The sequence below is a fragment of the Bactrocera oleae genome, chromosome 5 (assembly GCF_042242935.1).
Source record: "Bactrocera oleae isolate idBacOlea1 chromosome 5, idBacOlea1, whole genome shotgun sequence".
NCBI classification, from domain to species: Eukaryota; Metazoa; Arthropoda; class Insecta; order Diptera; family Tephritidae; genus Bactrocera; species Bactrocera oleae.
Window position 1 is genome coordinate 58,559,469 of NC_091539.1, and position 72,089 is coordinate 58,631,557.

Below are 72,089 nucleotides of genomic sequence, written 5' to 3' on the forward strand. Positions count from 1 at the left end.
GTATATACATAGTATATTCTTAAAAATAATTTTAAAAATATATTTTCCGATTTTCTTTTATTTAAATTTTCACTTTTTCCAAAATTTTTTAAATTTTTTAACGCGTCTTTACACTCGTTGCTATTTCGAAAAATTCCAATTCTATGTTTTCTTAAAAATAAATTTTTTTATTTTTACCGAAATTTTTTACAATTTTGTTTTCTAAAATTTTATATATAGCTTTATATACGCGTATCTGTTTTAAAAAATTCCAATTATATATGGTATATTCTTAAAAAATATACAAATTCATGCAAACAACTCGGTTTGAAACATACATATGTATGTCAATAATTATATATATTTTATATTATAATTCGCTTTGGTTTTATTTTAATTTTTTTCAATCTTAAAATCAATCTACAACTACCTACATACTATTTTAAAAGCTAAAATTTCATACTTTCACAAATGAATAATTTTGTAATGGAATATACAGGTTTTTAACTAAATTTATTTCTAGCTTCGTCGAAGTACATATATTCTTCTTATTTGTGAGAATATATTATTTTCATTTAATTACATATTTGTTTTTGTTTTTGTTTGCAACTACTCAAAATACTCTCTAACGCTTTTGCATTCATAACAATTCACTTGCTTTCTAATATTTCAAATTGTGTTCGTACGTACTGTAGCTTACAAAAATACAAAACATATTACTATCAACTTACTTCCCTAACGTAACAAAATGCAATATGAAATCTTGTCGCCTAGGAGACTTTTATGCTATGTACCTCTCTACACCACTATAAACGCAATAGTATTTACTCGCATTTAATATGCAATATATTTCTTTCTTTTGTACTTACGCAAATATGCTTACATAGATATTTTAAATATATGCTTTATACAGTACATTTAAATATTACAGTTATTATATGAATTTTAGGTTATGTCGTATTTTTCTACCAGTTAGTAGTAGACGTAGTAACTATCAACAACTAGGAGACTTTGGCTTTATATTTTGTACACTATTTTTCTTTTATTTATTTCGTTGAGCAAATTGTCGATTGATTAAACATTTTATAGCTCGAACGAATTAGTAGAAGTAGATATTCGAGCTACACAATAATTGGGGCTTACTCAAAGAGCTTACTCAAACCGGGCTTGGGCTCATTAGTCCGGCTTGTTCAGGCAGTCTGAGCACACTTTTGAATATTGTGAATCTTTTAGACAATAAAAAAAATATTTCGATTCAACAAAAAATGTTTTAAAAGCAAATGATAAAAAATTAGCAAATCTGAAACTAATAAATTTAAGTTAATAATAAAATTTGAAATAAAAGTCTCGCAGTCTTATTCTGTTTTAAATTGTAGTATTCTATTTTCTGCACTTATTTATATGGCTTGCCTTAAAAACACTGTCTTCATATTGTAACGATGTCCAACCAGCTTTATTTTAAAATCTGGAGGGCTCTTGATCGTCGGGTAAATTACTGAGACCGGCAGTATTCCCATATTTGCTTTCGAGTAAAATGTCTTCAAGTACGATATGCCTTTGCCACCAGTTTGTTTGAGCTCTAGCAATTTATTTTTTCTGTGTAAGGGTTTGAACTAAAATTTTATCAAAATCGAATAACCAAAGCTTATCTTAAAATAATTTTTTCAAAGCATGATAAGCCTTTGTTGTCGTCAAATCTCTATTTGTCTTGTAACGCCTGGATTTATTCGTAAGATAAAGAGGTCAGCGAACTTTAAATTGTTTTTGCTTGATAATAGGGAATAGCTTTATAAGCTTACAGTAGGTAAGGCCCGACTTTTTAATTTTAGAAAAAATCACGGTTGACTCTTGAACCCATGGATCATAAAGTGTTAGTAACGTAGTGGATTTTTTTAGCCTTCAGTTTGCCGCGAAGTTTGTTATACCACGACGAAAACATCGGAGGCCCTTTAAAATATATGTTGGTATATAAATGATCAGCAGCATAAGCAGAGTCGTTTTAGTCATGTCCGTCTGCCTGTCCGCCTGCCTGCCCGTTTGTCTGTATATACGCGAACTAGTCTCTCTTTAATATAATTTTGCGTACGTCCTTTACAAAAAGCTACTCAATTGTCGGAACTGCCGATATCGGACCATTATATTGGTATATATGTAGTTGCCTTACAAACTGAACGCTCAAATACATTCGTTTTTAAATTTGGCGAGATATTTTCAACTCAATTTGGTATTGAGTTTTGTCAAAAAAAAAAGGTTTAATATCCGAAGAAATTGTTCAGATCGAACCACTATAGACGCCAAATGCCATACGAGCTGACCGGTTAAAATCAAGTTCTTGTATGAATTCTTTGGTATTTGTGACAGGTATTATAGCTTCGGTGCTATTTTGACTCAAGTCTGATACACTTTTGAGCGCTCACGCCAAACCTACATATGACTTTTACCAGTCTATATTACATCTTATTTGATAAAATAATGTTTTCTTAGAAGTGATTCAAAAGCATTTGGCTAACATTTTTAAAATTATGCCAGATTAATAGAATTGACTGCAGGCTTAAGCCAATCTATTCGCCATTATTTGGCGATTGTGAATCAAACTCACAACTGATATAAAGGAAATAAGTTGACTGGTATAAACAAGTGGAGATACTATAGAAAAACGTTATACTTCTTGCTGAGCTATTTTAATGAGTTTCACAGGATAACCATATTGCTCCTTTCACATGTAAACTTTTCACAAGCAAGAATATCTAAAACAAATGTGGCGAATCGAAGATGATTTTTGTAACATATAGCCAAATGTGAAATAATTTTAGTATTTATACAACATGTATTTATAACGCAATTATAAAATTTTAATTGAATCTTCATTAAATCTATAATTATTTCTTAAACATTTTTTAGTTTGTTTATCAATCGAGAATTTTGCTCTCAAATTGGAATTTCTGTTTTAATTTTTTTTCGTTTTTGCTACAAAGCATACATTTTATCACTACACTTGTTCTTCAGCTAAGCTGTTAGCACAAGTAATTTAAGCATTATGTATTTTTATTAATTTTTTTTTTTTTAAATATATGAATAAAATGTTTAAGAAACCGATAATTGGAGCATGCATTCGTTGGTTGCTCGTTGGGGGACGTTGGGAGGGCCTTGCCGCTGTTGTACACACTTATAGCGCTTATATATACTAAGTAATTAAATCTGTAGCTTATGCTATGTACAAGCACAAATAATTATATAACTATACATATATTTGTATTGTATATATCTGCAATAGTTTTTTAGTTGCTCCTTATTCAAATAAAAACGTCTGCCTGCCTACAGACGCAGACGCAGACGCAGACTCTCACATGCAAATGTAATAAATAAATCAGTTCCGCTTGGCTGCTTTGCAGCGCATATGACACATACTCAATCGCATAAACATATACATACATACAAGTCCATACATATAAGGAGATGTGTGCGTGCAAGTAAATTTCTCGGCATATGCCAGCCCCAATCCACCTGTACATTACTAAGCCTGACATCAAAAGCATTTCAAGCGCACACACATGTCTGCATACGTGTATACCAAAATTATATATATATATATATATATGTATGCGTATGTATGTGTGCAGATTCCTTCAATCAATTTGTTGCGATAATAACGACCTCGGGTTTATTGCAGCTGCAGCAGTAGCTCAAGACCATCACCCGCAACATTACCAACAACATCGCCACCACCACTTGTGGCATGCCACAGCCATAAATGTGCCTGCATGCTGTTGCAGCTGCACGTTTTTCGGTTTGCCTTCATTTGCCTGCTGCCGTGTGCCATTTCTTCATTGCTGGCTTATAACATTTCCACATTGGAAGTACCGTTGCAGTTGGTTGTGCGCGTCGTCTTGGTGATCTGCTGGTTGTTGATTATCGGCGGCGGAGTGCCACACCAAACCACCTGTGCATGCAAATTCGTTAGTTGTGGGTAGAAAGCAAGGCATGAAAGAGAGGGAAGAGAGAGAGAGAGAGAGTAAAAAAAGCCGTTATATTAGATGTGAAATTTGCATCAAATTGCATTTCCCTGTACGTAATTTTTTTATATTTTTTATATTTTTTTTCTCGTTTTTTATGTTTTTGTTTTTCTTTCCTCGTTACTGGCACTCACTCACCTTCCGGAATGCTTTGCGAAAATTGTCCGACAGGAAAGCATATAGTATTGGATTAATGCAGGAGTTCGTGTATGCCAGTACGTGTGAGATGATTTGAATAATAACCGTTAGATGCGTGGATGCATACATATCCAATGCCTTCAGAACGAGTATAACCTGTAAATGAAGGAATATAGAAAGATATACTATCAGTATCATATGTATGAATGGGTGTGCGTGTAGTTGGTGGAGAGGATCTACTGAAAATGTGATATACATAAAACGGAAATATGAGGCCACATGTCAGTTGTGTCGGTTTCAGTGTGACATACAGATTCGATTAGCTTTTGAGCAGGTAATTCATATGTCCCACAAGAGCTACTTTTGCATATCAAGTCAAGATAATCGAGAAAGTGCTTCTAGAACAATCACAGATGGCGTGAGAAGAACATGAAAATGGAAATATCATAAATTAGCTGGCTGAAAAAATCGTTTTCTAGAGGTCAGCAAAGTAGGCCTCCTTGTGTCGAAAACAACTCACTTTGACTAAAATTTATACTTGAGAATTAAGAAATCGCAACCATCGTTAGCTTCCTCATGCCCAATATTTCTTTGAGGACATTTTTGACTGTCATCCTAGAAGGAGAAAAGTTACCGTATACATATCTCAGCGCTCTTTGATTATGCTGCGGGATTTTTTTTAGTTCAAAAAACAGTTATCGAATCACCTACGGAAATAGTTGTTTTACCGACACGCCCGCTTCCACACAATGTTAAAACAAAACTGAAACTTTGATACTAGCTGCTTACAATAAAACATTTTTCTTACGATAGTGGCGCCGTCGGGCGGTCAGACTAAATCCTTATTGGACTCCCCTCGTAGCATAACGGGGGGTGATTTAAGAGAATGAAGTTTGTCTAATATTTTTCTAGCTCCTATATATTCAGTATAAAATTTCCTATAAATACACAGTTCGCCTAAAAATGAGCCATGAGTTATGTGAGTCCATCTTTGGACATTCCATCAAGCGCCCTTCTTGTATACCACTATCATATATTCATATTGCCATTCAAAATATTTATTAAACTCATATACATTTTTTTAAGTCGATTAGCCAAGAACATCCAAAAACTTTTCCAATTTAAAAGCTTATTCAGCTTACAAGACGAGCGCTCGAGCGTTAAGGCAGCTGTCTGCTGTCAGTAGCCGACAACAATCTGTAAACTGAGCTGTGGCTGTTGACAGGCTGCTTTGCATTGCCTTCATCTGAGCGCTTGCCAGAAGAGTCACTGAGGCGTTGAGTTCATTTTACTTGCGGCGTGCGCTTCGAATGCAAGCAGCTGAAGCTCGTCAGCTCATTTTCTCACTTGCACTTTCACAGTTCTGATTTTGCCGACGCCATTTGCTGTGAAATTTTGTTCAACGCCTTAGGTTATGCAAAAGTTTTTTTGAAAAACTTCTGCTTTTTCGCTATATCCTTTTTTTATGTCCTTCCATACGAACGGCACATGCATGATGCTTTGAGTGACAATTAAAGTATTTTATTATATATTTTGAGATTTTCAACTATGTTGTCGGTATAAAGTAGTAGAAAATAGTTATTAGAACCACATAACATGCATCTGCTCGGCTTTTTAGCAAAATGGTTATGAATTTAAAATTTTGATTTCAATTTAAAAGCTTTTACTTGCTATTAAAAGTGAAACTCATGTCCATTTACGTGCATATGATATTAAAGTATATATGCGTATAAGTGTTCATTTAAGTGGCTAGGCATTGAAAATTGCAACAACAAGTGGCAGCTCAACGAATTTCATTGTATTCCTGTACACTATATACTTCTATTGAAATCTGCGTTAAGTGCTTTTTATTCTGTGAATGCAATACAATTTTTTCTTATTTGGAGAAAAAATTGTTAGCACTTTCTATAACACTGAATTATTGAAGGCCTCCAATATATATCATATATAAATTTGTTTCCGTAAAACCCAGTTTATGCGAGTCATTAAAGAACAGAGCGGAAAATGCTTCCTTGCTAGCCGCTAATGCAGTGTATGTACATAGGGATGGTCTTATTCTAAACCCATGCATTACTTGTTTGTAACTTTGCTCCATATATACCTTAAATATTACCAATTATTTTAATAAATTAAGAACCCTACGTCAGCAATATCGAAAAAACGATTCACATTTTCTTTTAAGAATATGTTTGAGTGGTACAAAGCATTCAGTGAAGGTCTTGAAGTAATCGAATACTTGCCTCGCACGTGTCGTTGTTCGTCGCGTTAGAGTGACAGCAAAGGATCTTAACATATCTTATGAATCGACTCAACATATTTTGGTTAATGTTTTGGGTATGTATCATGTCAAGCTTAGACTCGTATCAAAAGACCTGACTCTTTTGCAAAAACGACGTCTGTAAGTGGTAGCAAAAGAGCTGATTGCCAAGGTAGCTGTGGAGCCTACATTCGTATATAAATAACGTTTTACAGTATTTTTAAGTATTAGAGCGGTTCAAATTCTTCGTTACATTCGTGGAACCCACTTTTACGATACAATTTCTTTAACTAATTCTCCATATAACAAGTATTTCCGTTGTGTGGAAAGCCAAATGCACACCCGCCCGACTGATAGTCTTCGCACCACTAATGTCAATAGTAGCAAATTGCAAATGAAATTACACAGAATTAAAGTACAAATTCGATGCCATTTATTATGCATTGCCTTGCTGCCTACACAATTACCGTGACCACCTACCGCGCCCATGCCCGCACAACAGCAACACTTGCATTTGCATGGACATACCAAGAGTAGGTGTTCATTTATTGAACTCACCTACACAAGTGCGAACAGAGATGCTAATGGATAGGTACTTATGCTACATATAGTACTTGGTTCAACATCGGGCACGCTTGCACTTGCATAGATAGCTCCCATTTGTTGTGCCATGGCATACAACACATCTGTTTGCTAAGCTCACTTGTCGAACATATGGGTGTCCATTAAAACAAATTAGTGAATGCGACTGAAGGAATGCATCGTTCTGTATACACCTACTTTTTAAATACCATACTATTTTCAGCAAATTAATTGCTTAGTGCAAAGTGACTACGTGACAAAATGCGTTGAAAGACTTTGTGCTTTTTTTGGGTGTATGTACATTAGGGTGGTCCTAACAAAATTCTAAATGGAAGAGTTTTTGTGATATACTCAAAACTGTTGTCCCTAAGACTGAGGGACTAGCTTGCGATTAGAAGGACATGGCTAAATCTATTCAACTTTTCACGCTGTTCATTTATATATAAACTTTATAGGGTCTCCGACGTTTTAGGGCCTAAAAAAGTTTTTTGGAGTTCCCTTAGGTGAAGGAATGTTGTGATAAGTTTTCACCTACCTTTAAGTACCACCTTAATATCTCATACATTTACATACTTGTATGTATGGGCGAAATGCAATCAATATGCCATCATGTGCATGAAGAATCAGGCAAATTGCAAAAACATTGCAGGCAAATTGCAACAGCTGACAGTGGTCACGACTTGCTAAATGCAAAGAAAAGCTGAGAAAAGAAAAGTGAAGTAAGGCAATATCAAAAAAAAAAATGGTTGTAGTGGCAAATGGAGCATACTGGAGTATTGCACTTGGCAAATCAATCTAATTGAAGGTGAAATTGCCATTTTTGTACGCACGAATGTTCTATGTCACTGCGCAGTTATGCACGCGAATAAGCATATTCGCCGGCTGATGAGTCAGCGCACAGTCTGAATGCAATTCTGAACCTTCCATTTCTCACGTACTCACCAATAGAATGAAAGAGCATGAATGCTGCGTCTTGTGCTGTCGACCTTTTTTCGAATTTGTAACCATGGTATGCGCTCAATTTTCTTCCATCCTCTGCTTTTACTTTACTACGTCTATTTTTGATCGGCTACTAATGATTCAGTGTTGCGCGTTTCTTTTGATGGATTCGCATTAAATCGAAATAATCATTCAAAGCTGACCGTCGCATTTTTTCATTTTCTCTCTACTTCTTCCTACCAAAGCATTTTTGGTTATCAAAAGCGACTTCTGTTTGAAACGTTTGACTGAATTCGACCGGCTTGATCCACAAAATATAACTGTTAAATATTTTTTTTTTCTGAGCCATTAAGTCCAGTCCAGAAAGTTTCCGGAAATTGTCATTTAAACTGTTCGCGGTAAATATTTTTCAGCATTTTTTTTATTAAATTGATAGCACTGTCTTAATTACAATGCCAAAAATGAGCGTGAGCTGTCAACCAGTCTGCTTGCAACAGCTATTGAAATCAGTCGACCTGAGTAGTGTTTTGCGATTTTTAAAATGGAAAATAATATTGAACAAAGAATTTTCATCAAATTTTGTCTTTCGAATAAAATTTTTTGTGCGAAATCGTTGTGAATGTTAGAAAAGGCTTTTGGTGAATCAATTCTATCGAAAACCCAAGTTTCCGACTGGTACAAAGCCTTTAAGGATGGTCGAGAAACCGTCGAAGACATGCCTCGTTCCGGTCGTCCTTCGACGTCTACCACTGACGAAAAAAGTGAAGGAAATCGTGCCCGTAAATCGTGATGCGAGTGTTAGAGAGATAGCACTTAAGCTAAACATCGGGCGTGCAGCAGCTCGTTTGATTTTGACCGATAATTTGGGCATGAGATGCGGCTTGTTTCAAAAGAGCTGAATTTTTTGCAAAAAGAAATGATTTTCCCCTATCTTTATAAAAATCTTTATTATCGCTTTTAAAATTGGCCCCGAGACAAGCATGCTAATGTTTAATCCATTTTTCCATACATTTTCCCGAAGCGGATTTTTAAGTTTTAAAAACTGAAAAAGTCACAGGTAGCCAAATATGGCGAATGCGGTGGCTGAGCGAAGACTCTCGTTTCGTGATTGCCCAAAAAGTCAGTCATAATCATGCAAGAATATGACGGCGCATTATCGTGGTGAAAACTCCATTAACTTCCTGTCCATAAATCCGGTGATTCAACAATGTATTCTCCAAAGAAATTGTTGAGATCAGATCACTATATCATAAAGCTGCCGTACAAATTGAACGATCGGAATAAAGTTCTTGTAAGGCACCTTTGTATTTGTGAAGCATAATATAGCTTCGGTGCAACCGAAGCAACCGTTTTTTCTTGTTTATCTTGCCGATTGTTAATGAAAGCTGAAGTGTCAGTGAAGTACTAAAGACATTGTCATATAATTTCTGGCAGAAATAATCAACGAATACAATTTAACTATTAAGAGCAGAGAAGTGGTGAGCCTTATGAAAGTAGTTGGATAAGCAAATGAATGCTGTATGAGATTACTTTGATAACAATTTAGGTAATCGGAAAGTCATCTGCATTTCTGAATATATGTACATATATAAAAGGTTTATGCGACATAAATATTCAATTTCTAACCAGTGAATATTCATATTTATTTCCTACGCGATTCAACAGAACCAATTAAATTTACATTTGTGGCTGTATGAACATTTCAAAGTCCGTTTTATCAACAACCGCTATTCGCCGAATGGTAAATACCATAATATTTTCATTGAACTTCTCATGGCCAATTTACGCCAAAATGTATTAATTGAAATATGTGTACATACATATATGTATTTGAATGAGCTCGTAGAACAATTGCGCACTTATTTGCAACTTTTTAAATGGTGGTTATGATGTTCCATAGGCAGAATGAAAAACTTACATATAAAAGAATAAATTCCAATATACATATGTAGAATATATTTATTCAAATGCTTTATTAGTTGCTGATATGAGCAAAATCCGCATAAACGGTTTAAGGCTCTAAATAAATTAATTCAACAAAATAAATTGATTGCAAATGAACACACAAAAAAGAATAAAAGATATATAGAATACATACATATTCTTTACAAATACAAGTACTAGCTTCATGGCAACGAAATCAGTTTGCATAACCAAAACTAAATAAATCCAAATAAATATTGCTACGTAATTGACCAGAAATATTTATTTTGACTTTGACCCAATTACACAGTTTGCTATGAAAGCATTTAATTTGATATTTTCAAGAAAATTAAACTTAAATTCTGGCTTTGGGAATAAAATGGAAATTAAAAAGAATTTTGGAATTTTGAGATCAGATGGGTTTCTTGAGCTTTGTTAAGGCTAAAGAACGAAGTATCGGGGCAAACGCATATTTTTCTTCTAAATAGAGAATTAATATTATACTGATATCGGGGATGTTCAATTTAAGATGATTGTTTCTGATAACGATCATTCAGAAACAAATAGCCCCAAACTTGGAAGAAAAACACCTATTTCTATTTTAAATTTATGTTATTGGTCTATTCTCAATTTTTTCTAAACAATTGCGATTTCTGATGGAGTCAAGACAGATCATCATTAAATTTAAATACCTATGAAATGCAAACGATTTTCAGGTATTGAGAGATGAACGTTCTTCCAAAATACTTTCCTAAGAGAGACTCTTTTTTGCTCACGAAGGGAAATATAGTCCATATTCTAAAATTTAATAAATTACTATAAAACTATTAAAAAAATATGCCAATAAAGTGATTAGGTCCTTCCAGTGCCAAACGAGAGATTTTTTTAAACTTTTTTGACGTACGCGTTGGTTTGAAATATTTTTAAATCAAGCATTTTAAAAATTTACACTTAATTGCCTCTAGTATTGCGCTCTATATGAACTAAAAGGTGCAATATTATCATTACTTTTTATAATAAGATTGTTTTGTTTTTATTCTTTTTAAATTTTTTATTTTTATACCCTAAACAGGTATGTATATTAAGTTTGTCGCGAAGTTTGTAACACCCAGTAGGAAGCGTCGGAGAACATACAAAATATACATATAAATGATAAGCATGATGAGCTGAGTCGATTTAGCCATGTCCGTCTGTCTGTATATATGTGAACAAGCCAATGAGTTTTTAAGATATCGATCTGAAATTGCATACGTCAAGAAACTACTCGTTTGTCGGAAACGCCAATATAGGATCACTATAGGATGTTGCTACCATACGAACTGAATGATCAAAATCAAGTTCTTGTATTAAAACATTTTTTATTTAAAGAGATATGTTCACAAAACTTGGCACGAATTATTATCCAAAGCAATGATATAACCTTCGAAGTAAGTTTTTAGATCGTGCCACTATGGCATATAGCTGCCATACGAACTGATCGATCAAAATCCAATCCTTGTATAGAAGAATTTTTATTTGATGAGATATGTTCACGTAATTTGTCACGGATTATTGTCCAAGGCTTGGCAGTCTATAGAAGAGAGTTCTAATTTTGTTATAAAACCGGAACTTTTAACTGCGGGTGATATTATGGAAGACACGCCTTAGTGGCGCTATTGTTAAAGAGTTTTGCGCTGGCGGAGTTCTGAGGATTCGCTATATTCCTTTAAGTATCAAGGTTCAGAAACCTTTTTAATATTTTAAAAAACTGAGACAGTTGAAGTTGAGCTGTTAGTGTATTTGACGTATATATTTTTTATTAATAGTTTCTCCAAATTAGCTCTTTAGAACTTTTTGAAGTCGAGTGGAGTTGTTAATATTCGTCCGCATGACAATTTGAAATTGAATCACTCGAATTGAATTGAAAGTTATTAGTTTCATTATTTTAGCCTTATATTCCATACGTAACTACCGTACTAGTACAGTGTCTTTTCTCAATTTCGTTGCAGTTTTTGTTTAAGCTTCACATTTTTGTGTGCGGCAAAACTTTTTTTTTTCTATTTTATGAAAATTTGTATGTCAGAGGCAATATTTTGTATTTACTACTTCTACAAAAATTTTCTTAAAATCCTTTCAACCAAGGTCTTATAAACTCAAACTAAAGACATTTTTTCCAGTTATTTAGTAAAATTTGAATTTCAGAAATTTTTTTACAATATTTGTATGAAACAAAAGTAAACTAAATACTTTAGTACTACTAACATATAGGTATAAGTTTATTTCTATTTGTAGAGAGACATATACAAGCAATATATATATAAAAATCCATCTTCACATACATACATACATTTAAATTTAATATTTGCTTGAAATCAACCTTGTTGAGTTTTTGGACTGCATACATATGTATATGTTTATAAATACATATGTATTTACTTAGGGACGGTATTGATGTTTTTCCAGTAGCATGACCGGACGCACTGTGAAACATATAAATGCAATATATGCACCTACATTAAACATCTGGTTTGTTTACAAAATATGTTTTCACTGTACTCGTATTATATGCATAAATATTTGCAAACATACCATTGGTATATGGGCGACCTTTTTACTATGCAAATAAATGTGCCCTGTAGGAAATACGTTATATAACTTTGAAAGACAATTTATCAAAAAAAAAATTTTTTTTTGCCTCTACTCTATAATCAAGAATTTATAGCTTTTTGCAAACATTTTCATAAAAGTCTATGAAAAGCTTCCATAATAATATTGTACAACATGTCATTAGGACGAGTTGCATTAAGAACGAAACTGCCGCTGAATTTTTTGCAACACTATCTCTCTTTTAGCTACTATATCTTTACCATAGTTAATTGGGATTAAACGGGTTCGAATGTTCCTTAGTGCTACGTCTAAAAAGTTCTCAATGGTTAGCGATTTGGTTAGATAGAAACATCGTGGTTGCTTAACAAAGCGAAACTGTGTTAAGCAACAAAATATCAGTCGATACAAGTATATTGATGGTTCCCCCTTCAGCTGGAGCAGTTTTGAGGATTAGATGACAAAGCTTCATAGATCAAGCAACTCAATAATTTCAACAATATTTTATTTCTTGCTGCCAAGCCCTAGCGTTCTCAGCAAAAATTTCATCCAGCATTATGAACAAAATGAAATCCATTTTGTGTAGCAGAGACCCTTTGTTTCTCAAGTGTGCTCGATTTCCTCCCTTTGTCTCTTTCAGACAACTTTTTCGAGATTTTTAACTGTTTTAATTAAAGAAAAATTTAATATAAGGTCGACTTTGAGTCCAGGCAAATGCAGAATTTATATATGTATATAAATGTGTATACAAATAGACCAGCTTGACGGCAAAAATGTGAAAGCTTTACAAAATACACATTCCACCCGTAAAAAGTTTTCGTATTGTTATGTTGATATTAATATCACTCATACGCCATGTCGAACAGCTAGCCACATGCGCTACGCATGTGATTTATTGAGTGATTTCATTCAATTTCATACTTTATAGCCTTTTCTTAAGTGAAACGTTAGCTGCGAGTAATATTACGCTTGTGAAGAGGACAAGTCAAACGAAACTTCGGAAAATATTCATATTTATTATGAACAGTTGTTAAGAGTTCTGTGGTATGTATTTACATAAAAGGTTCAAGTAGATGTACATATTTGTGTGTTATTGAAAGTCATCTCATTTATATGCGTATAAAAATAGCATATGTGTTATAGTTGAGAAGTGCGTATGAATGTAAGTGTATAAGTTGAGTGTTCGAATATCGTTACATACGCGTTTAAATTAGTTATTGTAAGTGCTTTAATGGGAGATATTAACCAACATTCTGTACAGAATTTTCAATCATAGATATCATCAAAAAGAAGTCAGTAAGGATATCAGTGCAAGAAGATAACTCTGAACTAGATCAAGTGTAGAATGCTTACCCTATTTAAAAATGCGCTAGACTCAATGGAAAAGAATAAAGTATCGATAACTGATAGGATATCTGATACTTGGTGTATTGATTCTAGCAGAATGTACTTAGAACGGTGCATTGCCAGGATTGAAAGTTCTAGGGGAGGATGATATAATTATGCTACAGATTCTTCGTTATCACAAGTTTTTTATGTGGTGGGTCCCAAGCCCCAGCGGAGTTCGCCTTCTCACTTTAGCCTGTCTCCAAATGAATGTCTATGGGCTGTCTTCAGTCGTGAGCTGAACTTTCCTCACTACGCTAAAATAGTATGTGATTTCTTAGTGAGTAGGGAGCAAGTATAATCATCAACCGAGCTTAGTTACTGTCCTCGGAGTTTTTAAAAAATATTCATATTTAAGCTAATGTACTCTTTAAAGGAGGAAGCAGAGAACGTGAGGGTGTTCCAGTAAGCGTTCCTCTCTCAAAGATATTTTACATATAATTTAGCCCAATGCACTTATTCACTTTACTTCAATATCTTTCAGTGCCGCTTAGTGTAAATTTAAGTTCTCACTAAAATATTTGAAATATAGTTTCCTAACTGTGATCAAGTGCTCACAAGTCGGCTGCCCTTTTGCCAGTAATTTGTTTTTTAGCTCTCGGTAAATCAAATTATGAAGCCAGTAATTAATTTATAGGCAGAGATATACTATTTACAAGCTATTGCAAACTGATCACGTAATTGCAGTTGATACTTTATATGTTAAGTATAGTAGATAGTGAGTGAATAGGGCAAGATTAATTGGACTAATTTGCCTTATTTTCCGTCTTAGTTTGAGAACAAAAATATTTCAACGTCAACTTTCTAGCGAAAACTCTGGAGTCGAGGAACAAGTGTACAGCTGTTTCCATCGAGCCTTTCTCCAAACAACTTCAACGATTGACGTATACTGGTAAAAATTTGCATCTCTATCGATAGTGTTTTTAAGAATCTTTTCCACAAGGTGTTCGGTATAAAAATATCTGTGCTAAGAATTGATTTGGAACTTACATGTATTGGTAGCCAACATATGGCAAACGCACACACAACCACAACAACCATACGAGTTACACGCCGTTTGCCCTTCCTGTAAAAGAAATAAAGAAGAAAATATTTAAATAAAGGAATAGGAAAAGAAGTTTTCGAAACTACAAAACTTTGAGTTCCGTTATTAAATGCTGATACGGAGACCATAAAGTCTTCTAGAGACTACTACTTTAATTCAAGATAAATGCGCATGTTATATGCTTGTTTTGTTTGCGTTGTTTCTTTGTGTCTCCCCAGAAAATTGCAGACATTTTTTCCCTAGAGGCTTATGATGCCAGTGAAAGTTATTATTGTTGGGTATGAGATGTTTTCAAGCTTCTCTTAAATAGCAATAACTTAAATGAGGCGCCGAAATACATTTAACATCAAAATTGAGGGGCTAACAACACTTCTTATGTTCGTGTGATGATCTCCATATGTCAATTGGCGTGTGTTTCACAGCTGTTTATTTACGTCACAAAAAGTGTATCTGGCGATTTTTACGATAATTTTGTGTTTTCTATGGAATTACGTCTACGGAGTCGTTGAAAATGTTGCAGAAGTGTCTTGTGCAATCTGCTTTATCACAAACATGTAAGTACTTGAGTGGCACAAAGCATTTAGTGAATGTCGAGAGGACATCAACAATTTGTCTCAAATCTGTTATTAATGATAACATTGAAAAAGTTTAAGAATCAGTGCTTAAAAATCAGTGCAATCTCAACATCTCTTATGGATCGCCTCAAACCAAAGCACCTGAATGCGCAATTTAAATGAACTAGTCCGAGTCAAATTTGATCTTGAGTCGACATAGCTAAAAACATCCTTTAAGCATTCAACATTTTATTTTTCTTCTTTGTGTTTCTCGTTTTTTTTTGTAGCTTTGCTTTGGTTGGCTTTGCCTGCAATAATTTACCTTTGATTTTTTTTTTTTAATTTTATCATTCCGTTAACTATTATTTTTCCAACATTTTTTTTCCAATTTCTTGTTCAGTAACCTTTTGTGTCGTTTTATCGCCTCTTTCTTTTTATTTTTTCACTGACTATGCCTTTGTTTCTTCAATTTTTTTGTTTTAATTTGCTTATTTTTTCGCTTCGTCTCTTTATTCACTTTATTTGTTTTCTTTTCATCCACTCTGATTTACTTTGCAATCCTTTTTGCCTCGCTTACTTTGTGAGTAACAATTTCAGCTTTTTCTGTTGAAAGCTGATCTGTACTATAATATTTATTTCAATCTGCTTACTTAAATTTGTCCCAAGAAGTTATTGTTGAATTAATTGCAATAGTGCTTCAGTTCGTAAATGAATCTCCACTGGTAACACTTTTTCGAAAGTTACCTTCTGCACTTAAGTAACTATTAGTGTATATAATTAAATTGTAAACAGAACGATTTGAACAATTCTGTAATTAAATTTTTCGTTTCAAGCATGAGCACGCAACGTTTTCGCGGATTTTTTATGATGCCAAATATCGTAGGATTAACAGAATTTAACGGAAGCGGAGAAATTGAATGAGAGAAGAATCTTCTTGCGTTACTTTTTTTCAAAGCTTTTCTTTTCGCAATCCGAATTATGTTTGTGTGTGTTCGAATGTGTATGTGTAATTAAAGCTTGCTACTCACAAGCTTAGCTGTCAATGAATCACTTTCTTTGGCTTAATACTCTTTTTCTTACCTTGATTCTGCCGATGGTTTACAGCCGGGCGCGCTCTTCCATAGGCGTGCCAGCATGCACATATACAAGAAGAAGATCAACGTTAGCGGTGTAACGTATGATGAAGCGGCAAAAGAGACCTGCAACAGTAGAGTGAATGTATTTTAGTGGAAGAAGATTTCATAGTAACAAATAAAAATTTTATATCTGGAAATTAGATAAAATTTAAGAAACTTCGTTTAATTTGCGAATTTATATATGAAATATGAGAAAAGTGCTTTTTTACACGTTTTAAATTATCAATAAATTCACAAGTTTATGAATTTGCATACGCAAATGTCTTTTCTAACTGAAAGATTTATTTCATTTTAGATATGATCATAGAGATAAGGGTAAAAACTGCATTTATACAAGTATATGCATTTTCGAGTTGTATTGAAGCCACTCTTTGACTTGAGAATCCAGTAGGTTTTACACATGGCTAACGATAGATGGATTCTGATCTCGACTAACCTAAAATCTAAAATTATAGATTAAATTGCCAACAAGATCCTTCTAAGAACAATATTGACTGAAAAAGATAGCAGTAAATTGTTTATAAATAAGTAATAACAAAATTATGGTACATGTTTTTCAAGATTAGGTTGCTGGGATGCTACAATAAAACTTTTAAATGCGATACGTACGATAACCTGCAAATACCATAGTCGCACGATTTGATAAATGCAGTTTCGAGCAAAAAAAAAAAAATTCTAAAAAATAATTTCTTATGTTAGTAAAAGTCAATTATTTTAATTAAATTATTTTTTTTTTAACCAAGAAACATTTATTAAAAGTGTTAATAAAATTATTTTGTAAGAATGAAACATAAGCATAAAACACTGTACAGCTTATGCCTGTATTATGGTAAATATAATTGCCTAAAACCGTCACATAATTATTTCTTATACACATTGTACTTAAATGTTCGTTATAAATACCCGGAAGCTTTTGCTCATCACTTTATGTGTTTGTATTGTAAACTGATGGCCAGACATTTTATCGCTTGAAGGCTTGGATGCAGATTACGTATACACAGACATGCATATAGATCACGGTTGTTGTTCTAGTTAATCGCTTGCCACTTTAATTGGCAGTCATTTACACGCTCATTCATTAGTTAACATCTAAATAGTATTGTGTAATTAACGCATAATTCAAACAATCTGATAAATCTGACGTAATCCACTTTAATTCAGTTAAGGGACATATAATTTGAACAGTGTTATTTTAAGCTGCCATGGTTTATAGATCAAAGTTCTTCGATGCGATTGGCTCTGGTTTTTATTGTATAGATATGTATATATATTTGTAATTCGAGTAAATTAATTTCTATTATCATTACAATGATTATAAAAGCATTTGGTCATGGACGAATGATTTTAGGAGCAAATTATCTGAAAAATAGCAGCTCTTTTGTTCAGAAGAACTAACGGGCTTTGAACAAATGCCATATAAAACTACCATAGCCAAGTTACCTCCTATTCGAGCATGATTCAATGATCTATAATCCATTAATATATATAATATATACATTTGCACCTACAGATGTCCAGTCCTTTAAAACGCTCGCATTATCAAATATGGAAGATAGAGCTTAAGTAAGTAGAGTGGAAACGAAAAACAATCTATATAAATCCTGCAAGATAAAGTTTTCCACTTTGTAGAATGCATACTAGGTCGAGTCGGGTTTCTTACCCAACTTTAAAATTGTTGTTATGTAAACAAGTTCTGGCTTCACATATCGAACATTCTCCATATTCTGGAGTTTATAACCGTTATTCCTTCCAGTGATTCATTACCTCAACGCTTATATTTAAACTTAGTTATGGAGTTCTTCATTGCTGAATCACATTCAAAAGCTTATTACTCATAAAGCCCAACTTAGATGTAGTGGCTCCAGTTAGGTTTTAAATTCATTTGTTTATGGTTCAACTGCAGTATAAAACTTACTTTTTTGTGATAGCTCAGTGCAACATACCTTACATCGTTTTTACTTGTATTTTGGTTACAGTTATTTTCAATATTACACTGGGATATGAATATTTTTTTCCATTTCGCGAAATGAAAGCAACCAGTCGTACGATCGCTGACAACTATTTTTATATTACTGTCCATCGAAAAATTCTCACCGAAAAAAGTCATACCTGTTTGATGGATATTTCAAAACGAGGTGTCTTCAGAAAATAACGCCAGTTTGAAAATTTTTTTTTATTATGCTGATTACATGACCCGAAAAACACCAATATCATAAAAACACGTCAAATATTAGCGGCTCCCACATACAAAATAAGCAATGAATGCAGCTAAAAATTATATCGTACTTCAAAGGCTGTGTATCAACATAATAATAAGAAATTGGACTCTCCAAACCCGCAGAATTTTAAAATTCCCATTATATTTTTAACACACCTTGTATATCAATTTATCTGAATTTTTTAAAAGTATTCTTCAGAACATTTTTAACCTCAATATATTTACAGTTCTCATGACAGTCAACCGTACTATTCGCTTGTTATTTTTTACTGCAAAATTTATTGTTTCACAATGCCTTTGCAATTCGCCAATAATAGCATGGAAAAGTACAGGTGTGTTTACAGGCTCCCTCCTCTTATTCCTCTGCGTTCAACTCGTCGCCAATATGGATGCAAGGCCGCTACATTTGCATTTCTACTTTGCTCGTCTGGTGTTGTAAACGTCAATTCGCTTGCTCGTTCGCACTCTATGTACGCTTTTATAGCTTTCGTGGCGTTTTGTTTTCCAATTCATTGAATTTGATATTGTCATGGTGTTTTCGAATCCGAAATGCTGACGCTTGTCCTTATTTTTAACTATATGACTGCATTTATTTGTTTGTTCTTAAAAGCCAGCCAACTTTAATATTCAGACTTTTACTCCAATATTTTTGCATTCAGAAAAAGTTTATAAGGGGATCCATAAATATTTTGCAGTTATTTGGAATTAATGTATGCTATTGTCGCCTAAGCGGAAATTTGGTTTATAATATTACCTATGTATTCTATCTCTGATGAAAAAAAAAGACATATATATTTTTTATGATTTTATTTCTATTTTGATTTCCAACCCTCGTTTCGTTGCGATTTGAAGTACAATACATATTTGCGGAATATGTTCAATTAATCTTTAAAGTTGTTTTCTGGAACATCTAGAGCCTTAAACCATTCCGAGAAAATTCGAAAAACATAATGCTTAATGCTGGTATGCTTTAAATACTTAGCAGTTTCTCAAAAAAACAAAAGTTTTTAATATCTAAAAAAATCCAACAGTAAATGAAGCATTTCTGAACGCTTTGATTACAGTTCCATCTATAATTATTAACTTCAAAAGATATTATTTTACTTAGCGGATTAATTATAGCACTATGTTTTTCTCAATTCCATGCCAATGATTGTATATTCTTCTATTCATTTATGGTTCTCTCTCAGAGTTATCTCTTCAATTGCATTAATCATTTCAGCGTTCGATTTGTCTTTTGTGTGTACTGCATTGTGTCCGGTATTTAATTCACCTTATTTTTTCTAGAATGTTTACAATCAGTGAACCCGATTGCTTGTTAAATTCGACAAATAAAACCAAACATAAAACAAATTAATACCATTTCTGAAGCACTATACTCGACCAATGGAGTTATACATAGGTGGTACGGTAAACCTGTAAAAAGGTGGGCGGCTGAGTGCATATAACGGTAATTGCGAAGCGTTGTGTGGTTTTTCAAACAAAAGACAATTTACAGACAACAATATTGAAAATTGTCGAGCGTAAATGTGTAACAGTTATTTGCTGTGCACTTGAAGAGCGCAAGTCAACAATTTCTGCCATGTAATTACAAGTTGGGTGCGGTTAAATAAAATAAATAGTAAATAAAATTTTTTTTTACTAGTTTTACTTGAAACTTAGGGGTAAGGAAAGAGGTCCTATTTACGGGTTTAATTCTGCGGTGAACAATTAGTGACTAAAAATAGGAGTTAAAATTTTTTAGCCTTATAATACCTATTATATAATAAGTGAACTCTGTTATGACTTCCTGTCTAAGAAATTATATTAATTTTCTGGATATCTTCTATTTTCGGTAACTCTAACTGATGGTATGGACGCCCCCATAAGGTTTTTACAACTATTTTCCCTAATTTTCCGGTAAATTTTCTTAGTTCGGGAATAAGGGCGGTATTGCGTATCTCACTCTTTTAAAGTTTAAAATTTTTTGTTGCCATATTCCTTTCCAGCATGCTATTTTATTTTTAATAAAACCACCTCATTATGTAGTAGTTTTGAGCTTCAGAAACTTTTTACAGCTTTTTAAATGATTGACGGCTCAATGAGTTAATTGGAAGGAAAATATCATAAGTTTGCGTATATATAAAATTACAAATAAGTATACAAACTTGTAAATGAGTATATGGATTATTGAAAGTTATATGCGAATGTCAGTAAATAATAAGCAAATTGTGCCAACTTATTTCCCTTGTCAACACTTGCTAATAACTTTCAGAGTTCGTCGCATTTGACTGTCGTTTGTATATTCAAATATACAGATATTTGAAAATATATGGAGTGAAAAAAATGACAACTGGTGCTGCTCGACAATGACATTTAAATAATTATTTTTATTGAGAAAAGTTTGAGAACAAACTTTTTGAAATCGCAAAGGTTTAGCGAAAAGTTCTCAAACTGTATGGGGTTTTATACAATTAAGTGCAAAAAAGAAAAAAAAAAACAGCAATAATAAATACAGTTGCAGACGACGGCAAATTATAAACATAACCATATAATTTTTTCTGGTGTTATGAGTTTTTTTATTAATTATTATTAGTTTCTTAAGTCACAAATTTCGAAATTTGGTATATCGGCAGCTAATGTTATTATCATTACGGCGAGGGCACACGACTGTGATTTACTGTCACAATTTCTTGACTTTTTTTTTTATTAAATAAAATTTTAGAAAAAAATTAATTTTTATCATTCAATAATTTTTGGGATTTTATTTATAATTCTTTTTTTCAAATTTGATTCGGGTACTTAAATATACTCTTTTCTTAAAAACTGTCAAATTCGTGGCATTTTATTTTGACATATTACTAATTGTAAGCTTGGGCCTTTTTATATTGCTTTCGGTCTTTGTTTTCTATTAATCGGAGCTAAAAGTGTGGTTTCATGTTTAAATATCAGTTAAGTTTGAACTTTGCTATATTTTAAATTCAGTTCCTTGCCATTTGTGCTAAGTGGATACCATACTTTAACATATAGTTTTAATTTAGAAACCATCAGTGATACTCCCACCTCGGATCATTTGTTAGCTTTCTCGTGCTAATTTACATTTTTCATGTGCTCACGAACACTGATGAGAGAGATATTGCAATTGGATATCACGTAAACTCTTTACATTTATGGCACTCCACACTGAAATATGTGTAGTTTTATAGAATTAGGGTCTAATAAGCTCGTTGTAAAAAATTAGTTCACCGTCAGTATATACTTGGTTAGTTTCGTTCATAGAAACGAATAAAGTTTGGTGGCAAACAATTTTTCTTCACAAGCAATCTAATTAGCTTAATTATATCAACATAAAATTGTTTGAATAGTCGCATATCATTAGAGAATCTTTTGCTTGTATGTACTTGGCGAAAATTTTTCCCGCTCCTCATGTTAACTTGTTATACTAAAAACTTTCCTTCCTTACCAACTCCCTAAGCAAATAAATAACATAAATTTGGCAACAATAAACAACGAAAACAGAATGCAAGTTCAAGGTCATCATAATAAAACAAAAAAAAAGCAAAAAGTAAAATGTTTTTATTACATAAATAAATCGAAAGTGCTTTGTGTACAGTATAAGCCATGCAAGAAAAAATATCAAACCTTTTCGACGGGTTCGCTTTTGACAACGTAAGTTGTGTCCAATGTTTTCAATAGTGTTTAAAATGTCAGAAATATTAGTATCACATGCCCCAAGTTACTAACCAACAAGGTATATTTTATAGCCAGTTGAGTGGACGATTACGCTACAGAGTTATACGAAACGGATTATCAGTACTAGTTTGATAGCGACAGAGACGTAGATAGTATCAAAAATGGTGTTATTGCAGAGGTTTATAGCTTATTAAGTTTAAAAGGGTGACACTTTTAAAAGCGAGCGATTGCTGGGCGAACGATGCGATGCTTCGATGAGTTCTCAATCGTGGAGAAAAGCAAATATTCGCAGTAGTAATGTATGTATTGTAATATGTGTGTATTTAGGAGAGTGTAAGGACAGCACAGCGCCATGTTGCGGTAAGGCGATTAGGATTACGGAGATGTGATGATACATACATATGTACATACTCACACACGGAGCTGTGTTGAGAATAGAAATGTCGACATTTTTACTGGTTTGACGGTTGTGTCAACAGGATATTCGATTCGCTTGAATGACGATTGTTGAACTGTCTTTCAAGCGTTTGCGCCTGTACTTATAGGTTTGTATTTGTATGTGTTGCGATGATGCAATGAAGTTCCACGTAGGAAATATCAAACTAGGCGGTGAAAAAATTTAAGTTTAGTACTAGAATCTCCTGACTATAATCGAAGTTTACCGAATATAATTAAGTTTTATAAAGTTGGTACAGAAAATACTCGGATACTTGATGGTTCTTGACTTCTTTGAACTTGTTTCGATAGAAATTGAACAAAACAATTATGTATCTGTTTTAAACTAGTAGGCAAGTAGTGTATTTCTAACAAAAATCGACACGTAGGTTATTAATATGTAAAAGCAGCAGTTGCTTGTGTGAAGAGAATACTGTCTGGACTTGTAATATATTGATTTCGTTTAGGTGTAATAACCACCTACATGTTCCGGTACGTCAGGAACTTTGCCATTTCTATTATTGATACTCCTCAAAGCCTCGTAATGCTGCAATGCTTATAATGTCTGCTTATTACCCTCGCTGCACTTTATTTCCTTGCACCGGATGCTTGTTTGGCCCGCGAACATGAAAGCGATTCTGCAAGTATACTTCCGGCGGTTTCGCCAATAAATTGCCAAAGAAAAACATGAACAATTGACAAGTAGAACAATTGCATTTGCACCCATGTTTGTTGATAATCCTGTAGGTGTATGCTTAAGTACATACAAGTATGTATGAACATATACATATATACTAACAAAAAATGACGTGGGTTTTTAAAGAATGGAAGTGTGCTCACATATCGGAATAGTGACTTTCACTGAAATCTATACCATAATTTTTTCTACATTTCGTCGTCGCTTTGGCGGAGGACTTATCGCGTTCATGGGAATTTGAGGATTTGTTGTATTCCTTTGGCTAAAAGACTTTGGTACAAGTCTCGGTAGGGATATCATCTATAAAATTGAAGAAATAAACATTGATATACGAAAGGAATACTCATTAAATCTTATAACGATATTGTAAAATAATCGACGAAATTTAATTCTAGAAACATTAACCTTTTCGGCAAGAAAAGTACGTAGGCTCCAAAAGTTTATTATAACTATTGCAGAACCCTAGCCATCAGTTTTGTTATGTAGCGAAAATGTTCCTAAGTGTTCTCTTAAATGTGGTGACGACTCATTCACTGTACTGTGCTTACACAATTTCGGCTATTGACCTCAAACATCCTGGTAGCTCGATATAAAAAATCCGCAAATATTGCTAAAGTATTTGCACACTTACAGCTGAATGTTGTTGTGCCTTCGAGCAGAAATACCATAATTGCTGTGTTAAGAGTTGTAAGCGTGTAAGTATATATAACCTAGGTTATTTACTGATCTTCTGTGAAGAGCGAAATCAGCACGACAATTGTGCGAATAATGCGACGATGCTGATAATAAGCTCAATTGACACAAGCCCCTATATGTATATTAGGGTGTCCTTGATATACCAAAAAAAATTTTTTTTGTTCATAAAAGCATTCCTTTAAAGTTATAAGCAGCTAAAGTTAAACTTTTTTGCAGAGTAGAAAAAGTATTATAACATTTTTTTTCAAAGTTGTAAAATTTTCTGTCTTAATTAAAAATATCAAAAAATGTTACATAAATAAGAAAAGAAATATGATTTAGGCACGAATAAAATGAAAAATAAAGAGTTACGTTAGAAGCTTGTTTTAGGGCAAAACTGAAACTGCAGGGAACGTTTGTAAAAAAAAAGTCAACTTGGGAAATAACGGACACTCTAATATAGAATATTTTTATTATATATACGAGTGCCATTAGCAGCTGTGCAAATGTCCTTAAGTAAGTAGCAAGTACACTTAGCAATTGAGTAAATACATACACTTATTTGCAATACTTTGATTTATACAAGGAAATATAAATTTTTTAATTTTTTGGTTTTCTTAGTCAGAGTGTAAAGATATTTTAAAGATTTTATTAAACTCTTAAGCACTGGCTGTTAGTTACAATTTCGTCGGAGCTAGGTTAGATTCTGCTTCTTCCCAGTATTCAACATATTTTTCTTATACCGGTCGCTCCTAACCTCGCGTGTTTATGCCATCAAGAGTTCAGAGTGATCTTGTTTTAGTATTTCTATCGACTTTATGTACTTAGGGTATTACTTTTTCTTCAAAACGGGTTTTCAAAATCATTCGACTTATTTTATCATCATCAGCAATTAGATTTTGTAATCCCGAATTATTTTTGCAATGTTTCGGTCACACAAGATCTGCTCCCACTTAATATCTTATTTAATATGCAAGTGAAAGCTAGTTAACTCCCTATTAGCTTTAAGCCCGCGGTGGTGTTGTTAAAACATTTCAATATATGATCCTAGAAAATTTATCACAAATTCTCAATGCTCTTCATATCCTATAAATGATGATCATGAAGCAACATTTTGAACTAGAATATGAAATTAATATCTCGCTGAATATATGTGTCTTATATGTGATGGCTAACTTTTCCATAAAAATGTCACTCTTATATTAAAGTTAGAACTTTATGATTGTGATTAGTTTTCCTTTTGTCCAATTTGACTACTGAAATATTGCATAAAAGCCGGCAAAATGGTGAGGATTCACTTTTGTGCTCGGTGTAGAGGAGCTTATTATGAAAAAAATGTGTCACTCACCTGAAAAGCAACTAGATTCCAGATTCCCTCATGCGATGAAAAGACACACGCTGTGTAATTGCGTCCTTTGAAATAGTACAGTTGAACAGAATGTGACAACGCCACGGGTATGGCTGATGTCACAATGGCCACCCAAGCACAAATGATGGCGCTGCAAAAAGAAATTATATATGATTGAAATTTTTTTTATCTCCTTACACCAAATTCTATGAGCGATATGTAGGTTGTTTGAAGTACTATTGTACTCACAGCATCGCATTGCGTTCGGTGCGCAAAGACATACTCGTGACCGGATGTACGACAGCCAAAAAACGATCAAGAGACATCAGCACCAGCGTGTAGACACTGCCATGACAGGTGACCACAATCATGTATTGCACAAATTTGCACCACAAGTTGCCGAATGGCCACTCGGGTAACACGTAATCAGTTGCCGTGAAGGGCACACAAAAGATGACGAAGAGTATATCCGAAATCGCTAGATTGATGATAAGCAGGTTGGTGGTAGAGCGCATCTGCTGGTTAGCGACGACAACTGAAATTAAAATGAGATGAATATTATTATTATTAGTATAACAAAAATAATCGAATTATTATTCTGTCTTATGACTGTTTGGATTTGAAATTCATTCCTTTCATTCACTATACTGATATACTAGCAGATCACTCCATTTGCCATCCTACTTGGGGGCCGAGGACTTCATATATTATAGATGATGATATATGAACATCGAACTTTTAATATTATTTATGTTCAATTCCGCACACGACCGCTTTGTAGAGAGTCAACTGGGCGAGGGTGCCGCGCTGCATTTAATTGCATGACATTGACTAACCTCCCGTGGCCCAATGACGCGTATATCGCATATTATGTTGCAGCCTAGACAAGCGGGTCGCCGCTCTCTTTATTTACTTTATTACAAAGTACGGCTTCGCTCTATGGGTTTTCAAGCCAAATTTTGTTCAGCGATGGGGCCCATTTCTAGCTCAATGGGTATGTAAACAAGCAAAATTGCCGCATTTGGGACCAAGAGCAACCTGAAGATATCCAAGAGCTGCCATTTCATCAAATTCGGTAATTTTTATACAATATAAATGTGAAAAGTTTGATCCAAAAAAAAATTTATTTGAAATTTATTTTAAAAGTGAGTGGGGCCTCTAGATGTTCAAAAAAAAGTATTTTTTTCCAAAAATTTTCTTTTATTATAATCTGCAAGTTTGACTCTCAGGCTAAGCAAAACAATTTTTTTTTCGCTCCACCCTAATGTAAAGTCTAAAGCCTATGCGGACAATTCCGCTTCGATTCAGTTGTCATGATTTACAAATCAATAGTCATGAGGCACTTATTGAGAACGGTTGTTATTCGTAGAAAAGCTTCCGTCTTCATTTCTTAATTACCTATCTATTCTTCCTAAAATTGAACTTGTAGTTAAGACTAGGCGTTTACTAAATCTACTTGACTACAGCGGAAGTAGATAGATATTGCTTCCAAGCTAATGTGGTTTACTGGTATTTGCTCTATTATGTGTACAAATATCACTAAGAGCTTATATGAAGAGACTATCATTAATATTACTAATTATTTGAGGAATTGGAGCTCAATTTTGTGTTTGGTGTACTTTTTTGGTTTACGATTTTACACAGGCTGGAAAGGGATGCGTCATTTACAATACAAAGATAAGGCGTTTAAAAAATGGCACAACAATGGTATGTGAATAATGCTACGCTCTTAGACACTTTTATAATTGGAGAAAATGACAAAGCTAAGAACTGTTTCGTTGTTGAATTGAATGCTCAAAAGACTACACGAGTACGTTAAGTACAGAACTGTTGTTTGTCCATATTCGTCTATTTGAATGTAGATTTGTATGTTTGCGATACTAAGGAAACAATGTAGAGCTCATACGGAAGTCTATTACACTATTTTATGCTAGTGTATGCCATTGCAATTATTTTCTACTTGCTTTTTAAGCCATTTCTCTTCCCATTTCAACCAACCAACTAATAAATTGGAATTTAATCCAATATTATCTGATTTAAATACTTAAAAAATTATTTATATGATTTGCGTTTGAAAACTTCGTGCTTTTAAGAAACATTGGATGGTTGACGAATTGTTAAAATTTAGTACAAATACTCTATATATACATATATACACACCCAACTTTCCTTCACCATTATAGAGCGTATGTGTATGTCGCAAGCTTGACGTATACTAATAGGTATTTATACATTTTTAACATCAAGTGTCATCTATCATATCATCTTTTTATTGCTCAAATTAAACCATTTTGCTCTTACAAATATATATTTTTTCTACGAAGCTCATGATAAATGATATACGCTGAGCGACAAATCGTCAACGCCTTTATGCACAAATTCAAAAAAGTTAGAAAAATATGTAGCTGTTTTCACAAGTACTCAGGGAAAATAAATGCTTACCTTACAGCTTCTTTTATTGTTGATGGTTTATGTTTGGGCTTATTTGTGTCCTCGAACACATTCCCACCAACAAATTTGTTTCAATCAAGTTTTGAGACGAATTTATAATTTTTACTTTGTTATAAGCCGTTATGTAAATATCGTACGGTAAAATTATACAACGGTACATATGTGCATGTGAATGATATAAAAAGGGACATTAGTGCAAAACAAGCTAAACCATGTCACATTTGTGGCTAACGAATCCCAAATATCTTCCGTAGCATGTGAACAAATTATTCTATGTGTATATGGTATACTGCATGCATATATACTTTATATATTGTACCTATATAGGTATATGATAAAATTTAAATAATGTAAGTAACCTCTTACAACTCTTCGGTTTACTTAATATTCAAAACTCAATTTTCATTGAACTTTTTTCCTGAAACTTAGTTGAATAGAATGAAAACAAATTTGTAAGTCATTTAAGTTAAAGTAAGTACTTGTATACGTTTAAACCCTTCACCATTTATACCAAACCACTGCAGCAGCAAGTGTTATACGAAGTGTATGTATCAGCAATCGTTTCAAGTTGATTCTCTTGTTATAATTGTAAAATGAGGAGAACTGGCAACGAACATAAGAGGACAATTGTAAGTGTGAAAGCAAGTGCCGCACCACAAAAATTTGGTGTATCATGTTAACAATATAATATGGGTATGAGTAGGTGTACGCCGGATAAGAACATATGTGTACAGTCTGTGCAATAAAAATGAATTGGATAGGGTTTAATATGTGCTCAAATAGCCTATTGGATCCCTGAGCTCACTTGCTTTCCCCCGGTTTTACTTCACGGCTTTTCCGTCGTTGACATTCTGTAAATATACCTCCTATACTGCTTTCATTTATTGGCTCTTACCGATCCGACTGTCACTGGGCTATATCCTAAGTTCTCATTATTCATCTCCAATTTTCATTGGCCCTTCTCTTTTCTAAGCGGCTTTCCTCGGGTCTATATAGTTCTCGCGAGGTTTCCGGTTATCTATACTTAAAAAATTTGTATAAAATACTCTTCGTTAAAATATTTCTATTCTAGCACAGAATTCGCCTTGGAAATTGAAAATTCAAGCACTAGCAAACATTCGATGGCCGTTATACACGTCACACTGAAAACCCATGCATTGGTTAGAAGTAAGAATATGTGTATTCGTAAATCGCGAAGTTCACATCTCTCGGCAGACACACCCATCCGCCTTGGGTTTTTGGCCAGAAATCAATCTTTGGCCCATTCTTACAAATACCATGTCTTTTTGAAGAGATTTTCAAAGAGATGCGTACTTAAAAGGTATGAAAATCTATTATCTTTAAAACAGAAATATATAATTCTGTTAAGTTCTAAATTGTAGAAGACGGCAGCATAGAATCAAGTGGATTGAATGAAGAGTTCGTTTTTAACGCTAACCTCAAACCTGATTACCCTCCAAATCATCAGCTTGAGAAAAATTTTACAAAATTTTCTGACAAATCAAGCAGCAAGTAGCACATATTTTCAGACTTGTGTGAGAGGTTGGCTATTATTATAACAAAGGAGCCCCTGAGTGAAAGAAAAAATCTATGATAAGTACCAGGCTAGTCGATGTACCATGTTATACTGCATGCAATTGCAAGACACAATGGCCACCGGGGAATGAAGTGGTTTGCAAAAGAAAGGAAATTGCAAAAAGAAAAAAAAAAACTAAATGACCTTGACTTCCCACTTGCCATCAAAATAACATAGGTGCTCAACAAAGCTCTTTTGGTCCGCAGCAAAGCTTACTAGCCCGATCACGTATCCAATCATATACATACACATGCCTCACATGCTGATAGTCTCATACAGGCCAAAGTATACATTCTCGTTTACCTGAGTACTTGTAGGTCCTACATTTGAAGAGCACTCAACGTCCGCACGCTTGCACACGCCTCAACACTTTTGCTACATTTTTGTACCTGCGCTTTACATAAGCACTTTTTATTACACATACAAGTATTTTACTGCAAGACTCATTATACGAGTACATACATATACGCTTTTATTGCTGCCTGATACTGATTGTAAACGGAAGAAATTAAACGTAGTCGAGGTGGAATCGGTTAATGGGCGTGGCACCGACCACTTTTAGGTGAAGTCCTACATTTCAGGAACTACTGGACCAATTTCAATCAAACTTGGCGTGTGAGATTACCCAAATATTTATATTGTACTTTGTGAAAATGAGCAAACACGCCTACTACTCATATAATATAAGAAACTTTTAAATTCCATCTTATTCTTTCACTTTAAAGTACACAAATCAAACACACACGTTGTTATCAGAATAAACTTTTCCCAAAAAAAGGTTCCCCTAGGTATTTTATCTTGGGCCCAAAAATTATCAAAATTGTACTATAACTTTTAAAGGACGCATACACCCAAAATTGAGGTCTAGTATTGAAATTATTCTAGAATATTTTTGTAATGACAGCATTCATTGTGTCTAAAATGAATGAAATCAGGGCAACACTTCTGCAAATCCCCATATTTCTAATATTCGGATTTTCATATATCCGCTTAACATTATACCTTATATATTGTACAATTTATGAGGTTTCTTAATGAAATTCAGAGCTCTTCTATTTCTGGTAATGATATGTTGTAATACCAAAACTGGTTAAAATCGGATTAAAACTTACCTTATACAAGAAATTGATAAAATTATAAAATAATTTCAAACTTCTGGTTGGCTTTATACCGTATTTATTGGTCAATAGGTGAGATATCTTAGCAAAATGAAGTAAAATGTTGGATAAACCGAAAATATATGAAATTGTTCTACGAGTTACCACAACTCTTATATACTACAAATAATGATTTTCATTGGCCAAGAGTGAAATGGCGATTTTCCAACCTTTAGTTGATGTTTTTCTTATATACCCTATAAATTTAATTTAGCCTTAATTAGGCATATCTCACTTGAGATAATTATTTTGATCTTGAGTGTACGACTTATAATATAGATAAGATAAAAACATTTGATAGTAATTTATTCGATTTCTTCCCCGCCTTTGATTTTTTCAAATTGCAAGAGTATTAAATGCTTGGTTACACTAGATTTTAGCTCTCTCTTAAATAATTATAAATCCTTCACATTCATGGGAAATATTGGTTTGTAGGCACTTACATATGAATTAAACATAATTAATGAGGTCCTGAAAATATTATCCCTGAAATGGAAACTTATGTAAATGTTTATTTGCACTCAAAGAGTGATTATTATTGCTTTTATTGTTTATTTGACCGGAGTAAAGTATATTCCCAAAAATTATATTTAAGGCAACACATAAATATTATAAAGTATTCATTTTACATTGACAAAAAATCGTTGAGTACTTAATTGCTGTCGAAAAGGTGTGCGTCTTTGATAGCATACAATATATTAGAAAGCGCCTAATTGTAGGCATCTAAGTGAACATTGCCATTTCGACTTATTTCCCAAAAAGTTTTGAACATATTAACAATTTAAGCATGATTTGCATTTTATTAAGTGAATTTGTTTAGTTGAGTTATAAAGAATACATAGCATACAAAGTAATGTTGTATGATCATTTTAAAATCCTACAAAAAACCAAATTCAAAGGCCTTAAATGGTTCAAATATAAAAGCGACTCTTAGCGCCTCTGATTAATGGCACATTTTGTAGAATTATGATGAATAATTAACCTTTTCGAAACATCACAAGTTTTACACCGCTGGCTCTAAAATTATGTGCTTGCAACCGCAGACCAATTAAACTGTTATCGTACACACCCACTGTTTGCACTCATTGGTTAAATATACAAACATACATGTACATAAATATAAGTGTTTGCGAAGTCAGTTATCCAAATGAGCACAAACAAATATATTCAGTCAACACACACATTCGCAAAAATTGTTTGCGGCACACATTCGAGATTCGATTTTCAGTATAAAACTCACCCAAAATGACAAGCGCATTTCCCAGCAGGCCTGCGAGTCCGATGATGCCGAAAAATACGGGCACAATGGTTGACACAACGCGCTCCAATGGGTCCATTTCGAAATCAAATAGGCCATCCCGTGGCAAAGAGTAATTCACATCATAACCCACCGCTGCGCCATCTTGTTCCGGGAATCCGGTGAAGCTTGCGCTTGTGCCACCAATGCCCACGCCATTGTCCATGGTTGCGTTAATGCAGTCGAAGGTGTTGTTGTTGGTCCAATTGGGTGGGCAAACTCCCGACAACACCGCCATTGTCGGGCGTACAACGAACGATGTTGTCAGCGCGACCATAACGGGCGCCGTCGGACCTAGTGTGGGCGCGACGCTCTGATTGTGCAGCATATTTCAGTTACTCTTGTATTCCTCGTATTTGATGATGCTTTGTTTGCATTTGGCTACAAAGTAATGCGCAAATCTGCCTACGGGTATTTAGTGGGAGTGCGTTGGACCGCTGGAACTCAATGTTTAGTTGATTGTGTGTTTCTCGTCGGATTTGCGTTGTGACCAGAATTAATAATTGCGACAAATTGCGGGATTATGTGAGAAGAGTAGATTTTCCTTTGGTTCCTATTATCCAATTTTATTTTCCTGTAAAGAAAAGGCGTAGAAGAAAACAGTAAATACAATTAAGCTTCTGTTAAGTGGCATAAAATCTTGGAATTATTTAATTATTCTCTTTACAAAAATTTACTAAAAACATATTTTGATTTTCATTGCCACGTTAATCATTCAAACAAGCGATAAAAATGAATTTAGAAGGAGATTAATGAAACACGTTTGGTTAGAATCAGTTTTGTAAAATATAAGGAGGCGGTGGTGATTAAAAATTAATCCCTCCATTTATTCTTAATTAAACTAAAAAAAATTTTAATTGCTGCTGATAGAACTTGGGGCTGACAACCAGACAGCATCATGGTCAGACCAATGATCACTTATGGGACGGCATCTTGGGTATCAAGGGTCTTACTAGCAACTGTTGAGGAACATCTGACGAATGTGCAGAGGCTGGCATGTGTATACAACTAAAGGTGATTCTGGACCTCAGCTCGCTCCATATTGCTGTGAAAATGGCAAAAAGATGTCTATCTTAGCCCTCATGTCATCAGTACTTGGATAGAATAGTGTAATTGACGCTAAAAACAGAGTGACATTGGGGAGAATCCACCTACGGCATTTCTTTCTAGATACGACATTACAAAGATAATATATTTTGAAAAAAAGGTTCAAAATTTTACTGGATACCAGAAGCGAATCTGAGGACTCCATTCTCGTGGAGTATGCCAATTAGGGCTGGGCTAGTGGGTCTACGTACGAAGCTGTCAATGTCCATGGACAGGTTTTCAAGCATTTTTAAAGCTTACAAATTAAAAAAAACTAAATAGCTGGTGAGATTTTAGGTCATTGGAGGCTAAGTCGTCTGCATATATTAGGTTACTGTACCACAGGTCTGTGTAATTTTTGCGATTAAGGCGCAGACACACAACAGCACAAATAAGAGAGTGAGAGAACACATCACAGCCATTAACCCATGAGCTTTACTAAACCTTTTTATTTAATTGGGTTTAATGAATTATTGTGATAACATACAATACGCCACAGGTCGCAGTTTATTCCTTAACAATCAATCTATCTGTCTAAGGACGCTACTTCTTTGCTAAAAAAAGCTGTTGAAAAAGGTTTTCACATTATTAATATTTTGTAAGTAACTGCTTCTGTATACTGGCAACCAAATTACTATGAATGCGTATGGCATTATAGTCACCCAATTTTTGGTGCCTGGGTAGCAGTAAAGAGAGAGTAGAGAAAGGAGAGGGAGTGAGAATCAGGGATGGTATTTGATAATTTTTAATTACGCCGTGCAGAAAATGTGCGAAAATGTAGCGGAGAGTGTCGAAATTAATAAAGTAGTCATTTGTGCGTAAATTGCCGACTAGAGTTGAAAGTGCGGAAAAATGCACAATTGTGCGTACTTTTCCATCACTAGTGAGAATGCGTCACTTGAAATAATTAAATTGTTGATTGGGCTTATGTCTTTTGGTGGAAAATTTCTCACCAAGTTGAACAAGCTGCGGATTTAATTGTGATTTTTAGTGGCTCTTATTGTTATTGACGTACATTTAAGCGAAATGATTGACATTTTACGAGGTTTTCTCATAAACGGTTGTTAATTTAATTGTTTGCTGCCTCATTGTCTCCATCAGTTTAGCTCAGCTGTCATTTCGATGTAATAATTCCAACAATTCCAATTAGTCAGCTTCCTTTCATTGTTCGCGTTTGTTCTGATGACTGTTGAGCTTTTTGCTTTCTCTTTTGTTTGTGGCTCTCCTACAACTTAACACGCATGTAACATATACTTGTGGTCTCATTGTAAGTGGTGGTGTATAGGGTACGAGTATTAGCATGTAGGTGAATTTGTTGTTTGAATATCTACATATACTGCACAGGAAATAGCTTTGAAATTACTTTAAGAAAATTTCTGATTTTTAATTGAATTTTGAACCGTGAGATTTTGTTTGTTTTAGTACTTCTGTTGGTTGATCTAGATCAGTATATTGGAATTTAATAATTTTACTCTATTATTTGTCTATTAAAATAAATGTGCTATGTTAATTTTTTTTATCATTTTAGAGTTATTTTATACCATGTGTCCTTTCTAAAAATAAACTTTTTGAGATTAGGAAGCTAAGAATGTAGTCTTATATGAGGCTAGAATCGAAGAAAATCAAGGGCATTTAGTATTGAGATTAGTTGATAACTAGGAGTCTGTTGGCTAGCGTACGCATTAGGTCTATAGTTCAATCAAACTGTACCAAAAAATGCACTTCGCTAGTTTAAGAAAATCGAAACATTATAACAAAAAAAAAAGTTAAAATCAGCATTCAGCAAAATTATGAAACGTTTCTTCCGACTGCTTTAAATACGTCACATTAATATAAGTATACTTGAATAAATTAAAAAATGTGGTAAAGTAAATAATATTGTACTTTCGGCATTTCTTCATAAATTTTTTTAAGTTATTTGTTGCTATTGTTGTTTAGATAAATATAGGTAGACGAGAATCGCTCCAAAGCGATGTTATGCAAAAAATTCGAAAGAATTTTCAGTGAAGTCTTGCATGTGATATATTTTTTATTTACACATTAGGGTGGAGCGAAAATTTTTTTTTTTTTTTGCTTAGCCTGTGGGTAAAATTTGTAGATTTTAATAAAAGAAAATTTTTGGGAAACAAATTTTTTTTAAACATCTTTTAAAGTAAATTTCGAGTTAAAATTTTTTTTGGACAAAAAAAAAAACAAAAAAAAATTTATTTGGTTTAATCTCTTCGCATTTATACCGAATTTGGAGGTTTTTGACTCAAAATTTATTTTAACGCTTAGGCAAAGCATGTTGTCGTTTAAGATTTTTTTTTAAAACTCCAAAAATGACCACAAATTTTTTTTTTAAGTTGATAACTTTTAATTGGCCAGAAAGAAGACTCTCCACAGCTTCTAGAACACGTATCCAAAAATTTTTTACGAAATAAAAATTTTAACTTGAAATTTACTTTAAAAGTGCCTCTAGATGTTAAAAAAAAATTTTTTTTTTACAAAAATTTTCTTTTTTTATAATCTACAAATTTTACCTTCAGGCTAAGCAAAAAAAAAAATTTTTTCGCTCCACCCTATTACACGTTTGTAACTACATATTTGCTTTTTTGTGTGTTTTATCCTCCAAGAAATTTCTCCTTCAATGATTAAGTACTAATATTTGAGAATACGGGCCCTCTACCTGTAAAATTATTATTATTATGCATCTAATTAGGTTCACTTGAAATTTAATAAAGCCATTTTGTTGTTCATCACAGTGACCAGTTGCATCTATGAATAAATTGGTTACACTCGGTGATATCCAGTTTCACATATGTAGCCTATATCTACACTGATATACTATACTAAAACATAAATAAACATGTACAAAGCTTTTCACATACATACTAATTAACATAACAGTGGCAAACAAATTGTGTGCCGAGCACCAACAACTCTTAATTATTGCAATTGGTAGGTGCAAAATGAGTAGGAAACATAATGAAGTGTCTTTTACATAGTGCTGCTAAAAGTATTATTTTAGTTTGAAATATGGAAATTTTAGTCAGGGAGCAAAATTTGCAACTAACTCATTTGACAATTTTGTTAATTGCAATGCCAATTATAAGCACACCATAAATTAGTCAGCGGTTACATCAGAGTAAATATCACATTCTGTATTACGAATTGTAAAAATTATGAGAAATGAAAAAAAGTTTAGTTTGAAGAATAACTCTTTCAATAATTTTGACGCGGAGAATCAGACGCAAGAATAATCTGTCAAACTCTTAAGCTGTGTTTGCATTCCATATCTTTAATAGCGCGGGTATAGTTTCCGCTCGACAATAGTATACCAAACTTTAAGTTATGATTGGATTACGACTACCATAAGCAACTTAGTGGGTAGTCAGCATTTTCTGTATATTGATATATATTAATTATCAATCATTACCAAAATGTCAAAATCAGAAATCTAATCGTGAAAAGTTTCCTCCAAATCCGAATTTTGGAGTATGATTGCATTGATTATATTTAACGAAAATATTATTTTTAACTAAATAATTTACTAAGAATAATCTTAAAAAAAGTGTTGATTTTTAAACATAATGAATTTTTCAAAAAATACTTATTTTCAATATTTTTTGTTAAGATATATTTTTCAAAAATGCATTAGGTGATAATATCCACTTGCAAGTCAGAAATATCGGTTTTGCTTTTGTATGTTTTTTAAAGCGGCATTTTTTTAAAATAAATATGAAAAAATTGAAAAGCTTTAAAAATCGGTGTTTAATTTTGAAAAATTTTGAATTCCCTTGATCCCGTGTCGATCTCCATGAGGACGATTTTCTGCGTAAAACTAGCGCAAAGCTTAAAACAAAAAAAAATACTTATAATTAGTAGAAAGACTAATCAAGTCTTTAATATTTGACAAAATGGTGACTTCCTTTAAAAAACTCGATTTATGTGAAAAAAATTTACATTGCACAATGGCTTAAAAAATCGGTCTGTATTACTTCAATCATTACTTGATAACTATATTTAATAAGGCAATGTAAAAATTTCTAATTGAGGTGTTTCGGAGAAATTTTTCTAAACATTTTTGAAAACAGCATTTCGAAGAAAACAAAAAGTTTCTTACAAATACGCTCATATCTCCGAAAATATTTGCTGAAGCAACTTAAAATTTTTCACAAATTTGAACACAATGGTCAAATACTTTACACACTGTTTCCCAAATATGTAAACGCAGGGTTGTTATCTGCGTTTTCAAATATACTGGTTTTAAGTGTCTATTGCAAAGTAAAATCCAGTTAGACCATATATCCAACGCAAGTATATAGGCAACTATAAACCAGTGTCCTTCTGCAAGATAGTTTATTATGCTAAACATCCGAACTTGGCAAAAGCAAAGTATAGTCCATCATTTGCGATTTAAGAAATCGGTGTAAAAAAGCTACACTCCTACAGCTTCTTTTAAGGTACTCGTATACATATGGTCTGGTATGTTTCATAAAAATTTGGTTCGACGTATTGTTCTAAAGAAGAAAACGTGATATTTTGTTCTTCAGTTATTAAGTAAAATAGAAGCTGAGAACACAGAACAAGTCATAAGCCAGAATAATTTACGTATTTTTGGTTTGGATTGGTTGTGTGTAACATTTAATTCTGTGCTTTCGAGTGCTAATGATTTTGTCGCGAATTCTGTTGCAGCTGAAGCACCAATTAGTGGTCAGTCAAGTGTTCATAACACATAGATAAAGTAGTGAAATATTCACTTGCATAGTGGCGAAGTTGCCACAGATTGTTGCCACCAGAATACTCTGGTTAAAACATGCGGTTGCTCATTGAAGGTGATCATGCGTACAAAAGTCAACACGAATACCTAGTATATAGTACATACACACATTCATACATTAAATAGTTGAAAACAGATAACTGTGCTATATATATATATGTATTTGTGCCTTAACGCTTTCGCATAAAGACGCATCTGCTTGGACTACATAGTTGCGTGCAAACATGTATGTATATGTGTGTGCAGTTTGCACTCATGCCTCTTGACTGCTTCACTGGTTCTGTTAAAATTTGTGTGCGAACTTCTGTGAATTCACTCCGGAAATTGCTTTTCTTATGCAAGTTTATCTCAAGCAAAGTTTGATAGTATCTTTAATTGCCACAATTGGTGGAGAATATTTTAATATTCCAATACGGTATGTAAACTTCAGTAAATATGTTTGAATATTTTTTTAATTGTAGAAAATTACGTGGTCATGAGTAATAAGTTTCTATACTTTAGAGGAGGTAGGGATACAGCTACAGCTTACACAGAAACCACGAACTGCAGGTGGGAACAGAAGAAAGTGTAGAAAAAAGTGAATGAAGAGGCACAACAGCCGCACTTTTTGAATATATGTAATGATGCGAACATTCCATTTCATCAAGCTTTTCGATACGAACAATAGAATGCAGCTTTGCTGAGTCGAAGCGCAGTAGTACAATCTTTTGAGGCTGTTGAGAGCTGTGTCAGCAGCACCAGTGCGTATACTCAACTATAGAATATAGAAGGGAAAAAAAACTTTTATCACACCGGTATGATAGCCTGTAAATGATGGACGGACATATGTGGCAACGACTCACGGCACGAAATAAGTGACATAAGAGGGATAATAAAAAAAAAAAAAATAACATTGAATTTCTACCACAGTCCTTTGGAGAATGTGCACACATATCTCTTGATTGATCGGTATGTGGCTACTCTCAATCAGATTGAATTACTTCGATAAATTAACCGCTAAATCGACGTCTTGGAGTGGATAGCACAAATATTATGACTTGAGTGTAGGTAGATATCCAGTGAGTCAAACTGATATACATACACGTGCGTTTATAAAAATATATGCAAAGAAATATATATGGTTGTGCGCTTGAATGAACGTAAATGTCAAATAATGCAGCAAGTCATCTATATATATTGCATTTGTATGTAATACGTATATGTATGTATGCTGACAATATTGCTTTGTTTTCTGCAGAACTCTAGATTTTCTCTAAATTTTTTGGCCATTTCTCTTAAAGCACCAGAGTGACAGAAAAATTAAAACAGAAGAAAAAAGTTTTATTACACAGTGGGCAGTGCACCATTGGAATGGTGTGCACATAACTGCCAAGTTACTTGCTGAAATATGACTTTGAAAGTTTAAAAAGTTTGTTGAAAATGTTCGCGTGAAGTAAGAATTAATGAGTGAACTGGGAAATAGTGTGAAAAGCGAGGAAAATATGGAAATATTACTTATAGATAAAACAGCAAGGATAAAATTTTATTGTAAGGTTTTGTATTGTATGTATAGGTTGGTTGAAAAGTTTCTACACTCGAACTGAAAAATTACTGTTTTTGGTACAAAATATATATTTTTATACAATATAATCTTCCTTAACTTCAATACACTTATTCCAATGATCCTCCAATAATTTTATGCCATCCCTATAATGATTTTCCGGTAGCTCTGCTAAATAACCGTCTATGGCTGTAATAATTTCTCATTCGACTAAAGACACTTCTAACTTAAGAATTGTTCCAGGTTTCTAAAGAGATAATAGGCACTAGGAGCCAAATCTGGTGAACATGGTGGATGCTCAAGTAATTCGTGCTTTCTTTAGTTGAATTTTGTCATTGTTAAAACACCTTTGTTAACAGATGCATTGTCTTTATGAAAAATGATTTTTTTGCGCTGCAAACCAGGTCTTTTTTCACGAATTTTTTCATTCAATTGATCCAAAAGGCTGCAATATATATACAGAGTTGATTGTTTTACCTTTCTACAGATAACCAATCACCAAAATTCCTTTTGCATCCCAAAAAATTGATGCCATAATCTTCTTTGCTGATCATTGTGATTTCACCTACTTTGGATCTGAAGAACCAGTTGCAGTCCACTGTAAACGTTATTATTTCAAGTTAGGATCATGGTGGTGGATCAGGAAAAAAAAATTGGAGCTAGTGGTGGTATTTTTTGGTGAGAGCCAGCAACTTTTCAACCAACCTGTATATTATGAAATTCCTATTTGCATAATCAATGAATTGATGTGACGTTTAAATATCAGCTCAGTATGAAATGGCGCGAAAAAATATGAAAAAGTTCTAAAATATATGGCCAACGTGTTTGCAGCAGTTACACGAGCTTGCAATCACTATTATAAATGTACCGTTACACATGTGTTCGTAAAGTAATATATATGCATACATATCTACTAAAGGAAAAGCAATTCCAGTGAGTATAATTGACAAGTAAATGAAGTGTTGCAGATGTGCTAATACTAATAGATGTGTGTATATGCACAGGGACTTTTAGTCTTACATGAATATTGGTTTGATTGAAAATGTTATTGACTGTGATTTTGATAAGGCTCGATACACTGTGGCGCAGTGTTATTGTCTAATAAAAAAAACATAGGGTTTAAACTGTTCTGCACCGATCCAAAAGCTGAAAATTTAATTTTGTTTTTTGGGTTTAGTTCAATACAAACTAAATGTTCACAGAAAAGTACAAAGCGTTTGGTTACCATCCGCATAAAATAAGTTCAACTCATTACTCTCTTAAATTTATCTATTAATTAGTTTTTCCGACATAATTTTATAAATAGCTGGCAAACTTTTCTTTTATGGCACTGCGTTGCTGTCAATAAAAAATTATATGTTTATATTAAATAAAAAAATAAATAAATCATTATCGCTTGAATATTTTATTAAAAAAATCTTTACATTAAATTGCTCATGCAACCAGCTGGAAATGACACAATTCATATCTCCCGCTATTTGAGCAGTAATTGTATTAAGTAATTAATCAGTTATTTAATTATGAAAGCAAATTGAACTCCTTCTCACATATGCCAGTAGTCTTTGTTTATATTTTAAATGGATACAAATTTACCAAATAATTATTAAATTAAAAGTCAGAGCAATATTTTATCTACGTTCCATTAATTAATATTTTTTCGACATATTCATATTGTATAGTAGATTTCAGATTAATCATTAGCTTGGTTATATCGTGCAAAGGAAGTTACGTATACGCACTGTACATATTGTGTTTGGTATTCGCATTTATATAATATATACACATGCATATGCTAATTGTTTATTAAAAGGTTAAAAGTACCTGTGTTTTATTTTATTAACTATTCTTTTCAAATATGTATCCAAATAATAATTTGAATACAGTCACCAGTTGTCGCTTTCTAATTTAATGACACCTACGACTGAATAAAGCTTTACATAAACACAAATTTTGTCGCTAAAAAAATCATCTCCTAAAAATATAACTTTGTGCAACTGTAAACAAGTGGATAGCAGAATGTACATTAAAAAAAAACTTATAAAGATATCTTATGATTCGTTAACTGCTCATGTACACTCAGCTCGGTTAGTTGTCAAGGTTACGTATACGCCATAAGTAACCAATAATAAGAAGAAGAAATTCTTGCTTATTTATAATATTATTATTATTAATAGACTTCGTTTCCTTTCGCAAGTAAAGTGATCTTTTTTTGTATGTATGTATGTCTATGAAAATTATGTTGAAGAGTATTATATTATCTAAATACGCTCCATAAGTTCAAATGAGAGCAAAAGGCCGACATAGAAATTATTGGAAATCATTCAAGCTAAACGCGGTTCGCAAGAATCATTTATGAGCTTTAATTCAATGAAAAAATGCAGCGCCGTGCATAATGGTTTGTCGCTGGAGAAAATATGTTATTTTTCTTCACGTTGGAAACCTCCTCTCGTTATGAGTAAGAAATTTAGTTTCGTTTTTCAAACGCTGAATGAAATTTTTACTATTAAATTTTGCTTTATAAGTCATTGTTGCAGGCTATTAAAGTATCGTGTTGCCGAAAGTACAAGTAATAATTTAAAATATACAATTTGATGATGCATAAAAGGTACTGTGGATACTTGATATTGAAAAAAGGAAACAAGAAAGTAATTTTAAGTGAATTAAAAATTAATATATGAGTTTATAACTATGTGAATAAGTATTGAAAATACACAGTATCTCTATAAACCTGAACCCATCTACAAAAGTAAAAAAGAAACTAGTTTGTAAAAAATTTAATTAATTAAATTTCAAAAATAATTACAGCAAGTTAAAATTAAATAAATATTTATATTCATATTGTTTGAAGCATTTCAAAAATATCTTGAGATAATGGCATTAGTTATATTTTGTTTGTTCGATTCATGATTTCTGTGCACTAGATTATAATTCTTGTTATTTTCCGTTTTTGAATTTATTTTTCGATTCCCTGCTCCATACCAACGTGCCCCACTGTACATGTGTAGAGAAAGACCTTGTGTGACGTGGATGCAATTAAAATCATTAGAACCAATTTGCATGTACTCACTGGTCAGCTGGCTTCTATTAGCATTTGCATATTCATATATAATAAACACTGAAATATCAAGTTATTCTGGTTGTTAAAATACTGTTATTTAAAACAAAAAGCTTTCAAAAAAATTATTTTAAATGCAGTTTTTACTCACACTATTAAAAGTCGCTTGTTAGCTTGTATGAACTGCTATATTTATATAATAGCTTGCATACGGTTAGATCTAAGAAATGAGCATACTGTACATTAAAAATTAAGAAATACTGAACATAAAAATATTTGTTAATAAAAATGCACTTTTTGTTTATAAAAAACAAGTCGAATAATTTCAACGTATTTCACATTGCAAAGCTGAAAAAAAACTTTTTTTATTTTTGCGATCGTACAAATTTTGAAAATTCATAACTTCAAACATTTTTTATATTGTATGAAAATAAAAATTTTCGTGTTCAATATTTTGTTCCAAAGAACACAAAAAAAAAAAATTTCACAAAAAAAATATTTGAATGTAAATTTAAATGGAATAACCCATAAATATCACTTTATAATAGCAAATATCACAAGTAAAGAAGGTCAAAGTTCGGGTATTAGAAGTATTGCATCTATTATTTACAATCACAGACAAAAAGGTACACTATTATTAGGAAGAGATTTTTTCGACCGATAAATGCGGTATAAAGTCAACCGGAAGTTCAAAAATATTTATATTAGGTATAGGAGGGAGAAGAGAAGTATAGATACGATTTTAGCTGCTCATAGTATGATTTCGATATTTTTTGGGCTTAGAATAAAATGGCTAAAATAGTGCCCTCAATTTGTGCATAGTTTCATTTAGATACTTTTGTTAAAAGTGAAAGAATCAGATGGTAGAGATTTAAAGTTTATTTTATGGAAAGAAGTCGTGATTGTTAACCGATTTCGCCCTTTCATAGTGTACAATAGTACTAATTGGATAACCGCACACACCAAATTTAGTTGAATTCGGTTAAGTAGTTCCTGAGATAGAGTATTTCACCGAAAAGTGGGGGTCGTCAAGTCCATAGTCCAGTTTTTACACCGTCTCCCCCAAAAGCGCTTTCCTGGTTATGGTTTTTTTACTCCGTGATTTATCGCACTTTTAGTATTTTTCAATATAACCGTTATATGGGCGTGTTTACTATCTAATTTAACCCATTTATACAGTGTACAATGAAATGCTGAAAATACTTCCTCTGAGCAAGTTTGGTTGAGTTAATTTCAGCGGTTTGGAAAATATGTGCATTTACTAATTTGGAGGGCGGGGCGACGCCCACGTGTAGCATAAAATTCATTTGGTTTGAATATTTTTAAAAGAAATAAGAAGCTTATGTCAATGAATTATAAAGTATATAATGTATTAAATTTTGAAATTTCGAATTTTTTTACTATTTTGTAAACTAACACATACAAAAGTTACCATCGCCTGCAAAGAATGCCAACTTCACTCAAACAACAATTTGTCGACATTTCCTGCTGCTATAAAAACGCTAGTCTCGTCAGCTGGACTGAATGCTGTGTTTCTTAAATTTACTTTTAATATTCCGTTAGTTTTTTAAACTGTTTCCTTATTTTTACGATCATCTTCATCACAGCAGCTTCTTCACTCACCAAATCACTTCATTTTAGTATAACTATAACTAGTGCAACGATTTAAGCAATTTATAAGTAGTTGCAAAGTGTTTTAAGTGCCATTGTGGCACGTCATTTTATTTAATATGTTGGTTCATCAGAATTGCTTAAAAATAATTTAAATTTACGTTAAGACTTCTGGGCGCTATGGCTTGCATAAGTAATGTGAAGACACACTTTTGTGGGCGAAAATATTTAAATGATGATAAAAGTTTATATTTATATAAAGATATAAGTTATGTGTAAAGAACGTTTCTATAAAACCTGAAGCGTGAAAGGAGCTGAGCATATGTATATATATTTAAATTTACGTGTGGCAGACTAAATCTAATTTGATGACAACATAATGTTTAATATGAATTTTTTTTTTTTTTTTTGTATTTTATTATAAGACAATGTGTTTGTCTATACAGCAGAGCGGCAATAAAATATTTTGTGTTATAAAAAAAACCGTTTGAGAACACAAATATCTTTATTTCAACTACTACTCATCTTAGCATCATTTTTTCTTAATACCATTGCTAACGATGAGTTTTTCAAGGTTGCTACGAATACACACTTGTACATTTATGCACATCACAGTTGGCATGTTGTAGAAAGTTTGTGCTTATCTCTAAACAAAAATTGTTGCATCTGCCTCGCATTTCGGTTAGTACTGATTACACAAGAAAACCAACTGCCAACGGGAAAGAAGCCAAACGCGCCAATATAAATAAAGAGCGACAGCGAAAAAGTTTGTGTAATCTAAGGGAAATGTAAACACATAAATGATAAGAAATAAGAAATGTTTAAGAAATATTCCTTTTTGCAAAAATGTTTATATTTTCAAGAAAAAATATTATGATTTGACAATATAAGTCTTTTAAAAACTCTGGTGAGTAATAAAAGTTTCATTAGTTTTTTTTCACTGAGTCAACCAATTTTGCCAAAATAGGTAAAAACTTTTAAGAAATATTTTATATAATTTTAATGTATTTTCAACAAAGAAAATATTTTTGTATTATTTTCAACGAAGAAAATATTTTTTAAGTATTTTTATCCACATATTATTATTAGAAAATAAAAGTTTTTAAAAACTTCCGTTGAGTAATAAACAATTCATTGAAAGTGTAACCCTAGTATTTTTTTTTAATTTTGGATTTATTTTTCTTAGGTTTTTTTTTTTTTTAATCAAAAATCGCTATTACCTAAAAACTGCATTCAATGCTGCAGAACTTTTAATTCAGTTTTCAGGTGCACACACTTTTTATAAAATGAATTTAATTTTTATACATTTTAAGCATTTAATTTTTTTCGCTTAATTCACAGTATTAATTTTAAAATTCACTAAATTTAGTAATTTTAAATATAACATTTATTCACATAAACACATCTATTTCAACAATTTTTTATTTAAATTTATTTTTTCACAATTCAGTATATTATTTTAACTTAGATTCAAATTTTCAGCATTTCTGTAACAGAACTTTTAGGATATTCACTTTTACATTGTCATGTCAACACGCGCGCCATAAAGTGTCGAATATGCGCAATTTGTTTTTTTTTCTGTGAATAGCCACTTCAGCGAGTTTTTAATTTATGTGATTTTAATTTTACCGTTGACTAGTCCTTGCACATCCGCTTAGTGAGACAAACGAAAAGAAACTAAATAATGCAATGGAAAAACAGTTAAGCTAACGACTACGATTGCTAAAGAGTCTTTTTGGGACGCGCATGATTCCCACACATCCTTTGGGACAGAGAGCGCTTGAGTGCCAACTACGAAGACCACGTTTACACATCTTACTGATTCGAACCGTGTCAAAGAGAGCATACTGTACATTGGTTGTGTAAAGTGAGCGGTGGGTCACTTTTATTTATTCCTAATTTGAGTTTTTTTCTTATAAAATATCTCACTCGGATAACTAAGTCGCTAAAAACTACAAACCGCTTTGAGTGTGAATACAAAGGTAGAGTAGACGTGCCACCTTCAACCGTTTTGCCTATCAGCAAATGGGAGGTTAATTGAAATATTTTCATATTTTTGCTCACTATCGGCATCGTAACTCGTTAGTTTACTATAGACAAAACTCACAACACTTCTTAACACCCTGCATATTTTAATGAAATACTTTTGCCACATTGAAAACTATTCGAATGTTTTCTAAAATTTATTTAAATAATTGATGTCTTTGAATTAATTTATTCTCAAAATTTCGTAATTAATAATTTTATTGTTTTTGAAAACTGTTTTCAAAAGCAATATTGTTTTCAGATAACATTTAATTAATGATATATTCTCATCAAAATGAAAACTATGGACAGTGATATGCTTTTTATCGTATGCTATAGAGCTGTTCAGAATTGATGAAAATCTTTAAAAATCTGTTGTTTCATACAAATTTGCTATCACAACATGCAGCAGAGGTACATATTTATTTAGGTTTTGCTTAGCCACTTACTTGAAGTACATTTTAAACATGTATTCTCAAAAAGAAATTTTAATTGTTTTATATGGTAGAAGTTTTTCTAAAAAAGTAGCTAAATGTTAGTTCTAGTTTATGTAGTATTTAAACGTGTATACATTGTTTATAAACATGTTACTGGCAACATTGAACTGCGTCTAAAATCCTAATTGTACAACAACTAACCAACCAACAGTTGCATGATGTTTTTTGCTTTTATTGGATGCGTGTGGGTTAGATTCCTATTTATACTACTATTATGCTTATGCACCTGAGTCTTTTTGCTGAAGAGCGCATGCGCATTTTCCAACACCTCCTTAATTTTTATGAATGAAATAAGCGGTGTGTATTTGTCGAAAAGTTTTTTTATTTCTATACCAATAGAAGCTGGCTTCAATCAGCTGATAGTCAACTAGGATATGCTACAGGGTGCTTACATATAATAGTTAGAAATTTATTTGCGTTTAGTCTTTTCTTTAAAATTATGAAAAGTATGCATATACATTGCTCAAAATCTTTTCCTTCATACGTGGAGTGAGAACGTAGCTATATAGTATTCTATCTAAAGCCGCAATTATCATTTTTAACATTTTTTTTTGTTTAATTGAGATAGATATTGCAATATTGTATATATGTATATAAAATATTTTGCTCATGTCATATATGAAGTTATTTTTGGCATAATTTTAAATTTTTTACATAAAATTAAAAAAAAAAATAATTGGAATAATTATTGAAAATTATTTCAGGCTTTTAGTTTTTAGGTAATTTCAGTTATTTCATTTTATTAACAAGAAGTAAAATGAATTTCATCACGTTCGTGATAATGCAGACGATACGAATCGACTTTTTTATACCAACTTAATGCCATAATCCTAAATAAACGTGACCTTTCCATGCTTATAGAATAAAAAATAAAACTTTAGTAGCTTCAAGTGTGTTTGTTCTACTGAAATGTAAGTTTGCTTAAATTGTCATTAAGAGTTGCAAACTAAGTTATTTCTATTATCCCACTTTATATTGAAAATAAATATTTGTTAAACATGTTGTCTCTATAGAAAGCACTCTAATGCAATGTTTACTTTCTACGATTATGGAATATTAAATTCATATATTCTATAATATATACCTAACAAAGTTTTCCATTAAGTTTGAACCTAATGGATTACTTAAACATTAAATATTAATTAAAAATCTATTATTAATTTTCCTTCGAATTTGGCAAACGTTTTCATTTAATGTTTGTTTGTTTAGGATTAGGATTTATTTATAATCACTTGCGCGCTAAAGAATTAGCAGGTCGAGCTTGGTGCAAGGGCCAATAAGCGAGTGAAAATGTTCTTTGTTTATTTTAAGCAGAATTGTTTTTGTAGAAAACGTGCAGCTTTGATCATTAATTTTAAGGATACTTTTTTTTATCTGGGACAGCATTTGATTTGAAGGTTTAGTATTTGAAAACCATCAGTTGATCGTCTTACTAAACTAATTTTTGGGGCAGCTGCATGCCAAATTATTTTAATCTTATTATGCGCCAGCAACACTAATAGATTTAGTTTATATGGTAAATTACAAGAAATTTGAAATACAAAGCTAGATATTTTAAATGACATAAAACAATAAGCTTTATATGGTATAGCTTATACAATGCGACACTGCGTATACGTAACTAACATATAATCGGTATATAAAAGCAGATTAGTGATATTTATGAGTTAAACTCTTATATTAAACAAGAACAGAGAAAAAATTTAGTACTGAAACAGTAGTTAGTTTACTGCCTACATTCTTACGCGCATATATACATTTCATCTTCACTGCATTCTAAGTCAATTTCCTTGTAAGTGCTTGCTTGTAAAACTTTTCTCTGTTATGAAATTAGTTAGACTATTTGCCGAGAAAGTGAAACTAATTTATCGCATTGTATAAAAGCTAACAGTAACTTGATGTAGCACTTTAACAATGACCTTGCAACATAGTTCACATTTTGTCCTTTTTATACTCTCGCAACCTGTTGCTACAGAGTATAATAGTTTTGTTCACCTAACGGTTGTTTGTATCACCTAAAACTAATCGAGTTAGATATAGGGTTATATATATATAAATGATCAGGATGAAGAGACGAGTTGAAATCCGGGTGACTGTCTGTCCGTCCGTCCGTGCAAGCTCTAACTTGAGTAAAAATTGAGATATCTTTATGAAACTTGGTAGACATGTTTCTTGCTACCGTGAGACAGTTGGTATTGCAGATGGGCGTAATCGGGCCGCTGCCACGCCCACAAATCGCCATTAATCAAAAACAAATAAATTGGTATAACTAAGCTCCCCAATAAGATACAATACTGTTATTTGGTACACAGGATCACATTAGGTGGGGGCATCTGCAGTTAAAATTTTTTTTTTAAAGTGGGCGTGGTCCCGCCTTTAATAGGTTTAATGTGCATATCTCCTAAACCGCTAATGCTATAATAACAAAATTCACTAGAAGCAAATTTTTTTAGCACTTCTATTGACGGTGTGAAAATAGTTGAAATCGGGTGGCAACTCCGCCCACTCCCCATATAACGGTATTGTTAAAAACTACTAAAAGCGCGATAAATCAAGCACTAAACACGCCAGAGACATTAAATTTTATCTCTGAGATGGTATGAGTTGGCTTTATAGGAACCGCGTTCAAAATTAGTCAGTGGGCGTGGCACAGCACACTTTTAGGTGAAACCCCATATCTTGAGATCTGCTCAACCGATTTCAACCAAATTCGGTGCATAACGTTCTTTTTATGTTTCTATGTCATAGTGCGAAAATGGGCGAAATCAGACTACAACCACGCCTACTTCCCATGAAACACCATTTTCAATTCCATCTGATTCTTTCACTTTCCACTATGCATATCAAGCAACAATGATTATATCGGGGTAAAACTTTGCGTGAATTATAAGTTTAAAGTATGCCACCTTGTGACCAAAAATTGTCTAAATCGAACCAAAACTGTTCAAGCCCCTAAGTACTAAATATGTGGACCCCAGTGCCTATAGTTGACCTTCTACCGAAAATATCAGTCAATCCACAAAGAAATCTCAAACGAGTATACCATTTGACTTTGCGAGAGTATAAAATGTTCGGTTACATCCGAACTTAGCCCTTCCTTACTTGTTTTATTTAATTTAGTTGTCTGTTTACTTCCGTGGCATTGCAAAGCTAACAGTCTACAGTGGCGGAATTGTATAAATAAAGATAGCCTAAGAGAATGTGTAGTAAAGAAGAATGATGAAAATTGCTTCCCATATATATAATTTTATTGCACAATCTGCACAACTAATTGCGGGACCGATGAAGAGCCAGTATCCAGCCAGTCTTCCACGCGATATTTTTGTATAAAGTAATTTGGTTTGGCTTTAGAATTTCAAAGTTATTGCTTGATTGCTAGAAATATAAAAAAAATATTTTATTGGAAAATTATGCGCAATAATTATAAGAAAATTATAAGAAAGACTGCAGAGAAGTTAAGTACTGTTAACCAATATATCGCTAAAAGCTTGAGATACATACAAAGCAAGCTATTAACTGATCTATAACTGAAATATATCTCTATTTGTAGAAACGTAACTGTTTGTTTGACTTTGAAATATAGTGCACGCAATTTTTTTGTATACCTTCTGCTATTGTAATGTTATTATATTTGATACGAGTATATGATAGTACCAAAAGATATATACATACATGCATTGAATATATGGAGGCCATGGCCACATTGACCGTCATTTAAGTACATGTTGCATTCATCTATGCGTGTTCATTTACCCAGTTGAATAATGTGTCCGACATAAATGACTCTGTACACAAAATTCCTGCGTAACTTTTCATGTCAAATTTAACTCTTCACTACTTACCATTGCATGTGGCAAATAAAGCTGAATATTTTCCACACTTTTCAGCTTGAACAGAAAATCCACAGAGACATTATAAAAAAATATTGTAATAGTATAAAAAACTGTTAAGAAAATGGTTAACATTATCTGACGTTAACTCTGATACCCATGGGAGACTTGTGTGCAAATTACGTTAATGGTGGGAAAGGATAACTGCAAAAAAAACGTATTTAAAATAATATGATAATATAAGCAAAACGTAAGAAAACTCAATTGAATGTGTGCAAGAAATGTGCATGGCAAAATGAAAGTTAATAAAATAACAAGCGCAGAGGGCCTTAGCCATTGTCTTGTCGTACTCGTTATTGGTTTGTGCCTCTGATAATTTTAATACAAGTTTTTGTATAAAAAACGTATAAAAAGCTAAAAGTAAAAAATAAAATAAAATCTTTGCTTTATTTGTTCATGTAGAGATCATATATTCAACATCACTGCCGAATTTTTTGACAAAAATTACATTTTTTATTTATTACATTTCCAGACCATCATGTTTTTCTGTGTTTTCTTTCTTAATTAATTGCATTGCAACTGTTCCAGATTAATTACTGTTGACTGCCCTTTTGCCCTTTCGCAGATTAACACCATTTTTTGTGTTTTTTACTCTACTGTTGTCTACTACATTTTATTTGCCTTCCTTGCTTATATTATTATTTTTCCTTGCCTGTGGGTGGGTAATTAACCATAATTAGTTACAAGGCCATAGTAAATGCAAGGTTACATGCAAGCAAAAGTGAAAACATTTTTTAATTATACTATTAAAGGCAAAAAAGCGGAACCTCACATTTAAACTTGCAGAATAGCTTATGTTCTAATAATTGTGTGGGGATCTTTCCAAGCAATTCTTGCTTAAAAAAAAATTATTCCGTTTTTAATTTGGCATTATAAAACATATTGTACCCGTTTTTCATTCAAATCTGATCAAAATTTTCTATAATTTACTTATACATTTTTTGTACACCTCCTTTTATTTGGTTCTTTGTTTTTTCTCAACTAACACATTACTAAGCCTATATTTGATGAAGCTCTTTTATATTTTGTATCATGTTGGTGATCATTTACTCCATTATAATCCTTCGAAATAAATTTGCTTCAGATAAGATCAGATAAGCTTCCTTTTTAAATCTGCTAGTACCTTAGTTTGCTCAAAAATGGTTCTTTCATAGACAATATGTTTCTTCTTGATTTGATCATTTTTTTTACATCAAACAACATCGTCTGTTCTTGTTCTAGAAAATTATATTATTCTGTGAAGTTGATAGTTCACCAAGTTGGATCCTGACTTAGAATTTAGTAATAATTGCAACCTTCTCAGGATTGCTTATAGTTTATTATTATATGTACCAACTCGTAGTAAGCTAAGGGAGTTAAGCCTTTCTAGCCATACATATTCCATGTAAATACTTAAATGCAAATTAAGGCGCGTACGTAGATTGCCTTTTATGTTTGTGGATTTTGTTACAATCTGGTAACTCACAATTTTATCGTAAAAGTTAATATTTTTGATGTTATACTTACTCAGAACGTTTTGACATACGAGTGCTATTAGTGTTGTTTACAGTAACTTAAAATATACATCTCGACTTAAATTCTTCTTTATGGACCAGTGTTTATGGATGGTGTGGTGCTTCGAATCGAGATCCAAGACGAATTTTGTGAAGGTCGCCCAAAATAAGTTGTTGTTCCGGAATTTATTGATGCTGTGCGCAAATTGATATTGCAAAATCGTCATAAGACCTACTGTAAGATATAGCCAACTATAGGCATTAGTGGGACCAGCATATATATAATATATCTTGTATATTAACATTTGATTGTAAAAACAAAATTTTCACGTAGGATTTCACACAGTTCGTGTCGATTGGTCGAGAGAAATTTAAAAAACTACAATAACGAAGCACACGTCTATAACATTGTGACAGGTGAAGAATCGTGGACTTACGCGTATGAGTCCGAAAGTATACAGAAGTCGACTATATGGGTGTTACCAGATGAGCCGAATGCAAAAATAGTTAATGCACGAAGCACTGCCAAGGAAATGGTTGCCTGTTTTTTTTTGTTTTTTTTGAAAAAACTGGACATATCGCAACCATACCACTAAAAAAACGCAGAAGAGTAAATTCTGCATGGTACATAACGATTTGTTTGCCAGTTGTCTTTCAAAAAATCAGAAAACCAACCGCGGAAGACAGACAGACTCTTCACCACGACAATACAAGCCCTCACACATCGACTGAAACAGCTGCATTATTGAGCACTCGAAATATCGATTGGATAAGCCAGCCACCTATTTGTCTACTATTGACTTGGCTCCTAATGACTTCCTTTTATTCCCGTGCATAAAAAAAAAACAAAGATGTCAACGTTTTTCGATACCTGAAAAAGTGATTGATGCGTTCTCAGAACGTATGTATGTTTTGGAGAATCTTCAATCACAGTGGCAAAAGTTGACAATTAGTGCAAATGCATGCAAAACTGTAAAGATCTTAATGGCAAATATTTTGAAATACAATAAAGCGATTTTCGATGATTAATACTTTTTTTGTTCTCTAATCTCGAAATATACAAAGCTTAGAGGTAAGCTATGCATCTACCTAACTCAAAAATATGAAAGAGTCCACAGTACAATAAAAGTTCATAAACGTTATGTTTGTGTTTTACAAATTTTTTAGATTCAATTCATATCGAATTAGATTAGCAAGTGGGACGAAATAATAAATTATCCATCAAAATAATAAATCAGATTGTTAACTTAAGCCTCTTACCGTGAAAACGATAAATCTCTTGAGTAAAAGCTGAATTAATAAGAATTTGGTTGGCTAGACAAACTCCTTGATTATTTTTGCATATTGATTGACTTCTGTTACCTTCATTTTGTATCCAACTGAATTTTCCAATAAAAAATAAGCGCATATAATTTATTTGTTGTATAATTTTGTGAAACGTGTGTCGGTAGAAGCTATTTATTATGCACTAAAATTTTTTGTTATCGAAATTAAGTTTCATTTTTTAAGCTTTATTTCAGTCGACTATATCAGACTAAATGACAAGAGCGTTTATAATTTCGTTGTCGTTATAGGTAGTCATTGGGTAAAAGATTGATTCGAAAGAGGGTTGTTCGTAATTTTGTATTTCTTACCTCTTTCATCTGCGCCAGCTGCCGAATTGGTTTTGTTTTTCGGATCTGGGTAATTATGTAGTGATTGAGTATATTATGAATAGTGTATATTAAGTTTTCCACGATGTTTGTAACACTCAGAAGGAAACGTTGGAGGCCTTATAAAATATATATCTAAATGATCAGCTAATTTGAGTTCAGTCGATTCTGCCCGTCTGTCTGTCTGTTTATACGCGAACTAGTCGCGAAGTTTTTGCGATATCGATCTGAAATTTTGCACACTTTTTTTGCTCTACAAAAAACTGCTCATTTGTCGGAATCGCCGATATCGAACCACAATAACACATAGCTGCCATACAAACTAAACAATCGGAATCAAGTACTTGTATGGGAAACTTTTTTATTTGACGTAATATTTTCACGAAATTTGACATAAGTTATTTTTTAGTGCAACAATATTATCTCCGAAGAAATTGTTTAGATCGGATGTCTATAGCATATAGCTGCCATATTAACTGAATGATCGGGAACAAATGCTTGCATGAAAAACTTTTGTATTTGACGAGATATCTTTACGGAATTTGGTATATATTATTTTCTAAGTTAACGCTACAATATTTGAAATTTATAGATCGGACTACTATATTATATAACTGTCCTACAAACTGAACAATTAAAATTAAGTTATTATGTGGAAACATCGTTATTTGTGAAGGGTATTCCGACTTCGGTGCAACCGAAGTTAATGTTTTTTGTTTTTTTTTTTTGGTAAACCGTTGTGAGCTTTTAGCAGATAATTTATTATTGTATTTTATTTGCCTAATTTTGGTGTATTCTGATTGATAGTGTTGTTATTGTTCGCTGTGATTAGAAATGTTCGCAAACTTTGCGATTAAAGCAGTCAAAATGACACAAGTTGAACACTACCATGCAAAGGAAAATTAACAACAGATTGGTTTGCTTTAATTTGGTTCGAATAGAGATTTACTTCAAGTAAAAAATAATAATAAATAGAAAAGTCGAACTATGGTTTTGAAGAGATCCTCTGTCTCTCGTTAATAGCTCCTTAATTCTGCTGATATATGTGCATTCTTATGGAAAATTATAAATATCATTACAACTTGGACTAACCCGACTACTTATTAGGTGCGCAATTAAGTTCTCGCTGTTTGTCAATAGATGGCTCCAGCAGTTAGTGATGGCCGATTTTGATAAATCCAAAACGTGAAAAACTTAACCTAGACATTTGAAAAAAAAACTGCGTTTCCACATTGGTGACTTTGTTTATGTGTCATATAGTTTTGGCTGTGCGAATATGTCCGATTTTTTGCTGAATAATCGTCATTTGCGGAAAGTGTTGCCAAAAGCGATCAAGCGCAAGAAGAGCCTGCTTCCGCATTGAGAGTCACCCGCCAAGCCATTTCAGAGCGAGTACATGTGATGGGGGGAAAATTGGGTTTTGGTACATAACAACGCTTGGTGTCACGCTGCCAAACCCGTTAAAACCTACCTTTAAATGCTTAAATGTGAAGTCCTATCTCACCCGCCATATTCCCCAGGTATTGCACCGTCCAATTATTATTTGTTCTGTTCGATGCCCCAAAGTCTGGTTCAGAAGCAGTTCCACTTATAAGACGACATCGCAACTGGCTTAATTTTTGTATAGCATCTGAAGATAAACAGTTTTACCGTCATGACATTTGAGACTTGCCAGAAAGATAGGAAAAAGTTGTGACTAAGGATGAGCAATACTTCGAATAATTCATTTGAAACCATTTCCTTACAATTATAATGCATTTTCATTAAAAAAGCAGCGAGTACTTAGTTGCGCACCTAATATGTATCCGATTTACAATGTTTGTTGGTTTACCTTAATTTTAAATACCATATATTTTTCAAAACTCACTTAGCAAATTTTTTTTATAAAGTTTTCTCTGATATATTTAATAAAATCCGTTTAACATCTACCTTTAAGAGCCATGATGCCACCACACCTTATTGTAAGAAGTTTAAAGCTTGTTTAGTGTCTCTTACACTGCGCTGAGCTACATACTTTATTGGCCTCAAGTGCCCATTAATACTACTTTGCTTGTCCGCTTGCATCGTGCATTCTTTCAGTTAGAGATATTCAGTAATTTTTCTATTTAATATGCGTATCAAGTCAGCTGAATGTTTCTACGTGTAAGAAATACAAGAGAATGTTGCCGGCTTATAAATTGAATTTAATATGTTGTACATATATATACACATGGACATGTATACATGAAGGAGTGGTCAACAATGTTCAAACACGTTAAACGGTGCGTAATATGTGCATATGTTACATGTGACGTAAATAGTACAATTGACCTTCTCACACAGAAGTCATTTGATAGTTTCTCGAGTAGCTTCCATTTAGTAACTTTTTGAAGCTATATTTTTCGCTGATTGGGTGAAAAAAGCGATGAAATGTTTTTTTATTTATATATTTTATTTTAACTAGCCAAAAATGAAAAAAAAATTAATTTTTCGAGTATTTGGGTGGCATAGGGGATATAGTTTCAAAAGATAGGTTGAGTTCTTTTGGAATTGTACTAGTTTGAATTTATCTTATTAAAAGCTACCTACTCGTATTTTCATTTCCGTATTCGCTATTTTCAGACTCCTCCACCACCAGTCTTTTTCACTCTCTGAGCATTCAATATCACGTTACCATTTTATTGTAATGTTTATTTATAAAGAATTTTTCCTCCACTACTAAACCATTCATTTGTTTGTCTCGTATGTATGTACATATAATCGTCAGACAAAGTTCTTCCTTTTGGACCACATTTTAAAGCTGTGCTTTGTTAATGGCACCCAATTAAAATGGCAAGAATCTACGAGAATACAATGGCATGCTAGGAAGTAGTATTGGCACAGACAGCAAATAGTGAGCTCATTTTCTCAACATTTGGCTTTCTGGCAATGTCACAGCTGCTCCTTTTCGCACGTTTTACAATTTAAGTGCCTCACAGAACTTTAACTGCCGTTAACTGTGTGATTCAGATTACACTTTAAATCTCTTTTTCCCAAACTAATTACGAGGTGATGATAATTGAATCTGCGTGATATTGCACATTTGCAGAGGAAACTTAAATAGTTTAGAACTCCTTTGAGGAATGTGTAAAGTGAGAAAGAAAGCAAATTGAATTTCTTTCTATTTGCATTTAATGTCTTTCTCATAGAATAAGTAGAATATATAGCTATTTATATACTGAGCAAAGTATACTAAGTTTGACACGAAATTTACAACACCCAGAAGAAAACGTCGGAGACTTTATCAAATATACAAGTATATGTAAATGATCACCATGTTGAACAGATTCGATTCAGCCTGCTTGTCTGTCTGTTTATACCCGAACTAGTCCCGCAGTTTTTGAGATATCGATCTGAAATTTTGCATACATTGTTATCTCTACAAGAAACTGCTCATTTGTCAGAATCGCCGATATCGGACGACTATAGCATAAGGCTGCCATACAAACTAAACGATCGGAATCAAGTGGTTGTATGGAAAACTTTTTCACTTGACAAGATATCTTCAAGAAATTTTCCACATCTGAGGAAATTCAGATCGGATCACTATAGCATATAGCGGTCATACAAACTAACCGGTTAAAATCAATTATTTTTAAGGCATTTTTTGTATTTGTGAAGGGTATTAAAGCTTCGGTACAACCGAAGTTAACGCTTTTTCTTAATATATACTCGCAACATGTTGCTACAGAGTATAATATTTTTGTTCACCTAACTATTGTTTGTATCACCTAAAACGAATCGAGATAGATATGGAGTTATATAATTATAAATGATCAGGATGAAAAAGAAGAATTAAAATCCGTCTGTCCGTCTACCTGTGCAAGTTGTAACTTGAGCTAAAATTTTGAAAAAGTGGGTACAACAACTAAACTCGCTCAAGCCAAATCCCTTAAGCACCCCTACCAACACTGTTAAACCGCCCACATTTCGATGGAAACCCATATCTCAAGACCTATTGGACCGATATCGATCAAATTTGGTGTGTAATTTTGATATTCCTATGATTCAGTACGAAAATGGGTGAAATCGTACTACAACCCCGCCTATTTATCATGTAACACATTTTTAAATTCCTTCTTATTCTTGCATATTCTAGATGCGCCACCTTATTACTAAAAATTGTCTAAATCGGACTAAACCTATTCAAGCCACCAGATACCGAATGCGTGTACCCCGTTCCTACAGCGAACATTTTATCCAAAATATCGATCAATCTGTGAGGTATATTACAGAAATTCCAGATAATTATTTTCTGATAGTAATATGTCTGTATGTCAAAAATGGGTTTTAGCGGGTCAATAATTCCTTTATCCCTCATATACCTAATATAAAGATTTTTAAACTACCGGCTGACTTTACATCGCTTATATCGGCAAATAAGAAAGATACCTTGGCAAAATTTACTGCACGTATAATATATGATATACTGTAGTTTAGTGCCCATAATATGTGAAATTGGTCCACAAATTACCCAAACTACTATAAACTACATATTGTATATTAATTTTCGTTGTTCTAACAAACCTTTTTTGCCTGAAGGTATTTCCTTGGCTTTGATTCTGGCAAATTGCAAGCGAATGAAATGTTCGGTTACACCAGAACTAAGCTCTTCCTTATAAATATATTTGATTTGAATTAAACATTTGAATTCAAGTACTAAGCATCGTTAACGAAACATTTGTTCTTTTAGAGTATTTGGTTCGCAGAAAGTTAAAAAAAAGTAATTAAAGCTCTTTTTACAAATATTTTTTTTTATTTCGATATTTGCTTCGTTATCGATACTATGAGACTCTTTGAGCATAACTCCCCATTCACACTCAGAACAACTGTGAATAATTTTTGTTATGTAAACTTTATAGTTTCTTCCATTACTAAATAATATATTTATCACTTTAGATTGGCAAGTATTATATTTACGATAAAGCATATATACCAGCATTGATGATAGTATTGTGCCCAATTTTCCAACATTCGACTTTGTTACATTGTGAAAGTTGCTCTTTTTCGCACGTTTTTCCTATTTAATCCTCCACACAATGTTAGATCTGTTTTGTTCAAACTAATTACGAGCTAAGGTAATAATAATTGAAACTGCGTGATATTACACGTTTGCCAGAAAAAACTAAAATAGTTAACAATCGCTTTGGGAAATGTGTAAAGTGAGAAAGAAAGTAAATTGGATTTCATTATGTGTATAATGTACGAGTATGCATGCCATTATCATTCGTAGGTTTACTGCTCATAGAATAGGTAGAATATATACTTTATTTTAACATTTTATACTTTCGTTTTTTCATCTTCTTCCATGATTCATTTTTCTAATTTGGTTTGAAGTATTTTTTAGTTTTCCAAACAAGAAGGTTTAAATTAATAATATAATATAATATGTAATATATAATATTGAAGTATTCGTTGGATGTCTTAGTCCAAGTCGAATCGGTAAGTAAATTGCCTAAAATATATCAACTAAAATTAGTTAATTAATGATTGGCCCAAAGTACGTTTGTAATAAAATAAAAAATATGAAGCTTTTATCTCGATCTAACCAATCCAGAAAAATTGTCAAAGTTCTTTACGTAAGAAGCGCAAAAAATTTCTAAAAACGCTGTTATTAAAGGGTCATTGACACTGTAATACGAGTTAAAGCAGCTGAGTTAAAAACAAATTATTTTATTAAACTTTAGTATGAATAAAAATAAAATATAAGCACATAACAGAAAAAGAAGTAAATTTTCGTGGCCTGTATATTGCTATATAAAATAAAAAAAATTTGTAATACTTCATTCACTGATTATATATACAGGTTGGTTGTAAAGTTTCTATGCTCGAAATGAAAAAATACAATTTTTAGTACAAAATATATTTTTTTATTCAATATAACTAAATCTGGTGAATACAATGGATGCTCAAGCAATTCGTACTTGACTTCGTTGAAGTTTGCCATTGCTAAAACACCTTTGTGAGCAGATGCATTGTCTTGATGAAATAAAAATTTAAATTTCCTTTGCTTTTAAACCTTTCAAACAACGAATCTAATCACTGCGCGATATTAAATTTTTTCAATATTAAAAAAATACTCTGACACGTCAACTTCAAAATTCTTGTAAATAAAGAATTAATTGACATTTGACATGAATGACGTGAATTTTGCGTGGGTTTGGAGCTAGTAGTGATATTTCTTGGTGAGAGCAGAAACTTTATAACCAACCTGTAGTTTATAAGAAAAGTGTACTTTGTGAGTAATTAATTGTGACCTTTTACTCTTTCTCCTATCCATTCTCTAACCATTAAATGACATCAATTTGACTTTAAAGTTTAGACATTTTTTCATGCAACCATAAATCACTCATTCAGTTTTGTGTTCTAAAAATCTAATGCCTTAAAATATATTATATATAAGCCCTGAGATAATGAGAGTACTTTATTCGCCAAAGAGGCATACAGAAACACTTTCGCTGATGTCGATTTATACTTTCCTGCGAGTTTATTTGCTTTTACTGCACGTAAATTGCAGCTAATTATTTTTGGAAAACGAGTTACTCCATTAATTTGTTTGAGTGTTTGTAAGTGTATGCTACTTACATACATAAGTCGTTAGACGCTTGCGCTTGCAATTTATATGTATGTATGAGAATATATGCACTTAACTCAAAATCTAATTAACATAATTTTGTACTATATTGGGAGGATTTATTATATATGGTATGTATCTTTTAAATCATTAAACACATAAAATATGCTGAGTTTGTCAAAAGAATTCGAAGAGAGTAATAATAAATTGTTGCTTTGAGTACTTGCCTTGCTTCAAAAATTTTAACATATGCTACTAAGCACTTATATCTTGCTCCTGCTTTTTGCTAAAATAAATAAATATTATCTATATGTGGATTAATCATGTCTACACACATTTCTAAAACACACATTTGCGCCACAAAAAATGTGTGCATTAATATGTTTGTGTCATGCAACCACAGTCAATTTGCATAATTGAAAAATTCGCCACATTATTTTCCCGTTTATTAATTCACAGCATCGGCTTTCAGTGACATATTCCGCTTCGGCGAATTAAATCGAAATTATTTACATTTTTGCGGTTCGACGTTTAAGTCGCTTTGTTATCGCATTTCCCTTAGCATTTGTGGGTGTGTGATAAAAAATATAAACTGCTTTTTATGTTTTATATGGTTTATAATTGTGTTGAGTTAACATGGTAGTATATTTGTTTGCATATCAAATTTTTTCACGGTTAAAATTTAATTTATTTTTTACCAACGGAGCTTACCTTTGTTTATGTTTTAATTAACTGATTAAATTAGGTAATAGAAAATATATGACAGTAAAATCAATTCCAATTACGTTGGCGACAAAAATTTTTTTTTTTGTTAAATTATGGTATATTTAATACTATCCTTTGTTTGTTTATCTAATTATATCAAATAACACGTGTATGACTTGCTAATCTTCATGGTAATTTGTGTTTAAAGTATTTCAAAATAAGTCTGCTTTTGCAAACAAGCTTTTCACCTTAATTTGTAATTGTAAAGTTTTTTTCAGTGTAATTATTAGAATTTTGTATTATTTTAAAGATATTTTTTGAGGTTAGAGCCATTTTGTGTATTATATTAGCTAATCCTTTAATATAGAGCCTCACTGCCTTTATTAGTAAATTGATATCATATTATTTTGCAAACAACGCAAATGGGTTTTATCAAAATACTTTATCAAAAAAAAAAAAAGAATATCAAAGAAAAATTAAAAACTTTGGTATATTTATCCAACATAATAGCATGTCACATGTCGTTGTAAAATAATTGAGTATGACATACTGTTTTCCGCGAAATATGAAAAACACTCGACAGCAAATTAATTGAAACATAATTCGGTCACAGGATATTTTCGTCAAGAATGCATCTATCTTGGGAATGGCATATGCTGCACTGGACACACTTATAATGAGTTTTGAATGTGGCTTTTAACGGTTCATTCGCTTTATCGGCAGTTACCAATAAGTAGATTTGATGTACAGGATAAAAGGAAATATGAAAGTTAAATTGGGCACCATCGATCAAGTTGTAACAAATAGCAAAAATGAAAGATAATAACTTGCGGACAACAAAAATTAACTGAAGGTCTTATGGAAAAAGTTAAAAAAAAATATTTTAGTTGGGCAGCAGTTTCTTTCGGTTATTGCAACTAGCGATGTTCAAAAATAATTAAAATAAAAGTAAAATAATTTTGTTTACTATTTGTATGACTGATGGCGTGCAATGCAAGTAGCGCATTATATTGTAGTTGTGGTAATGGCTAAGGGACTGTGACGGGATTCATAGATTATATAGTACACTTGTGAAACTTAAACTGTAATTGAAGCAAATAACCTAAAAAAAGGTAGAGATGCTTTCAAAAAATCACTAATACGCCAGGGTGTCAACAAGAAAAATAAAAACATACCTCATTTTTTAAGTATTAAAAAATAAAAATAAAATATTATTAACAAATAAAAATACTAGTTGTTTAATTGCAGAAAGTAGGCACACATTTATTTATAAGCAAGTATCTATACACCTACATACACCTATTGTTGCTGCGAATGAAAATATTTCAACACAAAAAAAAAACTAAGTTAAGTGCCACAACGTCACATGGCTTCTCACTTGTTGCTTTTTGCAGTTCAGCATGGCGTTAGTTATATGAGATATTAATAAATTGTTAGGCCATTTAATTGATTATGGTAGCTGCTCCAAAATGTTCGTGGTACTGTCATACGAAAACATTTTAATTGTGAAGAATTGTTAGGTAAAATAAAGAAAATATATTAGTTCTACATTTTGTTGGTACGGTTTCGTAACTTTCCATATTTTAAACTTTATATTCCGACGCAAATATCGATGGTCACACTTTTTTATCACAATATGAATTGTTAAAATTGTAAAGCATTATTAGTATATACATACAGTATGTACATACTCGTATTTCTTCATTGGAAATGACTATCAACAGGTTCAACATTATATTAAAATAGTTTAAATTTAAATTTACACATAATTAAGACAAGGCATTTTATCGGATTGGTTGATATAAAATAGATTGTTATTAAGTTGAATGTTTTAAATTAAAACATGTTTTAACGCTTGCATTAAATCAGATCTATTTTCTAACTTCCAAACCATGTTTAAAAAAATATATAATGTAGTTGTAAACAACATTTTGTAGAAATTGGCAGTCGCAGAAAGAACATAGATATTCAAGATTTTATTTTCGAAGTATGCCGTTTACAAATAATTATTTTATCGTACATCCTCATAAAAATCAAAAGGAGAAAAATTCTTGTATGTAAACTTGTTGCAATATTACTCAATCCAGTTTAGTTTTCCTTACGGCGTCTAATCTAATCTAATGTAAGTTTCTTTCGTTCTTCTTCAAACAAACAAATCTGCAAGACATATTGGTCAGTATATTTATCTTGTGCAATATAAAAAATATTGAGCTAAACAATTTATATGCCATAAACAGGGTATATTAAGTTTGCCATGTAGTTTCTAACAACCAGAAGGAAACCTCGAAGACCCTAAAAAATATTTACATACATAAATGATCAGCGTGACAACCTGAGTTTATTTAGCAATTTCGGTCAGTACGTCCGTCTGTCGGTCTATGTACTTGTATATGCTAACTAGTGTTCAGTTTTTGAGAAATACTAACTTTTGACTAAGAAGCAGCTTCATTTGTCGGCACCGCCGATATCGGACCACCATAGCATATAGCTGCTATACAAACTAAACCATCGGAATCTAGTATTTGTATGGAAAACTTTTTCATGTGACAAGATATTTTCACAAAATTTTACATGGATATTACCTAAAGCATTAATACAATATTTTTTGTTTAGATCCGACCACAAAAGTATATAGTTGCCATCAGGGTTGCAAATTTTTTAATTAAAAAATTTGGGATTAAAAATTTAATTTTCAGTTTTTAATCCAAGATATTTGGGATTAAAAATATTACTTGAATATTGATTTGAACTCGAAAAAATGTGAATTCTAAAGCCAGTTATTTTTTTTTATTCTTAATTATATGCTTCAGATTGAAATTTTTCTTTTAAGAATACATTTTTTATGCGGTTTTTGGGATTAAACATTTTTTTTAATCCGGTATGTGGGATTAAATTTTTTTTTTAATTGTTTAATCCTGTATTTGGAATTAAAGAAAAAAAAAATTTAATTCAAATGTTAATTCAATTATTTTTTAATGCATTATTTACAACCCTGGTTGCCATACAAACCGACAGATCAAAATCAAGTTCTTGTATGGAAATTCTTTTATTTAGAATACCCTTCCTAGCCTCGGTTCAACCGTAGTTAACATTTTTTCTTGTTTTAGTTTTGTTATTACTACAGCTAATTTGGAAATGTAGGTATGCGTACATACATATCAGATATTCACGCATTTTTGCGCTTTTGCCTTTTGTTTTGTATTTATCTTCCACACTCAACCCCTTTGCCTTTTCTTGGAAGCAGGGTGACCTTGGTAGAAATAAATGCAACAAAATTAATTAAAATTTTACGTAAGCTTCAAGCTGCGAAAGTAATTTTCATATTTTTCACTCTAACACTAATACTATGCGTGCATAGAATACGTTGAGTCAACGAGACCTTCAACTGACATTTACACATGTCTAGGCGTGTTAGTAAGTCATCAAATTAAAAAATTTTGGATGGTCGCTAAATGCATCGCAGATGTAAAAAGGTACAGATGTGCTAATGTATATGTACAAATGCGCATAAAACCATATATCATAAACCATACCTCCTCGTCTTTATACACCTTTCCTAATATAAATTTAAACAGCGGTGAGTATAGAAAAAAGTTGACTTGTCTCAAACAAACTTTTAGAACACCTGCGAACTAATATACAATACATGTCCGGAGCTAGTTTGAGTTAGCCATGAAATTACTTTTTAATGTAACAGCGCACTCTTTACTTCGCTGGCGCACCTTTTTGGTATTAAACCATAAACCCAAGTTTATAATTTAATGACACTGCCATTGATGATTGATTATTAACAGTAATGCAAAATAAATTTGTAATGCCATATTTTTTATTTATAATAAAATAGTTTTTACAAGAAATAAAGTTATGTATTAATTATAAAAAATTTTGAAATCTAAAAAGGGCTAATTCGTAAATGTTAAGAAGGTTTCAAATTTTTTTACTATTGTATGGTATTTTAATCATTAGGATTAGTAAAAGGTACCTTCTTTAAGGCCTTTCAACTTTCCTCTCATTTCTTTACTGTAACGATTGGGCGCATATACAATAAGTAAAGATCTTTTATAGGCAGATATGTATGTATCATATAAAATAGAACAGAAAATGAAACCAGTAACTAAACAATGTAAGAGTTTTTCGCACCGTCTTCGATGTTGGATTGGAGTCCTTCATTTGCAGATGGAAACTCAAACGCAAATTAGCAGGCATCCTTACCCAAATGAGTGAAAATTGTAAATGATTCACCGACTCTTTGTATTTGAGTTAGGTGTGTCAGACGACAGACCTTTAACTAGACATTTTCGTAAATTAGTCTTAGATTCATATATAGCTCATAAATACTTTCTCAGCTTTTAAAAGAGCAATCAACGTTAATATATATCTCTGTTCATTCATACAAGTAGGTAAGCAATATCATATCTCGTTAATAAATTTCAAATCGTTAAATATTTGTTCTAATCATCAACACAAGAAACATACTCAATAATTCGATATTTCCCCGGTCGCAAACATTTAGAATTTTATTTTAACCTTTTATCTATTTACCTAAATATTTCAACCCATTTTATATTCGTCACAAAAATTCTTATATTTCTTTTTATTTCAAAAGCCTCCAACTCTAAGCTCTAATTAGTTTTAACTATTGTCAACAGCAGTCATAAGTTATTATTTAATTGATAGCTTTGATTTACAAATTCGTTGCCGGGAAATTTTAAACTTTCGTACTTACATAATTACATAAAAGATTCACGAATTCACTAATAGCAATTTATTTGTAGCTTATTTAACTAATTGCTTGGAATGTTAGTAATTAAATATGTATATTATAGCCGTAAGTGCTTTCGAAAAGTTTTGTTATACGAATTAAAAAACTTATTTTATGGTTGGAATATCGTTTACTCTTACCAACCGTTATTTTGTCTGTGGTCGTGTCTATGTGATATACTTGTGTTCATATATTGTAAATTAATCAAAAATTTGCTCTAGGATTGAGGGATCTGTATATTATATAATTCAAATAAACAAAAAAAAAAGAAAAGGTTTTGCAAATTTTTGTATGCCGATTTTGTCCCCTGCAATTTTAAAAATTTCCTAACACGCATTTTTTATAAATTACTACAGCAAAATAGTTGAAATTTAATTTAAGTACTTCTATGAAATTTTAGATCTACAAGTATATACCATATGTAATACGTATATGTTTTATATACTATTTGTATTGCGTTGTATCTCACATGTATTATGCAATTATTTTTATAACCTGAATAGGGTATATTAAGTTTGCTAAGAAGTATGTAACACACAGAAGTAAACATCGGAGACTCTATAAACTATATACACAAATGATCAGCATAATGAGCTGAGTCGATTTAGCTATCTCCGTCTTTCTGTCCGTCTGTCTGTATATAATTTAACTTAATTTTAGAGTTAGCGATCTGAAATTTTACACGTGGCCTGTTTACCCAAAGAAGCTGCTCATTTGTCAGAATCGCCGATATCGGACTACTAAAGCACATAGCTGTCATACAAACTGAACAATTGGAGTTAAGCGCTTCTATGAAAAACTTTTTCATTTGACAAGATATACTCACGAAATTTGACATGGGTTATTGCCTAAGGCAGTTATACAATTTTCGAAGAAATTATTTAGATCCGATCACTCTATTATATAGTTGTCATACAAACTGAACCATCGGTATAAAGTTGTTGTAAAAAACCATTTGCATTTGTGAAGGGTATTATAGTTTCGGTGCAATTGAAGTTAAGCTTTTGCTTGCTCTATTCATTGTTGATTCTAGTTCCATTTAGTTTATTCTCGTTAGCGGTGTTTTATAGTCAATAGAAAGTTTGGTAGTTAAATGTTTAAACGTTGCTTGGTTAGTTAAAGTTTGAGTGCATAAAACATAAAAATGCCCCGGGTCCCGGTTCATAGATTTTTACGTTACACCGACTTAACTAGCATGCGTATGTGTACATATATTCAAAATGTGCTTATTCAAATTTCAAATGAAATGCTAAAAATTTGTTTTCAAAGCTTTGCTTGCGAGAAATCGCTTATTGTGCGTGCAAAAGCAATGTAATGTAATTTCATTTTGAATTTGGTTCGGTTTCCCAGTAGAACGTATGGTGTGTCTCAATAAATTGTTTTCCTCGTATAGTTGTTATGTTGTACTTTATTTTGGAACTTTATATAATAACTAAACTTGTGAATATATAACTAACGAAAGTAAAATTTTCTATTATTGTAATTTTTTCTTGAGTAATTATAAAAATTATTAGAATATGAAAATATATGTTTACTAAATAATCTATGGTTACTACTAATTTATGAAACTGTATATCAATATAGTTATGCATCACAAATATCGGTTAGTATAATTTATAATTTGAGAAGCTGCTAAGATATATTATGACAGAATCACACTATTTCTGCATGACTTTGCTCCGTTGCGCTGTTTTCTCAACCGAAAGCTGTATCTCTCTTAGACTTAGTATCCGTTTCGGGGCCAATCGGCAGTTCAAATATATTGCTGATTACATATTTAGATAGTTTTTATTTTGCTTAAATAGAGAAACACACACGAGCAAAAATAAAAAGTTAGTTTTAGTGACAGAATTTCATATTCTGTTTGCAATTTTATTAGTTCATTTTGGACTCATGTTTACTCAAGCCTTATCATATGCTTCACCTGCACACATAATTTTTAATAATTCGTTGGCTTAAATAATGGTTCAAACTTTATAGCATTGTTTATATAAGCACTCGCGGCACTTTATTCACTACTTTTCCCCACTCATGCTTATTGCTGAACTTTCAGCTACACTATTACTCCACCACAAAACTGCAACTATATGCTAACTAACAAAGTATACGGACATTTCAGGGCGAATGGGGGACTGGAAAGCGCTTTGGTAATGTTTTCACTACTCACAATGTTCTTATCGTGCCCTCGCTGCCGAAATAAGTACACATTTAAATACTCGTTTGTTGTGGCAAACTACATAAAAGTTTTCCCCAACCATCATCATACATATGTGTGTGTGTATGTAAGGCTTATTTACGCACTATGTAGAGTGCAGTTCCGTTTAGAGCTTACTTGGCAAAAAAATAATTGGCCTCAGCATGATGTACAAGTACTGCACTTATCTAAACACATTAGTGCATATAGTACTTGCATATAAGTTTGTACTTGTATGTGGCTCCGTATTAGAACAATTGTATACAAATGTTTAACCATAATCATATTGTGACCTCAATGCTTAGTTAGTTCACTTTCCAAGTATGCTGTATCAACTTCGAATAAACACAGTTTGCTTACTTACTTGGTATCACTGTTTTTCCTTACTTTGTTTGTTACAAGTGGTGTGCTGTACCACTGTAAGTTCGGAGAATTCTAGAGTAAGTCGGCAGTTATTGTAGAAATATTTTGCTTATCGTTAAAATAAAAATAAGAAATCGTAGAAAAAACTTAATATGACACACATTTATATATTCTAAAAGACATTTATTTTTGAACAGATAGGTTTAAGCCAATTTTCTTAATATCTGCTCAAAAAATTATTTATCTCTAATGTTTCTTGTTAGGTGGACTGCTTCCTTTTTCAGTTCTGGAAGACAGTAATATAATGTACGAGGGCTGGACATTTTTTAGCATAACATCACTCAAAACGTTTTGTCATTTAATCGTGAAGTGTTTTATTTACATTGAATTAAAAAATTCATCTCGGCCAAAAAATGGAATTAACTCGTGAACATTTTCGTGCGATCATTTTTGACAACTTTCGACGTGGATTATCACGACAAGAGTGCATCGATGAACTAAAATCTTTGTATGGCTATGAAGCACCATCCTATAACACTGTGAAAAACTGGTACAACGAATTCAATCGTGACCGACGCTCGCTCAAAGACGAATTTCGTGAAGGTCGTCCAAAAACAGCCGTTGTGCCAGAAAACATCGATGCCGTACGTGGACTGATAATGCAAGACCGTCATATAACATACCTTCAGATAGAGGCATGCCTATGCATTTCTCCCACCAGCATACATTCGATATTGCATGAACACCTGGCCGTAAAAAAGGTTTGTTCTTGTTGGATCCCGATCGCTCAAAAAAAGGCTCGTGTGGATTGGTGTAAAGAAATGCTGAAAAAATACGATCGCGGTGCTTCAAAAGACGTTTATAAGATCGTCACATGGATCTATGCGTATGAGCCCGAAACAAAACAGCAATCGACCGAAATAAAAAAAACATTTTCGTTGATAAATATTCGTATTTTCATTATTAGGCCAGAAATATATATAGCAGCCCTCGTATTACTGACTGCCTTGAACAGTTTCTGAGTGTGAGTCCTTGTATGTACAAACTTGTATGAATGAACCGTCTATAGGACGGTATTGTAGATCTTTTTATTCTTCATTAATTACTTAGAGTGGTAATGTGCCAATGAGGATCATATAAATCGTTGGAACATACTTCACTTTTGAATTCTCAATTTTACCATATGATTCCTTTCAATATTTTCATAAATATTATTTTTTTGAATCTTTTGACTATATATTTTCCTAAATCATCCTTTTGCTATCTTTGAAATTATATATTTTCTTACCACAGCTTCTTTTGCATGGTCCAACGCATTTTCAATGTGCTGCCTGTTTTGAATGTTTCTGTACCCCGCTGAGCCACGCAATTTAAATAAATAAATTTAATTTTAGACACATCTACATTCATATTGTGGTTTGTTCAAAGCATATTAGCGCCGATTTTAATGGTGTCAGCTACATGATGTATTGCAATTTAATTAAACCCAACAGCATTTTTAAGTCAAACTAGACCGGATTTGGAAGCTCTGAATATTACTATATAATTATTTAATTTTTTTAATGTCAAATTTATATATTACTAGGTCATAGTATACACTAGGAAATATTGTGTAATTAATAGTAAATTAGTTCATTCATATATCGTTTTCTGTTCTGAGTTGACAATCTTCATAATACATATATCATTGGATTGTGATGTAAATGATTCTTGAATATAATAAATATAAAGCAACTATACATTAACGAAAATCTCTATTAAATAATTGAGGTTTATGACAGTTGATATGTTGGTTGTTTTCATAATAATATAATTTTTACATTACAATTTTATATAATTTGACACTCGTTTTTTAATTGATTTTAAGAGTGGTCTAAAATACATTTTTATTTGCTAAATATGTATTTAATTCTAGTAATACGTCGATTTCCTAAGTAAGCTGCATAATATTTTGCCATAAATATTTGCTTTATACAGCTTTGAAAAGGAGACAAATTTACTTTTATGGACTTTGAAATACACCCACCTCAAAAGACTTACCTTACCAGCCTATAAGATAAGAATTTTTAATTGGTTGTGTTGTGTTCTAAACAATATTTTGTATTCGTTCTTAACTTTCTTAAATAAGCATTAATGGATAATATCTCTTAAAGCCCTTTTACTTGGATTTTCCACTCTCCATCGTTATTGGCACAATAAATGTTAATAAAACTTTTGCAAAAGTTTCTCACATTACATTGTCTGTCTTACATTACTTTCTTTACACTTTTGCCTGCCACATGTGGTAGTCTTTGCTTGCGGCTAGTCAACACCACATCGAGAAGCCTAAACAAGGAAACAATTTTAACAAATTTTTCGTGCAAAAAAAAAAAATCAAAATCTTTTTAGCTTCCTACTTGTTTTGCAACTTTCTTAATACAAAGCATTGTAGAATTCCGAGTACACTCTTTAAATGCCAAGTTTCGAAAAGTAACTGTATCTATTTGTGTGTCCACATGACATGTACATTGAAATACTTCAAAGTATGCATTTATAAGTGGTTGTGTGTTTATAAAAGTTTATGTGGTGAACAAGTGACTACATTGCTTGACCTTCCCACATTTTCTGCAGTGCTGAATTACAGAGACTGCAGACATATCAACCAAAGTATTTGAGTGTATGCGTTCTTTCTTATCAATCTAATCACAATTATTAGCGCCAAAACGCTAGACGGTCAAGTGCCGGTAAATTTTTCCAAGTAATTTAATCTGATTGAATCTTGTGGTAGACCATGACCACAAGAAATGCAATCGTTGTTTGCACTGTTATGTCGACTTACAAAACTGGTGAGTATAAGTGGTTGTCAGTATTCTTCACACTCTTGAATTTCCTTTCAACTCTACTCTAAAATAATTTCTGTAATTTTGCCAAGCTTGAGTGGCATGTCCGTCACTTGCAAGCAATGATTTCATTTTCACGCACAAGGCGTTGGTCGCAGTGCAAACTCTTAACACAAGGCTGCTTACACATTATGTAATCAAAAAGCGTCAACCTGGCTTAAATTCTGCAAAAGCTGTAAGGTAACATGTTAAGTGTTCTCATAGATCTTGAAGTAGGGCGGTTGCAAACATAAGTAAAAAATGGTTAGTTGACATTTTGATTTCCTTGAGAGATTTCAAAGACAATATAAAATATTAAATTGAGATAAGGCCATTTTTCGTCAGTTTTTGTTTGAGTTGTTCTTTCTCTAAAGCGAGTGTTTAAAGGCGACTGCGAACAATTATCCGCAATATGCTAGAATACTTGATGGATATTACAAACTGTTGGACTTTTTCTTATTTCATGCAAGGAGACCTAACCAGATTTAATTAACAGTATAAGTGTTAAAGCTAAACATTGTTCTCATGCGTGTTTGCTTTTTAAATTGTAACACTTCTTTGCTAACCACATACACACGTTCTACAAGATACAATTTGAGCTTTCTTTTTAATTGGTACCTGCTACTATATTTTGTTCTATTACTTTTCACACCCACATAAAGTGGTTTGTAAATATTTTGAAACTGCGTAATATCAGCAATACCGTCCAGCAATTTGCAACATTCATCAATTCATCATTCCTCGCCCACGTCACTCACACCGTGTAAGTGGTGTTCAAATTCAACTAATAACTTCCAGTCTGCGCTGGCCTTTACAGAATATTTTTTTGCAGCGGTATTGAAGTTATATGTTAGTCTATCAAAGCTTCCTCATACCCATGTAAAGTAGAAAATATTTGAAAAATCTGGCAGCATCAACGCGGTTTGCTAACAAGTTAGATAGC

The 72,089-nt window shown here is 32.4% G+C and overlaps 1 protein-coding gene across 1 annotated transcript; it reads right to left on the reverse strand.

The window, feature by feature from the left end:
* Positions 1–262: 262 nt before the first annotated feature.
* Positions 263–45,463, reverse strand: LOC106625394 (allatostatin-A receptor). The gene is made up of 8 exons (XM_036376083.2): positions 45,336–45,463; positions 32,005–32,635; positions 25,830–26,115; positions 25,581–25,731; positions 16,480–16,598; positions 14,791–14,866; positions 4,131–4,286; positions 263–3,919 (listed from the first exon to the last, which is right to left on the reverse strand). The coding sequence occupies exons 2-8, from the start codon at positions 32,387–32,389 to the stop codon at positions 3,815–3,817; spliced, it is 1,278 nt and encodes a 425-aa protein (XP_036231976.1). The 5' UTR covers positions 32,390–32,635; positions 45,336–45,463; the 3' UTR covers positions 263–3,814.
* Between the last annotated feature and the right edge of the window lie 26,626 nt (positions 45,464–72,089).

Coding starts and splice junctions, on each gene's coding strand:
- LOC106625394 (XM_036376083.2), bottom strand. CDS start 32,389: ATGCTGCACAATCAGAGCGTCGCGCCCACACTAGGTCCGACGGCGCCC. Junction 26,116..32,004: donor AAATGCGCTTGTCATTTTGG/GTGAGTTTTATA, acceptor TTTTAATTTCAG/TTGTCGTCGCTAACCAGCAG. Junction 16,599..25,580: donor GGAATCTAGTTGCTTTTCAG/GTGAGTGACACA, acceptor CTACTGTTGCAG/GTCTCTTTTGCCGCTTCATC.